At 50.8% G+C, this 71189-nt stretch overlaps 1 protein-coding gene across 1 annotated transcript; it reads right to left on the minus strand.

The window, feature by feature from the left end:
* Positions 1-4382: 4382 nt before the first annotated feature.
* DISP3 (dispatched RND transporter family member 3) lies at positions 4383-39752 on the minus strand. The gene is made up of 20 exons (XM_065936791.1): positions 38654-39752; positions 37514-37733; positions 25575-25711; positions 24244-24378; positions 23675-23835; positions 22379-22518; positions 21085-21233; positions 20688-20849; positions 19650-19811; positions 16965-17078; positions 15997-16133; positions 14638-14822; positions 12037-12167; positions 11787-11959; positions 10661-10787; positions 9793-9938; positions 7643-7802; positions 6931-7044; positions 6343-6509; positions 4383-5457 (listed from the first exon to the last, which is right to left on the minus strand). Exons 1-20 carry the CDS (start codon positions 39750-39752, stop codon positions 5095-5097), a joined length of 4182 nt encoding a protein of 1393 aa, XP_065792863.1. The 3' UTR covers positions 4383-5094.
* Between the last annotated feature and the right edge of the window lie 31437 nt (positions 39753-71189).

Here is a 71189-nt window from a genome sequence, read left to right on the forward strand (position 1 = left end):
CAGTTAATCATTGTTGAACAGACAACAGCTCCAATGCGCATCCCCCTGCTCATTGGATGTGAACAGTGAGGAGACAGGAGAGGCTCAGAGGAGGAGATGGCTACAGAGCGGGGGGCCTGGGGCAGATTGACTTAAGGAGACTCAAATCCGGCAGCACAGAAGTGGGAGGAGGCAGAGCCCCGGATGTCATGCTGTCCCCTCCCCACTTTCCAGGGGATTGAAACTGTGCAGTGATTTGCTCCAGGTCACCTAGGCTGGAGCCCAGACTCGAACGCTGGACTCTCAGTCTGGTGCTCTTTCCTCTCAGAGAAGCAAGCAGGTGGACGAACATGAAGGAGGGAGGACCCTGGCTGCCCAGCTGGCCTGGGGCTGGCTGCTTCTGCGAATCAAATCTGTTTGCAGGTGAGGCTGTGTTAGAGAGAGGGTGTGTACTCAGGAGCTGTTAGCCCTAGGCGAGAATTCCAGCTGTACAACTCACAAGCTGTGTGACCTCAGGCTAGTTACTTCATGTCTCTGGGGTTTTTTTTTTTTTTTTTCTACATAGGATCTTTGTTGCAGCATAGGGATTTTTTAGGGTTTCACAATTGGTGCTAGAGGTAAAGAACCCACCTCCCCGTGCAGGAGTTTGATCCCTGGGTTGGGAAAATCCCTAGAGGAGGGCATGGCGACCTGCTCCAGTATTCTTGCCTGGAGAATCCCATGGAGAGAAGAGCCTGGTGGGTTAGAGTCCATGGGGTTGCGAAGAGTCAGACGTGACTGAAGAAACAGCACATGCACACATGGGATCTTTAGTTGTGGCATGTGGGATATAGCTCTCTGGCCAGAGAGCGAGCCCAGGCCCCCTGCATTGGGAACACAGAGTCTTAGCCACTGGACCACCAGGAAAGTCCCTGGGGTTTGGTTCTTTTTTTGCAGTGAAATGGGACAAAGACATTCCCTTCTGAGGCATGCTGCAAGAACTCCCGGGTGAACGGATGGGGCCTGGGACATGGCCGGCGCTTTAAAGCACTGGCTCTCATTGATTTCCTGGCTTCCAAGGGAAGAAGAAAGAAGCAGGGGTTCAGGGAACCTTTGTAAGTGACAGGGGTCCCTCTCCATGGGCTCCCCTCAGGCCCTCTGCCCCTCCCCAGCCCGCTGAATGCCTGCACATCCTCGCAGATCCCAGACTAACTGCTGTGCCTGACCTAATGAAGGGCATCTCATTAGCGCTCAGCAAAAGCTCATTAAGACCGCGAGCTGTGCGTTAGTGGGTGAAGGAAGGTCAAGGTCCTTTTCACGGGGAGTTACTGCCTCTGGGACCCTGTGAAGCCAATATTTGCAAACAAGATGAAAGGGGAATTATTTGTAGCCAAGTAGGCAGCGAAGGGTGTGGCTAAGTTTCCCCGGAGCTCCCAAATAGTCACCAGCATCCTTCCCCTTGTGAGTTTCCCAGGTGACTGACTGTAAAGAATCTGCCTGCCAATGCAGGAGACACCGGTTTGATCCCTGGGTCCAGAAGATCCACTGGAGGAGGACATGGCAACCCACTCCAGTATTCTTGCCTGGAGAGTTTCATGGACAGAAGAGCCTGGCGGGCTACGGTAAGGGGTCGCAAAGAGTTGGACACGACTAAATGACTGAGCACATGTCCCTCCCCCAGGCTTGCTCCACCTCTGCCCCAAGAAGAGAGAGTACTGACCCAGAGCTGGACAGGGCAGTTGCCATGCTGGCTGAGGAACCAGGACATATGATGAGAAGATAAAGAATACCATCCACAGAGAGTGGACCCAGCAGGGAAGCAGAGACGGGCAGGGACCCAGGCAGCCTGGCCATGCACTGTCACTGCCTCCTCTGGGGCTCACAGTGCTCATCTGTAAAATGGGAACCCCACTCTCAGGAGCACTGTGAGGGTCATGAGAGAGTTGTATTGATGTAGAGGAGCCCTAGTCACCTGTTGGAGGGAGGTGACAGAGACATCAGGGCCTGGCCTCCTTCACCCTTGACCTGCCGGCCTGACATCCCCAGAGCACCCTGTGAAGATCAAGACCAAGGGGAAGGAAGAGAAGCTGTTTCTTAAAAGCAAGGAAATGGGCTGAGTGAGGGTTTCCTGACAAATGGGCTTGACCTGGACTGCATGCAAATGATATGCAAATGACCACACCTCCACACGTTAACACTAGATCAGGACAAGGACTTGGAGACGGCAGTCTTTTCTCTGAGCACCTTCTGGGACGTCTTGTCAACTTGCCAGCTCCCTCCCTGCCCCACCCCCTCCCACCTGGCCTTTTCCTATAAGTTTGCCTTTTCCTTCCTTCCTGTCATTGGAAGATGTCCAGCTCTGCAGTAGTGGCCTTCTGCCCTCTACCTCACCCCCACAAGTGCTGCTGGAGCCCCGGCTGACCTACCTGAATCCTTGACCAGCTCCTTCAGCCACAGTGCTCTCTGCCAGGCCTCTGATGGCTCAGGTTTCAGATAGGCTGATGGGGAAATTCTTAGGGGTGAAGTATTGTGCAAATTGAAGGGTTTCCATCCAGATTCTCTAAGAAGCAGCCACTTGATAAGTGTGCCCCTGTGCCATCATCATCCTTTGTTGCAATTCCCCGAGAGGCTGCACACCCTCAGGGATGAGCACACACTCTGGGGCAGGCTGTGTGTGTGCTACTCAGTCGTGTCCGACTCTGCGACCCCATGGACTGTAGCCCGCCAGGCTCCTCTGTCCATGGGATTCTCCAGGCAAGAATACTGGAGTGGGTAGCCCTTCCCTTCTCCAGGGGATCTTCCTGACCCAGGGATTGAACCTGGGCCTCCTGCATTGCAGGTGGATTCTTGACTGTCCGAACCACCAGGGACAGGCTGGTTCGGGTCAAACTCTGGCTCTACCATCAGCAGCTGCCTGACAAGGCAATCTCTCGAGCACTGGTTTCCCCATGCGTAAAATGGGTCCAAGCACCCACTTCCTAAGGTTAACAACTGAGCTGATGCATGTTGAGCCTTGTTATGAGTTGAATTGTGTTCCTCCCAAAAGATATGTTGAGGCTAACCCTGGTCCCCATGAATATGAGCTTGTTTTGTTTTTTAAATATTTTATTTATTTTGGCTGTGCCGTGTCTTAGTTGTGGCACATAGGATTTTCGATCTTGGATGCACCACGCAGGATCTTTAGTTGCGGCATGTGAACTCCTTAGTTGCACCATGTGGGGTCTAGTTCCAAGACCAGGGATTGAACCCCTGCCTTGGGAGTGCAGAGTCTTAGCCACTGGACCACCAGAGAAGTCCCAAATGTGAGCTTATTTGGAAATAGGATCTTTGCAGGTGATCAAATTAAGATGAGGTCATTAGGATCTGATACAACTGATGTTTTTATAAGAGGCAACGTGACCACAGAGAGAAGACAGGCAAGTGAAGATGGAGAGAGACTGGAGTGATGCCTCTACAAACCAATGAATGCCAAGGATGATCAGCCACCAGCAGAAAGAAGCCGGGAGAGGGGGATGGAGCAGAGTCTCCCTCAACCGCCAGAACAACCCTCTCTGCCTACACCTTCCATCCGATTTCCAGCCTCCAGAACCGCAAGAAAATAAATCCCTGTCTTTATAAGCCAGGCAGTCTGAAGCACTTTGTTACTAAGACAGACTCCAAGAAGAGCAACTGGCATGGTAAGAACTATGTGTCAGCTTATACCATTTACCCGGTGTTTGGTGTCTGTCTTCACCATGGAGCATGGGAACCAAGACCTGATGCTCCCTCAGCAAATACTGAGCCTCTGCTGGGTGCCAGGCACGCACCAGGTGGTGACAGGATGTTGAGGTCTATCCTGCATGCCCAGCCTCCCTGTTAATATTTACAGATGACCAGGCGAGCTCACCTGGGGACCATCCACCCACCCTAAGGGGTCAGTCCCAGCTCAGTCTGTGTCCAGCTCCCTAATGCCCTGGGCCAATGTCTGTCTCAAGGAAGAAGGTCACAGCATGATACTGGTAACATTGAAGGAGCTAATGTGTCCTGGTGGGGAGCCGAATGGGCCCCACTCCTGTGGTGCCCCCCAAGACTTCCCTAGCCTGACTCTGGGTTCCCAGAGTACTCTGTGACCCTGTTCCCCAGAAGGTCCTGCCCCTTCCACTCCACCTCCATCTCCTTCCAGGCCCAGCGCCTGCCTCGAGCCAGGCACCCAATGGCGCCCTGTGAACACTTAGTTATCTCAATTTGAAGAATACAATGGAGCCAGCAATGCTTAAAATGCTCGTGTTAATGGCGGTGGTCTGCAGTTTCATTTCACTTTAATAAGAACCATCTGCTGTGAGCAGGCAGCAGGCATGGCCAGCTCCCCGTCCCAGGGGCTGCCCCCTCCCCTAAATTCCACCCACAGAGTCAGGTGGGGGAGGTGGGGGGCTCAGATCTGTGAGGAAGGCTGTGCTGGGGCCCCATGGCTTTCCAGAGAGCAGATCCCCTTGAGTCTGGGGCTGGGGATAGGACATGCAGTAACCCAGGCTGGTCCTTCCGTCCTCCCAGGCCAGGACCTAACCTAAAGGCCTAGGGAGGGCCACAGGACCACCCAGCACTGGCCGCTGTAAAACTGATGGGGAGGGAGGGGGCAGGGGGTGCGAGGCCCTGCCCTTGAACCCTCTGTGCTCTTCTTGAAGAGTCCCCAAGGGAGGCCACTCTGGCTGTGCCACTGACCCTGCTACAGGTCAGTTACTTTGCCTTCTGATGCCTTGGTTTTCACATCCATAGAATGGGGGCCCTGTAACAACCACACCAGAAAGTTCTGTGAGCACTGAGGCAGTGTGGAAATTCTGCAGAGGGAAGCCCCCTGCAAAAATCACCTGACCCCTTAACCAGGTTAAGGAGAGCTGGTCTCTTCCCCTAATGGGGGAGATGCAGGGCAGCCACCAGTGTCCAGCAGTGGGGAGCGGCAGCCAGCTTCACCACCCAGCAGGGGCTGGCACTGCGATGAAGGCAGTGTGGGTCACACAGGTGGGTGACGTCTGGCCCAGGCCTGGGAACATAAGAAGTTGCAGCCGAGCTGCGAACAAAGTGCCTCTGGGCGCAGAGAACAAGCATCTTGTCCCCCGCCCACTGGACCAAAGGTGTGCAAGTCCAGATGTAGTGCCAGGGCTATAGGGAGGTCCCGTTGGGCAGAGGGATCTTATAGCCGCTCCGGAGGAGCAGAAGGCAGGCGCCCAGCCCCAGGGCCCCCGCCAGGAGCACAGCGCCCAGGGCTTTGAGGAAGGAAGTCCTGGTCCGCGTGAAGGAGCCGGGCGCCATGATGGCGAGCAGGGCTGTGCTGACCGTGAGCGTGTAGAGGATGGAGACGCCTGTGTTGAGGGCGACGATCTTGCCGAACTTGGCAAACGGGGCGATGATGCAGAAGAAGAGGGGCACCGTGGCGATGACCGTGGTGAGGGCGCTGGAGACGATGGCCACGCCGACATGCCGCACCGCCTCCAGCGTCCGCCACTGGCGCTGCGAGTGGGCGTCCTGGGCATAAGTGAGAGAACGCTAGGGCCCTGGAAGGGATCGCTCCCTGCCTGGGGCTTGGGATGGGTTGGGCCCTGAGGAAACACGCACATGCTGTCCAAGGCCAGCCTTGACCCTGCAGGGTTCTGATTCCACCTTTAATAAATGTGTGTGTGTGTGTGGGGGGGGGGGGTAATAACAGCACCTGCTCCGCCGGCTCTGCGGGGACATAAAACCCGCTCCCCTGCAGCAGTGCCCAGCACAGGGCACACAGCGGGGGCAGGTTAAACATCGCTATGACAACCAGAACACTGATGATCTGCACAGTGGGTCCTCGAACCTGGGAGCCCTGATTGGAACTGATTCCTTCTTTTGACCTAGAGCAGCTAAATGTATAGCCGATTTAATTTATGTATTTATGAATTTTTCACATCAAAACAATGCCAAACTGGGGAAAACCAAAATCTTTGAGACCTGGAGCTGGTTTTGGCACTGAGTACGTGGGTATGTCTTCCCTAAGCCACAAGGTCCAGCGAGGGCGGGGTGGCTTCAGGGTCACAACTAGAAGGGCTCAGACCTGCTTCCTGGGCTTGAGAATGAGACTGGGAATCAGGGACCCGAGAAGCAGGAAGGGCCCTTGGACAGCGGCTGGTCTAACCCCTCATGCTCACTTAGGGAGACAGAGCTGGGGGGTGGACCCATCCACCGCCCAGTCATGCTGGGTGCAGCTGCCTGAGAACTCGAGTCCCCTGGTGTGGAGGACGGCCCTGGAAACGGAGGCTCCTGCAGCACATCCTGCTTGGGAATCGGACACCATGGTGTCCAGCTACCCTTGGGGGCCTTCATCAGTGGCACTGGGGAGGGAGAAGATCCCTTGGGGACGGGTGGGGCAGGTGGGGGGCTCACCTCAGCCTGGTGGGGGGGCAGATTCTCTCCAGCCAGCAGGTAGCCCTCAACCAGGTGGACGCAGTAATCCACGGAGGAGCCGACGAGGATGGACAGGGAGATGGCCTCCACGGCGCCCATCTCCCAGCCGCTCCAGTACATGATGGTCACCACGAGGCACACGATGCCTGCAGGGGGCGGGGAGGTAGCTTGGACCTGGCCCCACCCATACAGTCCTGGAAGAGGGCTGGGCAAATTCAGAGGGTCTCTGGGGAAGGCAATGAAGTCTACGGTAGATCCCCCAGCTCAGGTGACAGGCGAGATGAGGAGGGACAGGGCCAGAGAGGGCTGAGGGGGCCTGAAAGAGGTGACAGAGGGGGCAGCAACATGTCCCTGGGCTGAGACCTGCCAGCTGGTGCCAGCTGGTGCCACCTGGCCCCTCTTGGGTGCACAGCCCTACGAACAACTATCACAGAGGCTCTTCTTGCCTGCGGTGGGGTTTGTGTGTGTGTCAGGAAACCTTCACTGAAGAGATGAGAGTTAAGGGTGGAGAGAAACTTGAGACTGCCAGTGAGACCCCTGCCCACTCCTGGCCCCCGGCCCACTTACCCAAGATGCTAAGGAGCACGGGCAGCAGGAGTAGCACGTGGGTGGTGAACACAGCCACAGCAGCCACGCAGATGAGCAGGGACAGGGCCAGGCCGTACAGGGCGCTCTGCACCCCTGCAAGGGAGAAGCGAGGGCCCTCAGCTGGGCTGCGCCCACAACGGGGCACACACAGCCCCCTCACCCTCGTGGTTCAGAGGTATGGGGGTCACGAAGATCGGCACTGCCACAGCCAGCTGTGCACTCTGGTGGCTTTCAGCCACATGCCCTCTCTGAATCTCCATTTCTTCATTTGTAAAAGGCGATAATGACAGTACCTACTCTCTGGGCCTCATTTGGAGTTTAAAGAGATAACACGGGCCAGGCCTCAGCCAGGGCTTGGCATCGAGAAGGGCTCCTAATGACAGATGGCTGCTTACAGCAGTCACTGGTAATGGTAATGACTGCTGGCTGTGATGGCCATTACCATCATTACCATTTCTTTTTAAGCAGGCAAACTCGGATCAGAGGATGTGGCCCCCCAAGCAGGAGGGGACCCAAACTCTGGTCTCCAATCAGTGTTGGTGGCCCCTGTGTCATTCCAGTTCTTCCAGGGCTCTTGGCCAGAATTGAGAAGACAAGCATGGCTCAGACAGGCCAGGCCGTAGCCTCCCTGGTCCGCGTCACCTGCCACCGCCCGTTGTGCTGGGACCCTGCGGGAGGGGCTGCTGCTTGCCTATGATCTCCATGAAGATCTGCTTCCAGTGCTCGCAGGTCTGGAAGCCATGGTGCAGGGCCGAGCCCTCGGGGAGCATCTTCAGCTGCTGCTGCAGGAAGTTTTCCCAGCGGAGGTAGTCCGAGTAGGTCTGGAAGGAGGACTTGCCCTTGTACGTGGTCTGCGGGGACACGAGCCAGTGAGACGGGTGCATGGCTGAAGCCTGTTACGCTGCCCTGGCGATGGTCAGTCAGCTCTATAACAGCTGCAGCTGGTCCCTGGACACTTGCAAACGGAATGTGCTGCATGGGGGGGGTGAAGGGTGAGCCCATCCGAGGCCACCTCCCACCAGCCTTTGGGTGCACATGACTCACAGCAGTGGCAGCAGGTCCCAAAGCAACCCAAGTCCCTGCCCCTTTCCAACAGGACCATTTCCAACTCCCAGAGCCCCCGGCTCTGAGTCCCACCCTCGGCCCATGCTGTTTCCTCTGCCCGCACAGCTGGCTTCTGCCCCTCCTTCAAGAAGGGTTCCGTCTCTTCCAGGAAGCCTTCCTTGATGCCCCAAGACAGACATCCTCTGGGTTCTTTAGGCCCTTGGTGCTTTCCCATCATTGTTCTCATCACTGTCACCCTCTCCTGGTTGGACTGTGAGTCTGGGAGGGCAGGTGGACTGTCTGGTTCACAGGGCCCAGCTCTGGAACTTTCATGTATGTTACTTCATTGATCCAATTCTGCCCTCCCTGAGCACAAACCAGTTCACAGTGAGTCTGTGTGCACGTGTGTGTCTGAGTGCTGGTCGGGTGGGAAGTGATGTCCTGTCACACGGAGGGACCTGAGCAGGGATTCTTCAATCTGTCTGCAGCTTCAGCCTTAAAAAGGAAGGAAATCTGGACACAGGCTACAGCACAGATGAACCTGAAGAGTATTATGCTAAGTGGAATGAACCAATCACAAAAGCCAGTGCTGTGTGAGGGATGAGCATGGTCAAATCCATGGGGACAGAAGCAGAGTGGTGGCTGGAGGGGGCCCCTGGGGAGTCCACATTTATCAGGAACAGTTTCACTTCTTCAAGATGAAAGATTTTAGAGATGGACGTTGGTGACATTTGCATCATTGTGAATGTGCTTAATATTACTGAACTATACACTTAGAAATGGTTAAGAGGGCCAATTTTATGATGTGTATTATACTGCAATTTAAAAAAAGCTACTTGGGGCTTTGAGTGCCTCTGCATTAGCCTGGGGCCCCGTGAAGGCTTGGAGGGGGTCTGGGTCTTCCTCCCTGTGGCTGGCGGCGAGGCTGTAGATGCACTGAGGGGAACAGGTGGTGGGACAGAAAGCAGGGCAGGGGCCAGAGAACAAAAATTGCTGGCTTGTCACCTTGTCATATTCTTCTCGTTCCCTGATGCCTTCCCGTCTGTGATAGACCCTAGTTTCCTGATGACTGCCAGCAGGTGGGCAGGGAACTGAAACCTTAACCTTTAGAGGAGCTGGAGGCTGGAGGGGACGAGTGTCCCGTTCAAGGACGCAGAGCACAGCAAGATCGGAGCCAGGGTGGGCCTCTGGGCTCAGCACGAGGCAAGACTCATAGAGTGCCAGGTGCCAGGGCCAGGCCTGTGATGCCCAGGTCTGGATGTGCATCTGTGTGTGCATAGGTGGGTATACACGGGTGTGTGTATACGGGTGTGTGTATGTGGGTACTTCCTTGGCAGAGCCCAGGGAGCGTCAGGGGTGAGAGAGAGGAAGCAGTGGGGTGTGGGGATGGCTGGTCCCCTGGCTTCATCTCTCCTGGGCGGGCCCAGCACAGGGGCTCTGTGGCCCAGAACCTGGCCCGTCCCAGTGGCAGAGGGGAGCATCTTGGACTGTCACGTGCCCCCAAGGGACAATGTGAACCCTGAGCCACTGGAGAAGAAGGAAGGTGAGAGCTGCCTGGCATTGTGTGTGGCAGAAAGGCCCAGTCTGGTGGTCAGATGGCCTGGTTTTGCATTTGATGCTGGCACTCATGAATCCTGTGACATTGGGCAAGCAATTGCATCCCTGTCAGCCTCAGTCTCCCCTCTGAGGAGCACCCCTCTGCTCTGCTCTGGGACGGGGGCTGGAGATCAGTGGTGACACTGAACTCTGGCAGGCTGGCACACTGCCCCATGTCCGGTTGGTCCGCCCAGGGCTCACCGACTCGAAGGCCATGGAGATCCACTGCACGCGGCCATCTTTGACACCCACGGCCCCATGTGACAGCTGCCCTGGGAGCAGGTGGGGTTCGGGCAGCCCCTTGCACTCGGGGTGCAGCATGTGCAGGAAGGAGGAGATGCTGTAGCCTGCGGGGAGAGTGGAGAGGGGGTTGGGGTGGGGACCCAGGATAGGAGCACCTCTTCCCCCCATCCCACCCACCCATGTGTACCCACCCATCTGAGTGTGTACACACCAGGGGCACATGCTTTCTCCCCAACCTCCTAGTTTAAAAAATGTCTGAAACTACTAGCAATGTCACTGGGAAACCTACAATACCCGCTTGCCATTGGGGCAGAAATTGACATCCTGTGCCTTTTCAGAACCCACCTGCCAGTGCAGGAGACGTAGGAAACGAGGGTTCAATCCCTGGGTCGGGAAGATCCCTTGGAGGGGGAAAATGGCAACCACCCCAGTATTCTTGCCTGGGAAATCCCATGGACAGAAGAGTCTGGTGGGCTACAGTCCACGGGTTGCAAACAGTCAGACACGACTGAAGTGACTTAGCATGCAGCACATGCATGCCTTTTCAGGAAGAACCCTAGTCTGACCCAGGTTGCTACTGAGGGGTTGGCCCCAGACCTCACCCCCAATTTTGGGAAAGCTCCTCCCACAGGTGTGCCCTGCACACCGCACACCTCCCCCGGCCTGTGGACTCTGTGCCAGTTCATCCTCAGGCATGAGCCTGCTCTCATCTGGAAGGTTCGCATAGCTCCCACCCCTGCATGGACACACACCAACACAGACGAGAGTCCGCAGACACCCCCACACCTGTCCTGGGGGCTGTCCCCACCTTGGACTTCACACCCACCTGAGGGCAGGCACTGGGCCCCGCCCGGCTTCACCAACTCTGAGTTCCCCGCTATGGCCTTGCAGAGGCGACACAGGTGCCCGATTTCTTTGAAGAGGTCAAAGCTGTTGTCATAGACGACGCTGCCCTTTCCCAAGGAGACACAAGCCAGTGTAGCTGCTCAGTGAGTCAGGGACTCAGTCCTGCCCCACCCCAGGGAGGAGCCTCCGGCAGCTCCTGCGAACATCCTGGTCAGCGCTCAAACCCTCTGCCTGGTTGTCCATGGTCCTGCCTAGCCCGCTCTGCCCCACTCCCAGCAGCACCTCTGCTCCCATCACTGCCCACCCCCACGGACCCCCTCAGTCTCCCTTCCTTGATTTTACTCACAGCATGCTCACCTGGGCCCCTTGCTTTCCCCTCTCCCTCCGCATAGCCGAGTCCCACCTGCCCATCATCACCTGCTTCCTCTCTTCCCCACCTCCCCATCCCTCCTCTGAACACCTGCAGACTCATGGTCCAGACTGGATACAACTCCTCTGACTCCACCTGGCTCTTGAATTACTTTGTGTCTGAAGCCCTGCATACCCGGCTGGGCTGACCTCCCGAGGCAAGGGTTACGACCAACGAGACCTACACCCACAGTCCTTTCCACCGCGTCTCAGCCCCCATCATGTGCCAGGCACAGACTGAGTCACACCTCTCTCTGTCAGATCCTTTCTCCTCCAGCACCCAAGAGCCCAGCGCCAGCACAAACATGTACAAAGAGGGAGACCACCCCAGGCGAGGGCACCCTGGCTGAGGCACACAAGGGCTATGGGCATAGGGTGGGGGAGGTGCCCCCTGCAGAAGGACAGGGAGGGTTTACACACCTATTTCCCTCACCTCCTTTCCACCCCTACTGATGCAGGGTGGCTGGCTAGATCCCACAGTACCCAGATTCCTGGGTGATTCTAAAAGCTTGACCCTGCTCCATCCTTAAGAGAAATGATGCCCCAGGGGCCCAGGGAGGTCCTGTCTGGGCTGGGTGAGTGGTCAAGGAGCTAAGGGTGGAGGTGGGGAGCTGGGCTGATGGTCCCTGCACTGGTAGTTGTTCGTAAGCCTGCTATGGTAGGGCCCTTTGGCATCTGTCCAATGTGGGCGCACGTACCGGGTCTCCAATGACGTGGTTGTCCACCTGCCGTGTGCGGTTGATGCCAACGATGCCAAAGACCACGAAGACCATGGCCCCTGTGTCCACCAGCGGCCGCACTGCTGGCTTCCCACAGCCCGTGTTTATGCAGGGGTTGAAGCCGAAGGTGGCGGAGAGGTGGGCCTTGGGTGCTGCAGAGGGAGGCATAGCTGTACAGGAAGGCCAGGTCCAGCCTCCCAAGGCCCCACGGCAGCCTCCCTGCACGTACCTTTCTCGCTGGGCACATAAAAGAAGCCTTTGGTTGGCCCATCGGGGCTGGAGCTGAGCAAGCAGCCAGGAGGTGCCACGCACACACGCCCATGGAAAGGGGGCTTGTGGGACTGGGCAAAATACAGCTTCCTGTGGAGGCAAAGGAGGCCGGGACTGAGGCCAGGAAGGCCAAGAGGGGCTGCGGAGGAGAGGCAAAGGCGTGCAGAGGCTGGAAGACCAACCCAGGGATCCAACCAGCATCTCTGATGTCTCCTGCATTGGCAGGCAGGTTCTTTACCACTAACGCCACCTGGGAAGCCCTCCAGGGGAGCAAGAATTCAGAAGGACCTCAGGGCCAGCCTTGGGGTCATTGCTTAGAAGCCCCCAGCCCCACATTAAACTGAACAGTTACAGAGCCTCAAGATTCTATTTGAAGAAAGGATTCCACATTCAGCTTATTTACCACTGGACTTAATTTAGCTTTGGATTCCCTGGTGGCTCAGTGGTAAACAATCTGCATGTAATGCAGGAGACCCAGGTTTGATCCCTGGGTTGGAAAGATCCCCTAGAGAAGGGAATGGCAACCCTCTTCAGTATTCTTGTCTGGAGAATTCCATGGACAGGGGAGCCTGGCTGGCTACAGTCCATGGGGTCACAAAAAGTCAGACACGACTGAGCAACTAACATACTTTCTTGATGTAGTTCCAGGTGCTTTCTAGAATGTTCTAACTTCATCCAGGCAGCATGACCCCAGTGGCTATTGTGTATCTGCAGAGGGAGCCTAACCCTAGAGGGCAGGCAGAAGGACCCCCCACTTCCCGAGCCAGGTGGGCCAAGCTGGAACGGCTCAGTGAGCCCATCTTGTTTACCTCCCAGCCCCAAGCTGAGTCCAGCCTCATGTGGGTGCTCACTGCCCCAAGGCCAGGGCCTGCCAAACAGACCATGGTCCCTGATGTCAGCAGCGCAGGCCCTGCACTGCCGTTATCTGGATTGCGACGGCAGCGGGTTCTTCCTTTCCGAGCACGTATTGTAATTTGTAATGACATTGCGCTTGACTTGCTAGCTGCTGTCTCCTGCTAGTCAGCCCGAGGGCAGGAGTCACATCTATCTTGTTTACCATCCCCAGCACTAGCCACATGCCGGCCCACTGTCAGTGCTTAAGGTTTATTAAATGAATGAATGGATGAGGGAGAGTAAGGTCCTCAGCTAACACAGCCTCAATGGTCAGAACGTGGGAGAGGAACCTGGGAAAAGATGCCCCCAGCTGGCTTGGAGACCCCCAAGGCACAGCACACAGTTGCTCATAAGTATTTGGGGGCACTGACTTCATGCCAGCTGCTAGGCAGGGCATGTGTATATAGCAGATAAGGACAATAAACACAGGCTCTCTCCTGTCACCTTCCAGTCTTAGGGAGCATTAGTCGCTCAGTTGTGTCTGACTTTTTGCGACCCCATGGACTAGAGCCCGCGAGGCTCCTCTGTTCATGGGATTCTCCAGGCAAGAATACTGGAGTGGGTTGCTTGCCCTCCTCCAGGAGATCTTCCAAACCCAGGAATCAAACCCGGGTCTCCTGCATTGCAGGCAGATTCTTCAGGGAGGGAGAACACTAAATAAATAACTTCTGAATTAACTGTATGCACTGAGAGTGTGGATAGAGCCTTGGAGAGGCAGGCAGAGTGTACTCATTCTTTCCTTCACTCATTTACCCACCAAGTGTTTCCTGAGCACCCCTGGACCAGGTGAGGGGATACGGCAGGAGGTCTACATTCTCTTGAGCAAACACAGGTAATGAACTAGCTGTCAGTATGATTCCAGGTGGCGATGGGAACCAGAAAGAGAGCAGCTGGGTGATGTGTGGGGACAGATGTGTTGCTATTTCAACTGGGGGAGGACGGTCTGATCAGAGACAGCCTTGGGTGGGGAGTATCTGGATAGGGACCTAAATCTTGAGAAGGAGTCAATCACAGACTTCCCTCATGGTCCTGTGGTTAAGACTCTGCCTTCCACTGCAGGGGACGTTGGTTTGATCCCTGGTCAGGGAACTAAGATCTCGCATGCCATGTGGTGCGGCCAGGAAAAAAAAAGTCCATTTCTGGAGGAGCTGGGGAAGAGCACCATAGGTCCAGGGAACAGCAAATGCAGGAGCTCTGAGCTGGGAACTGCCTGGTGTGCCAAGGGACAGACAGACAGCATCTCTCACAGAGCCATTCAGAGGATAAGGGGCAGATGGGGGAAAGAACTGCGGGCCTGGCATCTTAGTGTTCCCCCACCTCCAGCCCTGGGGGGGAAGACTGTATAAGCACACGTGTGGAAATAGGCAGGGGTTTCTTTTTTAAAAAAAAGATTTTTTTAAAAATGTGGACCACTTTTTAAAGTCTTTATTGACTTTGTTACAATATTGCTTTTGTTTTAGGTTTTGGTTTTATGCCCCTGAGGCATGTGGGACTGTAGCTTCACCGACCAGGGGTCAAACTTGCACTCTCTGCACTGGAAGGCGAAGTCTTAAACACCAGAGCACCAGGGAAGAGCCTGGACAGGGGTTGCTTCAAGGGGCCTGCTGACATCTCTGGTGGGAGGGGCAAACGAGTGGGAACCGGCTCGTCTGCAAGGCTCCGTTACCGGGTGTGCTGCTGCTCCTGGGCGGCCACGTAGAAGCTGAAGTCAAGCTTCCAGCCCCGCTTGGTGTCGCAGGCCAAGGTCGTCACCATCCACTTGCGGGAGGGGCTCGCCGCCTGGAGCAGCCCTACTGTAGACATACAAGCGGTCAGCTTCTTGGTGAAGTTACCAAAAGGCGCTCTATACACCTAAGCAGTGGATTGACAGAGACAAGACAGGTGACTCCGGGAGGCTGCCTCTGCCTGGGCCGGGCCTCAGGCTGGGTCCCCTCCCGCCTAGGAGAGCTCCCCGCCCCCCGCCCCTGTTCCAGCCCCCAGAGTCAGGGGAAGAGCTCTGGGCAGAGCCCAGGAGGCCTGGGTTCGAGTTTAAAGGTGGGGCAAACCCTTCCCTCTCTCTCTCTCTGAGCCTTGGTCCTTCCTTCACCTGAGGATTTACTCCAAGCGAGCCCTGAGCTGGGCTATGAGAATGAGACTGAACCAGATGGGCTTGGTCCCTGCCCTCCTAGAGCTGCCAGTGACGATGGCTTCAGATTCTTTTAAGGGCTTTGACTTAAATATTAGGATGATAAAACCCAGAGGAATGGGGCAGTGGAAGAGGAGGGTGAAGAGGACATGGCCCAAGAAGGAGGTGACATTATGCTGAGAAACCTGAATGGGGAGCCAGGCGTGCTTTAAGCTGAAAGGCAGGCTCTCCAGGCAGTGGGAATGACCTTGTAAAGGTTAGTGTAAAGGTCAGAGCCAGGGAAACACCTCACACACTCTGTCTTTCAAATGGACATACAAACCCTGATCAGATGAGCTGACATGAGTTGACATGGGTACTGTCACTCTGGAGGTGTAACATGTTAAAGAAACACCAGTGATGTTTGAGAGGAAAAAATCAGAGGCCTGGGTTGGCCCTGGGAGACCCTTTACTGGGGGTGTTAGAACAGAGGCTGAAAACAACAATCTAACTCATGGCTCCCGTTTATTGAGTGCTTACTACATTCCAGGTGTCACAGAACTCACAGGCCTTGCCTCAAGTACCTCCAGCAAGCCTGAGTGGTACCTTTCATACCCCCATTACCCAGATGAGGAAACTGAGGCTCAGAGAGATGAAGTAATCTTCCCAAAGACACACAGGTTATAAATGGCACAGCCAGAACTCGAGCCCAGGCCTGGCTGACTCAGCGGCCCTGCTTTCACCACTCTGCAGGTTCCTGCCACGGGCCAGGCTGATGGCAGGAGAGGGTCCTCATTTGCCTGGAGCGGGTGCATCCTCGCAGACCCTGCCCCGACCACCACGTGGCCACTGCCCACCAACGCAGCAGGGAGGGCCCCTTCCCTGGTCGTGGCAGCTCACTTCATGAGAGCCCAGGCTCACCTGGAAGGAGGGCACCTCCCCGTCCCCAAGGGACACGGTCTGCCAAGGGGCAGGCAGGCTGGCGTTGAGGGAGAACCTGTAGACGGTCGGGTAGCCTCTGTTCTTCACCTTGGAGATGTACACGGTGCCTGGGGAGTCTAGGGACAAACGAGGGGTGGAGGAGGGGGGACGATCACCTCGGCTGGCATCCCCTGACCTTGCAGCAGCCCAGCCTCTGCTCTGCTGACCGAGGAACTGAGCCTCATCTCAGGCTGGTCTCCAAGTGTTGGCTCTGTTCCTATAGAGTGGACCGAGCCCACAGCAGTGGTGGGGGGAGCAGGTGGTGGTGGTGGATACTGGGATGGACGGTGGCATAGATGGAGGGGAGTGGTGGTGGACACTGAATGGGGAGGTGGCAGGGGTGGAGGAAGTGACAGTGCGGGTGGAAGCCATGGTAGAGATGTGCCAGTATGGACTAGGGAAGTGGCAGTGATGCCAATGGTGGGAGCACAGTGTGAAAGGTGGGGCCACATTGGTGATGATGATGGTGGGCACAGAGGAGGTGATGATGGTCGTGGGGTGACAAGGACATACAGAACTGCCCCAAGCCAGGAGTAATTCCCACATGTATCCCAGCATCCTCCCTCTGACGGGGACCCCAGAAGCAATAAGTGATAAGCTAGGCTCCAGTGTTTAGGAGGCCCCCTCCCCCAAATCAGGATGGATCTGGCACACGAGGCGGGTTCTTGGGACAGCACAGGCCAGACTGGGGTGTGGCAGGAGGGGATCGCCTGGTTCTGGCTGAGGAGAGCTGGTGGGACGCCGGGCGAGGGCCTCAAGTTCACTCCCCCACCCCCACCCCACCCAACCCTGTTGTTCTTGAAGGAGAATCAAAGAAGGGGTTTTATCTGCTCTCCCTGCAAGACCCCCACACCCTTTACCAGGACATCCCAACACCCCCACCCAGCCGGTCCACTTTCCCCACTGACCCTGAAGGGTGGCCTCAGGCCGGCTGGCCCAGGACACCCCGGAACCCCGCTTCTTCTTCTCCAGGGACGTCCGGATGTTGTTCTGCAGGCTGTGCGGCTTCTCCTGGAACAGACCTACCACCCGCGTTGTGTCAGGGACAGGAGGGCCTCCCCGGCTGGGTTTGGCCAAGGTTGGGACAGTGACAATCCCAGGGACATGGGCCCTGGAGCCCTCAGAAAAGGGGGTGGTGTCAGGGTGTCTGAGGAAAGAGTTTTTTCTAAAACAAACAAGGGGGGAACTGAAAAAATGCCAAATGCATAAGAATCTTAAGGCAAAAGAAAGGTACCCGCCAGCCTTACCTAGAGAAAGATACTCAGAAGCTTTCCCTACTCACCCTCACCTTGCCTCACGTCCCCCCTCTGTCAAATGGGATGACACCCCCAAGGGTTACCTCCAGAGGGTGGCTGAGGGACCAAAGGGGACGCTGCATCTCATGGGCTTAGCAACATGTCTGGCTCATACTGAATGCTCCATAAATAGGAATAATTAGAAACAGCAGAGATGAGGGGAGACTGTCTGTTTTGCCCCAAGCATTGTAGATGAATTTTTTGTTGGTTTTATTTTTTTAATGAGTTACATTTTACACCTTCAAAAATGCAATCCTCGCAGTAATTCTAGGAGGTGGTTATTATTAACCCCATTTGACAGAGAAGCAAGCAGAGGTTCGAGGAGGTTACATGACCTTTAGGGGAAGTGAGAGGCGGAGCCCAGCAGGACAGGTCCTGTCTCCCTACAGCCGAGGTTTTTTTTGCTACAATATGAAGGGCCTCTTTAAGAGGCAGCTCAGAGGCTGAGACATACACGGGGCCATGGGCTGGACTCTGGCTGGGGTCTTGGCCCTTCTCCAGATGTTTCCAGGAACTTTGGGATCATCGCAGAGTCTGTCCATCTATGAAATGGGAGCAGATGTGGCTTTTTGCCTCCAGGTCCCAAGGGATGGCAGGAGGCCTTGCAGGGGCAGTGAGAATGGAATGGAATTCAATGCCTGGCAGGCGGGAGTGAAGGAGGGGACGGGGCCAGGTCGCCGCCAATTCAAGAGGGGATCCTCAGGCACCTCCCTGAGCCTCCGTCGATTATCATGCATTCGGCTCATGCTATCACCAAGGGGAAGGCCAGGTTAATCTGAACACCGCCCTAATTACATGAAGGCAATTACAGCAGTCAGCGGGTCTTCCCCTAGGAGCTTGGAGCGCTCACCCAAGCGTCTTCTCATTTGGTTTCTAACTACCCGGCAAAGCGGTATGACCTTGGGTTGACTTCCCCCGCCCCACCCTGGACCTCATCAGACTAACTCTAAGACAAGCAGACATCTTTATCTCACCTCTTTGCTCATCCCCGGCACATGTTCCATCACCAAGTCCTGTGGATGTCACCTCCTAAAAACCTCTTGACTTCACTGCCACCGTCAACCATGCTGGCCCCAGCCCCAACAATCTTTTGTAGAGATGACTATACAGCCTTCCACCTGGACTCCCAGCCATGCTCCACACAGCCCTCTAACCACACAGCACCTGGCCCCTCTGCATAAAGCCCTCCACTAACTTCCAGTGACAATGACAATGTAATCCAGACTCTGCACTGTAGCCCACCGGGCCCATGTGGCTAGCTTTGGCTCATGCAACTACCTCCCTCAAACCTGGTCCTAGTCTCTCCCACCTCTGGTGCTCTCCTCTGCCTAGACCACTTCCCTCCTGTCCCCTCCCAGCCAGGCTAAGTCCTTCCCATTCCACGAGTCTTGGCTTAGATGGTACCTCCTCCAGGAAGATCTCTATGACGCTGAGCTCCCCAGGCACCCTGCTTTTCGTCCACCACAGCTCAGATCTACTATTACATGGCCTCTGCAGCAGTGGAGTGAATTCCTGAGCTTGGGAAGCCTGTCCCGCTCACTGTAGACTCCCCAGCACCAGCACAGCTGGCACCCAGGAAGTATTCATTTAATGAAATGTGGAAACAGAGACTCAGAGACTCCCTGGTGGATCAGATGATAAAGAATCTGCCTAGAGTGTGGGAGTCTTGGGTTTGATCCCTGAGCTGGGAAGATCCCCTGGAGAAGGGAATGGCTACCCACTCCAGTATTCTTGCCTGAAGAATCCCATGGACGGAGAAGACTGGTGGGGCTACAGTCCATGGGGTTGCAAAGAGTCGGGCATGACTGAGTGACTAACACTTTTTAGAGGTGGAGTTGATTTCCTAAGCTCACATGGTAATGGGTGAAAGGTCGGGTATGTTGAGGCATGCCCCGGGAAAAGTGCCGCAGACAAGTTCTGGAGGCTGGCTAAACTTCCGGGGACCGACCCCCCCCCCCGCAGCCTGGTCCCATCAGGAGCCGACACAGAGCCCGTGGACACCCACTGCTGCTGTAGCCCGCGCTTTCTTCCTTATACAGAAAGACCTGGCCTGGACGCCGGCCTGGGCTATAAAAACCTCTCCCCACCTCTCCTTCCTCGCAGACTCCCTTTGTCTCCTCGCTCACCCGCCCCTCCCCGGGAGTTCTGCCCGAGAGCGCCCGCCCAATAAAGGCCTTTTATCACCGGTCCTTAGAGGTGGCTCTTTCTTCCCGCGGCGTTTTCTAACAATGGGGAGCCTGGCATCTCTAGTCTTTGGGATCTGGACTCCAAAGGGGACACCCCGGCAGGAAACCTCACCTGAACAGGTGATGCAGGAGATGCCCTCGGCGCTCAGGTTATACTTGAGGTCCAGCAGCACCTGGATGTTGGTATCGGGCCGGAAGAGCAGCGGGGCCCGGCTAGCGGGGCGGAGCCGGCTGGCAAACACCAGGGACAGGACGAGGATGGAGACGAAGAGTCCTGGGAGGAAAGGACACTGCGCTAGGCAGGGCTGGGGCCCAGGGCGGGGAGACACATGCACAGCCAGGGCCTCCAGAGCCCCGGGAAAGAGCTGCTCCCACTATGGAGAGGCGGAGGGCAGGTATCCCAAGGGAGTGGGCAGAGACCCAGCACACCAGCCTGTGGGTGAGGCTGCTGGGGATCACTCCCTTGAAGGTAGGGGCCGGTTGTCATGCATGTCACCAGGGGTCGGACTCCAAGTTCCAGCTCACATTCCTGGACAAGAAGCAGTCATCATCTTAGAGCTCTGAACAGTCTATAAAGAGCTGGCACATCCACTTGGTCTTACACAGACCTAAATCCTTACAATGATAATAATAATAGCACTTAACTTTCATTGAGCACTACTGCATGCCTCGCACTGGGCTAAATCCTTTATATATACTGTGGTTTCCTTATAACAGCCTTACTAGAGAGTGTTCTTCTCCTCAGTCATAAGATAGGAAACTGAGGCACAGACTAACTGCCCCAGTCCTGGTGACACCGCCAGAACGTGGCAGAGTCAGGCTCCCAATTAGCCAAACTGGTCTAATGCCAGAGCCCAAGCACTGGGCACTCTGCTCTGCTGTCTAGCATGATGACCAGGATGTGGGAGGTGCTCAATAAGCAACAGCTATCATGAGACCGGCTTTATTTTCTGCAGGTAGTGGGTGAGGCTCCCAGAGAGTGAGTGACCTGAGCCCAGGTCTCTGAACTCTAGCTCATCTGTGGGACAAGGGGAGGGCTCCCAAGACCTACATGTTCTTTGAGAAAACGGTGGGGGGGAGTCTGTTCTCCACATCTCAGGCGCTGGGAGACACTGCGAGAGGGGGGAAGGAGAGTGGAGAGCCCACTTACCCACTATCACCCAGCGGCTCTTGACGGCCGACCACAGGACCCAGTGGTGCAGCAGCTCCTGCAGCTGGGCAATGAGCTGCCCCCGGCTGCTCCCGCTGGGGGCCGGCTGCAGGCCCTCGGGGGGCACAGACACCAGGGACACGTCTCCCAGCTCCAGCGTCACTGCCAGGGCAGAGCAGCGGCCTGTCAGAGGGCTGGCCCAGAGGGGGTCAGAGCCCCCCCGGTCCACACCCCCTCCAGGGAAGCTCAGATGCTTCACGGGGATCCTCCCAGGTGTCTCATCCCGCCCCCACCTCAGGACCAGCTGGTCCTCACACCAGCTCGCCAAGGTCCTTCCCCTGGCAGAGGCGGCGCCTGGGTCCCCCAGCTTCAGCGGCAGGCCCGCACCCCCTCTCACCTGGCTCCTCCTCCACACTCAGCAGGGGGATGTCATCGTCCAGGTAGGGCATGGGGCCTTGTGCGGGCCCACCCCCAGCCCGCTCGGGAGCCGTGAACACATCCCCAGGGAAGTGTGGGGAACTCCTGCGGCCGCACTTCTGGTTGCAGCTGCGGAGAGAGTGGGGGAAGGGTGAGTCCTGGGAATCCAGGCTATATGTGAACCAGGCATCACACTGCTGCTGACAACCCACAGGACACGCCTCACAGGCTTCCAGGAGCCTGTGTCTGAATTCACCAGTGTCATCTCCTCCACGGCCCTTGGGTACCACAGTTCCTCTGGGGAGACAAATGGTGACAGTAGCCATCACTAGGGACAGCAGATGATGGCACGCAGCTGGCCAAGCATCGAGGTGACCAGAGCAGGGGGATCACACCAGTGCTGTCGAGTGCCCAGGGCCCTGAGACTAGGGGGATGGGGAACCGGGGCTGGGCTGAGTGTGCAGCTGAGGCCTCAGCTGGAGGGAATGTGGAGTCCTTCCTAGGCCTTAATCTGAGTTCCCTCCTGGCCTTTCATCTCCTTCCTGCCCCTCGTCTCACCCTGGTCAAGTGGACACTGTCATGGACCCCTGACAGTCCTGCATTTGCATGCCCTGCACCAAGGCCAGACCCTCTATCATTCCCTAGTACTCCCAACCCAGACAGCCACTCAGGCCGGATTCCATTTAACCACTGTGCCCCCTGCCCTGACCCTGCTGACTTGGCCTACAAGACTCTAAGCCTTCAGCTGCAGCAGCTCTGGACTGATCCAATCAACTTCGCACCTGGCTCATTGGGTCTAAATACTGTTCCTCTTTCAAGATGAGGACCCAGAGGACATCTAACGTGGTGGCTAAGAGTATAGGATCCAGAGTCAGATTCAGTTCAGTTCAGTTCAGTCTAAATCTCGGCTCTGCTGCCTATTAAATGGGTGACTTTGAGAAAACTGCCCAGCCTCTCCAAGCCTTTGCCTCCCTGTCTGTAAAATGGGCAAAATAAGAGGACCCAGCTCGTAGGGTCCCTGGGGATGGCAGTAAGATCTGTACAAAAGCACTCTGCCCACTTCCTGGTACACAGTAGGTGATCAAATGTAACTATGAGACAAGAGTGCACAGAAGTGCCCAGCAGAGGATGGGGCATACAGAAGGTGCCCAGTAGTGAATCACGAGGCTTTTGGGAGAGAGGATGGTGTGCTGAATGGCCCCCCAAGGGCCTGTTATGGCTATTCCATGAGAGCAGGACACAGCCCCTGTGCCTCCCTCACCCGCCCGGCTTACCTGGTCTGGCAGGCACTCTCCAGCGGTGCCATGTAAAGGCTCCAGATGCCCAGGGCCGCAGGCATGGTGAAGAGCACTGCCAGCCAGCAGCAGGACACGATCAGAGACATGAACAGGCCGAAGTCATGGACAGCTGGGATCTGGCGATGGAAAGGTGGGGGCGATGGGAGGGGATCAGGCCTGGAGTCCAAGGAGCCCAGGGACTCTGCAGCACTGGGCCCTGACCACCCCCAGACTGAGGCAGGATGCGGAGGCCGAGGCTGCTGGAATGAAGGCACTGGCCTAGGAGGATGTCAGAGGAAGAGTCCAGCCTCTGGTCGACACTGCAGCTCTCTGCCCGGAACAGGGCCCGGCACAGAGCAAGCTTTCTGTAACTCATTACAGGAAGGACAGAGGAAGACACACACTGTCAGGGCAGGGCCCATGTTAGCAGAGGGGACGGGAGAGAAAGCTGCCACAGGGTGAGCCCCAGGAATGTCAGGGGCACCTGAGCAGGGTGTGGCAGTCAGAAGGAAGCTGCAGCCAACAAGCAGACAGGCCTTCCTTCACTGTCTGTGGAACACTTTCACAAGCATCTCATTCCAGTCTCTGATGATCCACACGTGAGGAGAATGAGGTTCACAGAAGTAAAACAAGCTGCCTAAGATCACACAGTCAGAAAATTGCAGAGGAGGGAGGGGAACCCAGCTCAGCTTGTTTTCTGGGCATGGTTCTCTAGTAAAGTCTGGAGAATCCCAGAGCATCTAGTGGTTTCTAGACAGGATCCTCAACCCAGGTCATAAGACCTCTCAGACTCAGGCAGGTTCACTGCCTTTCAGGCTCTGTTGGCACCCAGGACCTGGCCTAGGATCTTTCTCCTGAGCCCAGCTCAGACAGGAAGGAGTGTGGGGCCAGTGAGAGGAAAGTGCATGTGAGGGATAACAATGCAGTGTGCAGCTGGTGGGTGGAGAGGGCGCTGGACTGGGGTCAGGAGTCATGGGCAGGCTTACCATGTATCAGCTGGGGGACCTTTGGAAACAACTGCTAAATGCCCTTCAGGGCCGGGGGTGGCTTATCAGTAATAAGCATCAATAAGAAACACAATTTGTAGTACTAGAATCCTCCCATTTGTTAAGTTCTGGTGATGGTGATTAGTAACAAAAATGGACTCTAGGGACGTGGCAAGTACCTTGAGGCGGAGGCTGCGTGGCCCCAAGAGAAGGGGTGGGTGGGAAGAGCGGAGACCAGGGTCCAGGTATGCATGGGCAGGGGCGGGGGGCAGGGGACGCCAGGCCAGGTTGGAGGGCCGGCTCCCACCTGGGAGAAGATGTTAGCCGCATAGGCGGCGGCTGTGGTCAGCGAGGTGAAGAAGGTGGCCTTGCCCGCTGTCTGGATGGTGTGGATCATCCGCAGTTGAGGGTCTTCCAGGTGGGTGGCCTGGCGGTAGGTGTTGATGAACACAAAGACGTCATCCACGCCTATAGGAGGGGGCCAGGCCAGCTGGGTTACTCTGCTGTCTCCAGGTCAGATCCAACCTCGGCCATGAACCCAAGCCCCACCCTCATGTTGCATGGCCCCCTCCCTCACCAGAACTAGACCCCTTCCTCCAAATCTTCACCACCCCTCACCTTTCCCATCATGCTTAACCTTCATCCAGCATATCCACCCACTCCTTCCACCTCTGGGGGGTTCCACCCAGCATATGCCAAGAATCACTCAGCACTCACACTCTACCCACCCTCCACCCCAAGTCCAAGGCTCTGAGGTTGGAGAGAGGACTTTTTAGAGCCCCCATGGGAGCCAGACTTTTGCATCCTATAAAAGGCCCTTTGGGGGTCAAATTCCCAAGTGGGAGGCCCATATCCATGGCAACAGAATCAACTCACCGATGCCCACTATCACAAAGGCAGCCACCCCATTGAGGATGCCCAGGTACTGGATACCGAAGACCACATGATACAAGAAGAGTGCCACCAGGCAACTGAGGCCGATGCTGGCGATCCCGAAGAAGGACAGGAACACTGCGCAGGGCAAGCGGTGGGGGATGGAGCGGGGGACCCAACAGAACACAGCCTTTCAGCGTGTTCTGAAAGGCACCTTCACCACCCCATCAGAGCCCAGTATAGTTCTCCATGCCCAGAGAAGGTGCCGGGCAGGAGGCCTGAGTAGCAGATGAACCCTTGTTGCCTAAGTCAGGTTGTTCACGGGCCCTCATCTTTTCAGAGCTTACTTCACATGCTAGTAGGGAATTATTATATTTCTAACATCTATCACCCCAATAAATTAGAGGTTCCACGGAGGGAGGAAGTACATCTGTGATGTTCACTACTAGAACACTGGCACCTGAGAGCATCTGGCACATAGTTGGTGCCCGGTTAATATTTGTTATGTGGATGATTGAATGTCTTTTCCATTTTTGAAGGTATGACCAATCTCTCATTCACTTAGCCAATGAAGAGTAACTCCTATATATGCAGAAAGAAGCAGCTAGGGTGCATGGGGAGGGGGCGGTGGAAAAGTGAACTGGGAGTCAAATGGCAGCTCACCTGAGACTTTAAAACAGGCTAAGGATGGGACTTCCCTGGTAGTGGTCCAGCACTTGGGAAGCTGCCTTCCAGTGCAGGGGACACAGGTTTGATCCCTGGTTGGGGAACTAAGATCCCACATGCCACAGGGCAACTAAGTCGGTGCGTGTTAACGACTGAGCCCATGCGCTCTGGAGCTCATGCACCATCAACTAGAGAGCCCTTTGTACAACTATAGAGAAGCCCGTGAGCTGCAGCAAACAATTTATACTGCAACAAAAGATCCCGCACGACACAATGAGGATCCCACGGTTCACAACTAAGACCTGTTACAGCCAAATAAATAAATACTAAATAATAACAATAAACAGGCTAAGGAATAATCCATAAAGTGTCCAATACTGCAGACTCCACAGAACTTATCAACAAGAAAAAGACCGTCAAAGAAAAGTTCAACTGTAGGAGGTGCTGGGGGAGTGGGCCCTGGGACATGGCCCAGTCTGCCTCTGCACCTCAGTCTCCCTGCCCAGGGTTAGAAGGTGACGTCTGAGCAGCTGTCCCACCGTCAGCTCTGATACAGTGGATTCAAGCCCATTTCTGGCATTCCTGAGCAGGAAGGTTTTGTCCAGAGAGAAGCACTCTGGGAGCAACGAAGGGGCTGGCTCCACGTGGGGCCGCTGGAGAAACTGTACCTGAGCAGGAGGTGAGAACGTAGACGAGGGCTGCGATGCAGCTGCTGCTGATGAAGGCCAGGAGCATGTCGTTGTTGAAGGTTCTGCGAACCTCATAATCAAAGAGGTCTGTGCCCCCATACAGGACCTGGACTTTGCTGGGGAGGCAGGACACAGAGGGAGGAAAGACAGAGTGGATCAGAGACGGAGGAGGACCACGAACCATACACCTCCTCAGTGGCTCTTTACCTTGGTTGTACATTATGATCACCTGGGGGCTTTCAAGAATCCTGATGTCCAGGTCATACTCTAGACAAGTGAAACTAGCATGTCTCGGGTGGGACTGAATTATCAGTGAGGTTGAGATTGCTGCTCCACATAGACAATAGTCAATTATAGCTGAATTCTATGTCATTCTCAATTATCCTCAATTCTCTATTGTTCACAGCAAAATTCTAAATTCAAATAAGCTTCCAGATACTCAGTCTTACAGTGCTATTCAGTGTCCATTTAACAAAAGCTATTAGAAAAATTTAACCAAGTTGGTGAAGTTGATTTTTAAAATACCAAGATGGGTGAGATCTGTTCCTGGTCAAGATGGAGTAGCAAGATGAAATCTACATTTCCTCTCCTGTGAAACTAACAATAAAAGAGAGAGAGAGAGAGAGAGAGAGAGAGAGAAAATACATGAAAAAAGATTCTGGACCTGACAACAAAGAATGGTGATCTCTAAGAGATGAGAAATAATATGGACTTTATGATCACTCTGACTTACTGGCTTGAGAAAGTTTCCAGGCTTTGGTACATCCTAATATATGGTGCAATGGAAAAGAGCCTGCCTGCCAATGCAGGAGACACAAGAGACACAGGTTCAATCACTGAGTCAGGAAGATTCCCTGGAGTACAAAATGGCAACCCACTCCAGTATTCTCTTGCCTGGAAAATTCCATGGACAGAGAAGCCTGGCTGGCTACAGCCCATGGGGTCACAAAGAGACACAAATGAGTGAATGAGCAAGCAATATATGGGTTAACAGACATCTTAAAAGAGCATGAAAGTTTTCCAAACTTGATGAAAATGATAAACCCCTTGATTCAAAAAGCTTGAGCAGCAGACCCCATGCACAAAAAATCGTAAATAAAACAACAATGCACATCATAATCAAATTGCTCAAAATAAGTGACCAAGATAAAATCTTAAAGCAGACTGAGGAAAAAAGATGCATTATGCACAGAGGAAGGAAAGTAAGAATGACAGGAAATTTCCCTTCAGAAACAATGCAAGTGAGAAGACAACGGGGCAAGACTCTTCACCAATGGAGGAAAAAAGTCAACCCAGAATTCTAGAATTTGAAATGTATATTTCAAAAACAAAGGTAAAATAAAGATTTTTTTTTCAGTATACAAAACCGGAAAGAATTCATCTTCAGTACACCTTCACTACAAGAGATGTTAAAGGAAATCCTTCAGGGAGAAGGCAAATTATTACAAACAGAAATACACATCTACACAAAGGAGTAAAAAGGACTAGAGATGGTAACAACATGAATAAGTGTATAAAAATTTCTCATGACATAAATTTTTTAAAATGATGGCTGACCATTTAAACAGAAATAATAGTAATGTAGTGTGGGGTTTATAACATATATGAAAATAAAATATATGACAACAATAGTATAAAGGTCAGGAGGAAGGAAATGGTGGTATGCTATTCATATATAGTACACACCACACCTGAAGTGGTTTAACATCATTTGAAGGTACACTGATAACTTAAGGATGAACCCTGAAGCAACCACTGAATTAAATATTTATAGCTAAAAAAACCAAAGGAAATAAAATGGAATAATAAAAAATTCTCAGTCCAAAAGAAGGCAGAAGAGAAGAAAAAGGAACTAAGAATATATGGGGCAAAGAGAATAAAATAAAACTGTCTTCAGTCTAACCATGTTAACAATGTACTAACTGTAAAAGGTCTCAGTTCAGTTCAGTCCCTCAGTCACGTCCGACTCTTTGTGACTCCATGGACTGCAGTACGCCTGGCTTCCCTGTCCATCAGTAACTCCCAGAGCTTACTCGAACTCATGTCCATAGGGTTGGTGATGCCATCCAACCATCTCATCCTCTGTCGTCGCCTTCTCCTCCTGCCTTCAATCTTTCCCAGCATCAGGGTCTTTTCCAATGAGTCGGTTCTTCCCATCAGGTGGCCAAAGTATTGGAGTTTCAGCTTCAGCATCAGTCCTTCCAATGAATATTCAGAACTGATTTCCTTTAGGGTGGACTGGTTAGATCTCCTCGCAGTCCAAGGGACTCTCAAGAGTCTTATCTAACACCACAGTTCAAAAGCATCAATTCTTTGGGGCTAAGCTTTCTTCATAGACCAACTCTCACATCCATACATGACCACTGAAAAAGCAATTTTCTTGAAGAAACCTCTAGTCTTTCCCATTCTATTATTTTCCTCTATTTCTTTGCATTGATCACTGAGGAAGGCTTTCTTATCTCTCCTTGCTATTCTTTGGAACTCTGCATTCAAATGGGTATATCTTTCCTTTTCTCCTTTGCCTTTAGCTTCTCTTCTTTTCTCAGCTATTTGTAAGGCCTCCTCAGACAACCATTTGGCCTTTATGCATTTCTTTTTCTTGGGGATGGTCTTAATCACTGCCTCTTGTAAAAGGTCTAAATATCCCAAATAAAAGGCAGAGGCAGTCAGATTAGATTAAAAAATCAAGATCCAGCTGTCTACAAGAAACTCATGTTCAATGTTGACACAAATAGGTTAAAAATAAAAGTACAGAAAAAGGCACCATGCTTACATGGATCAAAAGAAACCCGGAGTGGTTACATTAATAATAAATGAAATAAATTTCAGGGCAAAGAATATTACTAGAAATAAAGAAAGCCATTTAAAAATTATAAAGGGCTCAGTTTGTTAAAAGAATGCAACAATACTAATTGCTTTGGACCTAATAACAGAGCTTTAAAATACATGAAGCAAAAACTGACAGAAATGAAAAAAGAAATAGACAAACCTGCAATTATAGTTGGCCATTTCAAAACTCCTTTCTCAATAACTGCTAGAACAATTAGACAGAAGATCAGTATGGATATAGAAGACCTGAACAACACAATCAACCAATCTGACTTAATCGACATTTATAGAACACTCCACCCAACAACAGCAGAAAACATTTAAGTGCACAGGGAACATTCATCAGGACAAACCACACTCTAGACCATAAAATAAGACTCAGAAAATTTAGAATAACTTAAGTCATAAAAAGTATGTTCTATGACCACAATGGAATTAAATTAAAAATTAGTGACAAAACACTACCTGGGAAATTCCTAAACATCTGGAGACTAACAAACTTAAATAATATTAGGATCAAAGAAGAGATCAGAAGGGAAAATTGAGAGTATTTCGAATTGAGTGAAAATAAAAGCACAAGTCAAAATGTGTGAGATGTGCTAAAATGATGCTTAAGGGAATTTTATAGCAATAAACACCTGTATTAGAAAAGAATACAGTTTTCAAATCAATGACTTCAGCTTCTGCTGCAAGAAAGCAAAACAAGAGAAAATTACACATAATGTAAGTGGAAGAAGGGAAATAATGTAGATCAGAGTATAAGTATATAAACAAACAAATAGACAATAAATATCAAAGAAACCAAAATCTAGCTCTTTGAGAGGACCAATAAGATTGATAAATTTCTAGTCAGACTGATCATGAAAAAAGGAGATAAGACACACATGAAGGAGGTGATACCACTACAGTTTAAGTAAGTATTCAAAGATAATAAGGGAATATTTATTATGAATTACCTTGCACCAACAAATTTTTACCATTTAAATGAAGTGGACAAATTTCATGAAATATACTACCAAAGCTTGTGTAAGAATATAGAAATAACTTTAATAGCCTTACAAAAGTGTTAGTTGCTCAGTGGTGTCTGACTCTTTGCAACTCCACAGATTATAGCCTGCCAGGCCCCTCTGTCCATGGAATTCTCCAGGCAAGAATATTGGAGTGGGTAGCCATTCCCTTCTCCAGGGGATTTTCCTGACCCCAGGATCAAATCCAGGTCTCCCACATTATGGGCAGATTCTTTACCATCTGAGCCACTAGGGAAGCTCTATACATATATTTAAAAATTGAATTTGTAGGGACTTCCCTAGCAATCCAGTGGTTAAGACTCTTTACTTTCATTGCAGGGGGCACAGGTTTGATCCCTGATTGGGAAATAATACCCTGCATGCTACATGGCATGGCCCGAAACATTTTTAGTTAAAACCTTCCCCTAAAGAAAACTCCAGATTCAGACAGTTTCACTGATAAATTATACCATACATTTAAGGAAGAGTAATACCATTTCCATACAAACCTTCCAGAAAACTGAAGACATATTTCCCACCTCATTCTGGAAGACATTTTGATATCAAAATCAAACAAAGATACTACAAGAAAACTACAGCCCAGTATCCATCATTAACATGACAATAAATAAAGAATACAAATAGAATCTAACACTATATAAAAAGGATAATCCCAGGGGGAATCTGCCCAAGAATGCAAGGATGGTTTAAACTTTAAAACTCAATTAATATAATTCATCATATTAAACTAAAAATGAAAAATATATGTTCTCTCTCTAGATGCAGAAAAATATTTGGGAAAAATCCAATATTCATTACTGATTAAAAAAAAACTTATCAGCAAATTAGGAATAGAAGGGAACTTCCTTAATTTGATAAGAGACATTTACAAATGCACCTACAGACTTCAGTCAGGGATAATGAAAGGTTGTCCATTCTCATCACTTTCATTCAACATTGTATTGGAGGTTCTAGCCAGTGCATTCAGGCAAGAGAAAGAAGTAAAAGAAGGAAAGGAAGTAAAGGAAAGGAAGAAGTAAAACTGTCTTTATTAGCAAAAGACATGATTGATTATGTAGAAAATTAAATGAAATCTATGAAGAAATTTCTAGAACTTATAAGGGAGCTTATCAAGGCTGCAGGACCCAAAGTCAATTATATTTCTACATGTTGAGTTGGCCAAAACATTCATTTGGGATTTCCATGGTATTGTTGTTGTTCAGTCACAAAGTCTTGTTTGACTCTTTGTGAACCCATGGACTGCAGCACGCCAGGCTTCCCTGTCCTTCACTATCTCCCAGAGTTTATTCAAATTTATGTCCACTGAGTTGGTGATGCTATCTAACCATCTCATCCTCTGCCACCCTCTTCTCTTCCTGCCCTTAATCCTTCCAATATCAGGGTCTTTTCCAATGAGTCGGTTCTTCGCATCAGGTGGCCAAAATATTGGAGCTTCAGTTTCAGCATCAGTTCTTCCAATGAATATACAGCATTGATTTTTTTTTTTTTTGATTTATTGATTTGATCTCCTTGCAGCCCAAGGGACTCTCAAGAGTCTTCTCTAGCATCACAATTCAAAAGCATCAGTTCTTTAGCACTCAACTTTCTTTATGGTCCAACTCTTATATCCAAACATGGTATGGAAAAACCCCAAAGAACTTTTTGGTCAACCCAATAGAAGTAACTAACAACTGGTATACTTTCAACTAACAAGGAAATTTTTAAAAATGTCATTTACAATAGAATAAGAATGTAAAATAGGGACAAATCTGACAAAAGATATCAGATTCACCAGGTTAATTTGATCATGAGACTCAATACTGTTAAGATGTCATTTCTCCTCAAATTGATCCAAGTATTTGACATAAACATAATCAGGATCCCAGTGGACTTTTATTTAGGGAAATGGATAAGCTGCTTCTAAAATTCATAGGAAGGGAATTCCCTGGAAGTCCAGTGATTAGTTTTCTGTACTTCCGTTGCAGGGGGCACAGGTTCCAACCTGGTCAGGGAGCTAAGCTCCTGCATGCATGGCCAAAAAAAAAAAAAAAGAAAATGAACCAACCATTAAAAAACAATAAATAAATAACATAAAATAAAATTCATAGGGAAATGTAAAGGCCCCAGAATAACTAATATAACTTTGAAAAAGAACAAAAAGTTGGAAGACCAACATTTGGACAAGACATGGCATAAAGTTACCATAATCAAGACAGTGTAATACCAATGTGTAAATAAAATTTAAAAAATCGGTTGAAGGAACAGAACAGAGTCCAGAAACAGACCCACATATATATGGACAAAAGACTTTTGTCCAAGATTCTAAGTCAATTCAGTGAAGAAGGAATGATATTTTAAACAAATGATGCTGGAACAACTGGATATCCATATAAAATAATAAATATCAGCACCCTATGCTACATATAAAGTATATGCAGTATATGTCTTACAACATATACAAAGATGAACTAAAAATGGAATATCACAGAACTAAATGTAAAGTCAGTATTAAAATAGTCAAAAAATCTAAACAGTTCACCAACAAAGACAAATGGATGTCAAATAAGCATGTGAACATCACTAGGAAGTACAGAAATCCAAGTTAAAATCACAGTGAGATATCACTACACAGAATGGCTAATTTAGACTTTTTAAACTGACCATGGACTTCCCTGGTGGCTCAGATGGTAAAGAAAATGCCTGTGGTGCAGGAGACCCAGGTTCAATCCCTGGGTCAGGAAGAACCCCTGGAGAGGAGTCAGGTGGGCTATGGTCCATGGGATCGCAAAGAGTTGGACAGGACTGAGTGACTAACACTTTCACTTTCAAACTGACCATACCAAGTGTTACAGAGTTTGTGGAGGAACTGGAATTCTTATATACTGGGTGAGAATGTAAAATGGTACAATCAATTTGGAAAACAATTTGACAGTTTCTTAAAAAGTTAAACTCACATGGGAACTTCCCTGGAAGTTCAGTGGTTAAGACTTTGCCCTCCAGTGCAGGGGGTGTAGGTTCAAGTCCTGGTGGGGGAGCTCAAATCTCACAGAGCTTGCGGCCAAAAAACCAAAGCATAAAATGGAAGGAGTATTGTAACAAATTCAATAAAGATTTTAAACAAATGATCCACATTAAAAAAAAATCTTAAAAAAATACATTCATGATTTTTTTTAAAAAGTTAAACATACACCTATCATATGACCTAGTCATACCACTCCCAGATATTTATCTGAGACAAATGAAGGCATTTGTTCACACAAAGGCTTTGTAACATCTCTATCTACAATAGCCAAACCTGGAAATAACTCAAATATCCATAAACAAGTGAGTGGATGAACAAAAATTGGCATCGCCACACAATGATACTACTCAGCACTTAAAAAGAATAAACTGTCAATACATGCAACAACATGGATACAATTCAAAACAATTAGGCTGAGTGAATGAGATCAGTCAAAACTGTGCATTCTATATGATGCCATATATACAAAATTAGAAAATGAAAACCAATATATAGTGATAGAAAAGAGATAGTGGTCCTGGGGTGAAATGGGAAGGAAGGTGAGGCAGGATGGAGTGACTGTCAAAGGAACATGAGTAAACTTCTGAGGGTGATGGATCCATTCATTAACTTGATCATGATAAAGGTTTCATAGTGTATACATCGGTCAAAACTAATCAAATTGTAAATGTTAAATATATGCACCTAGTGTATATCAACTCAAAGCTGTTTTAAAAAATCAAACAGGACATTTACAAAAAATGTAGAAGAGATCTTTGAATTGACTACTTTTTAAAATTAAATTCAACAAAGGGTTAATTGAGCTTTCCTTAGAATAGAAAACTGAAAGTTTGGTCAATTGTTCATTCATTCATTCATTTGTATAGCATTTATAGAACACCTTCTAGGTTCTGGGTCCTATTTTAGTTTCCAGTTATAGAAAGACATAGGCCCAAATGTCTACTCTTGAGTAGAAAGGAATAGCTCAAGCAAGACCAATATTCCTGCTTAGAACTACTAAGAAATCAAATAAAATTGAGAAATCATCTATTTGATGACATTAGAGATTTCCTGAAGCAATGAAACTAGAGAGCTGAGACTCCAGAAAGGGAAGAACCTACAAAAGATAAGCTTCCCTTCCACGCTTTGTTTACCCTGGAGGTATCTGCTGATTCTGAACACAGGCAGGAGGCTGAAAATTTAGGCATGGAGTCAGAAAAACTAGCAGAGCTGTGGGTAGAGACTTGCAGACCAGCAAAGCATAAAACCAGTTTCTTTGGCAGCACTTCTGCCAAATACTGGGGCAGTCTGGAGTTTGAGGCTACAAACTTAAGCAGAAAGCCTCAGAAAAACCAGAGGAGAGATATTTTTAGCTCTTTCAAGAGACAAAGCTTAGGGTTTGGAACATGTCAGGGGAAACAGGCTCTGCAGAATACATAAGGTTCTCAGTTGAAAATCCTAGAGAACCAAGGGCAAACTAGAGGTATGCTGCGACTTTTCAGGATTACAAACCAGCCTCAACTCTGTGTAACTGCTGTTTGTTTACGGTGATCAGCCACAACTCCACCTGTCTAGTGGAGGAAAAGAAAAACTTTCTCTGGAAGAAATAACATCAAAAAAAAAAAAAAAAAAAAAGAAATAACATCATCTGGACCTCTATGTTTTTACAGATAATATTCAATACTCAGTAAAAATTACCAGGCATACCACAGGCAGGACCACATGACCAAAAACCAAGTGAAAGAACAGACCACAGGGAAAAAACCAAAAGACATCCACAATAACCTAAGCTGGTAAAGAATTCGCCTGCAATGTGGGAGACCTGGGTTCAATCCCTGGGTTGGGAAGATCTCCTGGAGAAGGGAATACTCCAGTATTCTGGCCTGAAGAATTCCATGGACTGTATGGTCCATGGGGTTGCAGAGTTGGACATGACTGAGCTACTTTTACTTTCATCCATAATAACATAACTTAATATGCTTAAGAACACAGAGGAGAATATGAACCAAATAAATTAAATGGTGAGAAATTTCACCAAGGATTTAGATCTACAATAAAGAATTATTGGAAGTCCTCAACAGAAAAACATTAACCTTGAAATCTCAAGAGACATTAAACATCAAATTAGATACAACGGAAGACAGGATCAGTGAATTGGAATATCTAAACCAAAACATGTAAAGCAAAGAAAAACCTGGCAAAGAGGACTGAGAACACATGGGACTCATATAAGATAAGCTATAGGAATGTATTGTACAGCATGGGGAATATAGCCAATATTTTGCAATAACTGTACATGGAGTATAACTTTTAAAATTATATTAAAAATTTTAAATTAAATTTTTTAAATGAAGAAAGTAGCATGCTGATTACCCAGACTCTTCAGCTTATCTTTCCAGCTCCCACCTTTTATCATCATATTCATAAATCAAAGAAAACACATGAGACTTTGAAAATATCTAACATTTGTGTAGTTAGAATTCTTAAAAGAGATAGGACAGAGAATGGGGTAGAAGCAGTATTTGAAGTCATAATAGCTCAGCAATTTCTAAAAGTGATGAGTTATAAACCAGCAGATTCAAGGTCTGTGCACCTCAAGCAGAACAAATACAAAGAAAACCATATCAAAATACAATAGTAAGATTGTTGAAACCAAAAACAAAGAGAAATCTGAAAAGCAGCCAGGGGAAAAAAAAGACAATTGTTCAAAGGGGCAACAAAAAGATTTACAGCTGACTTTCCCCCCAAAATGATGAAAGTCAAAACACAATGGACTGATATCTTTTAAAGTATTAAAAAAAAAACCAACACTGCAAATTCTATACCAGAAGAAATATATTTCAAAAATGAAAGTAAAATAAAGATGCCTTCTAGACAAACAGAGAATTTATCACTAGCAAACCTACACTAAAAAAAAAAATACTAAAGAGAATTCTTCAGATACAAGAAAAATGATCCCAGAGGGAAACATGAAATTGTAGAAAGTAATGAAGAGCAACAGAAAACATAAATATGTGAGTAAATATGGATTCTGACTGAGTAAAATAAAAATCTAATGTCTTATGAGGTTTAAAATGTACATAGAATTAAAATGCATGTAACAATAGGGCAAAAGACTGAAGGGACATAAATGCAATGAATGAGTTCTAAGATTCTGGTATTATCAGGGAAGCAGTAAAAGTGATAATTTGTAGTATTCTTTGTAATAAGTCAAGATGTAGGTTGTCAATTCTCAGGTAACAAATAATAGACTGATTTAAAAAAAAAGATTTTATTGATCTAAAAGAAGGCATTAATGTCAAGACTACAGAGGCCCTGGTTATCACCATTCCCATGAAGCTCTAGGGGGATGGTAAGGGGAAGAGAATTGTTTTTTTTTTAACCCAGGACAGAGGTTTTGTCTCAGCAGCTGAATGTACTAAGCAGAAGTTAACTGTTGGTATCTAAAATCTTGAAGCTCCTTCTACAGCCAGCCCTTCCCAGATTCCCAACCCAGCCAAGGACCTTTCCTTTTCCCTTAGATACTCTAAGGTATCTCCAGCCAGCCAGCCACCCATTCATTCCTCAGACAAAGAGGAATTGTGCTAGGGGCTACGCGTACATAAAGGAAACAAGAGCAATCCCAGTCCTCAACAAACTCACACTCTACTGAGAAATAATTAAACCAGAACTTTTTCAGACTTATATATCCAAATAAGTCACCTGCAAACTCTAGAGGTCTGGGAAAAGCCTTGATATTCTATATTTTTAACAAGTCTCCAGATGATGTTTATGCTGATTCGAGCTGCATTTTGAATTACAAGGAATTAAAAAAGTAAAACACAGAGTGACAAGCACTATGATGACACTGAGGCTCAGAAAGGTGAAATAACTCACTGAAACTTCCACAATTAGGTGGAGTAACTGGGATCTGACCCCAGATATATCTTACTACAGAGCCTGTGTTTACTCTTTCCTGCCTTCTTATGGAGAAGCAAAGGTCTATGGAAATGGGTAGGGTGATAATTTAATGCAATCTCAAATAAATAATAGCCAGGTTAGATCTTAGTAGATGAACAGGGGTTTGCCTGGCAATGAAGCACAGCTGCAAGAAGACTCAGCACAGCAACTGCTGTAAAAACACACAGTGCTAAGGCACTGCATTAGAAACCCTAGATTTTAATCCCATTCCACCACTTATGAGCCTCAAAATTTTCAACAGCTTACTTAATTGTACTGTGCCTCAGTTTCCTCAACTGTAGGATGGAGAAAATCATAACAGCTCCTCCCTCATCAGGATGGTGTAAGAATTAAGTTAGATGGTGTGTATAAATGGCTTAGGATAGTATGTGGCACAGGGCAAGCACAATAAATGTCAGCTTTGATTATTACAGTAGCTGTTCAATAAAGGAACGAGGGTATTTCAGACAGAATGATCCCTCCTGTGCCAGGGGTTGACTTGTCGGGGCAAGAGACTGAAAGGCACTGGAGTTATTGCCCTGCAGGACTGACAGATGAACTATCAAAGGTTTTTACCTGGTGGGGAGGGGCCCAGTTGTTTTTCAGACACACATCCCAAGGACTAGAGGACAATCACAGCACCTACTGCCCAAAAGCTCTGTCACATCTCTTAGCTCATCTCCTTCTAATGACCGCAGAAGGGTAGCAGGACTCATCATTCCCATTTTAGCAGTAACAGAGGCCCAGAGAAGTGAAGTGACTTGCCCACTATCTCCCTGGATAGTAAAGGCAGACAGGAACTCCTTACTCCCTGGTTAATACTCTTTCCAGAAAGCCTTCTAGCACCATTGCAGGAGAAAATCAATACCCAAGACCTCCAGGGCAGAAGTTCTCCAAAGCTGTCATGTTCACTAACCATTAGCACTGACCAGGAAAAGCATCCTTTCATCTGTCAGAGTGATGATGAGGCTGTATCTGGCTTTGGCTCTGATTTGAAAAGAAAGACTTCCAGGGAAAAGGTTGCAGAAGGGGTCTGGGATGTATGAGAAAGAACCACCTGGAAACCAATTCCCTACCTTAATACAGCCCTTTCCTGGTACAAATAAGGACAGGCACACATCAGATGCAGCTGGACTGCCTACCTAGTGGACTGCTTGGCCAGCATGGCCACATAGGTGACCACAAAGCTCTGAAACTTAGCCCGCTGCTCCTCCCAGCGATCGTCCACCGAGTAGTAGTTGGGCAGGGGTGCTCCAAAGAGGATCTCGCTGCGTAGGAGGGAGCTCTTGAGGTTTTCTGCGGAGAGGCCCTCGTCCACATACCAGTAGAACTCTGGGTGAGTCATGGCCAGCTCTAGGGAGCCTGCAGGGGCAGGGGTCGAGAGGTCCAAGGAGCTCAGTAAGTCAGCTCCCACAAACCTTCCATCAAGGTCATCCTGCCCTCCTCAACATCTCACCCCCTTTTTAAGGAAATGGAAAACTGTTCCAGCTTGGGCTGCCTCCAACTGTCTCTAACAGGACAGCGGGATGGTTTAGAGAAATCACTGCTGCCCCACAAGAGCAGCCCCCCAGATCTGCTCAGGTGGCTCCCACTAAGTTTACACCTTCATTTCGGCTTCAACTTCACCGAATACCAAGGCTCAGTCTCTGTAGTCCTGTAACTCCTTCCCATCCCAGGCCCACCTTCATCTGCTTAGAACCCTGCCATGCCCACCTTAAAAGACATACCGAAGCCCGGCCCCCACAGCCAGCCTCTGTCCCCTCCCCATTCTTTCTCAAGTCCCACCCCTAATGTACCTCAAACTAATCCACCTTGATCTTCCTGCAACCTCAGCCTCTCTCCAAATATCCAGTTCTCTGGAACCACATGACCAAAGTCATGCCCAAGCCCCAGCCCAAGCTTTATCTAACTCTGGGCACAGCGTAACTCCCAATCTCCATCTATCTAGGTATGCACCTTCTTCCTCGCCTCCCTCAGATCCCATCTCACATCCAACCCTGTCCCTGCCCTTCTTCAATAAATGGCCTGCAGGCCTGCCCAACACTCAGCTTCGACCCGACTCCACTTCACAGACAATTCCAACTCCATCCTCTTACCAACCTGCAGAGTACTGCAGAGTCACGCCTTCCTTTAACCTCTAAGCCCCGCCCCATCTCATTAACCATGCCCCTTCACCTCAAGCCTCACCTATCCTCAGTCTCCACCCCTTACAAGCCCCGCTTCCAGGGTCCTTCAGACCAGGTCCCTACAGGCCCCACCCCAGCACACCTAGGGCTGCTCACCCCGGATGTCGGCCAGGTCCTGGCCCATGCCATCATAGTAAATCTTGCCACCCCTCTCCGTGGGGAAGAAGTAGGTCATGAGCGAGCTGGGCGGGGAGCAGTAGGAGTAGGAGCCGAGCGGCAGGTCCTTGAGCACTTCATGGGGCTTCCAGCAGAACTCCCGGAAGCCCGGGTGGTCCATGATCTTGCGCTCAATCTCGTGGATTGTGACCAGCCTCTCACTCGTGAAAATGTTGCGCTCGGCGTCGCCACGTGCCAGGAAGATGAGCTCGATGCGCCAGTGCGCATGCGTCTGGGTGTTGGCGCTCACATAGGAGCGTGAGTAGTCCCAGCGCGAGGCGCCGCGGCGGGCACGGCTCTGATTGGCCGTGGCTGCTGTGGGGGGCGGGGCACTGGGTGGGCGCCGCCCACTCTTGTCTGGCCCAGGGTTTATCGGTGCTTCACTCTGGTTGGCTGCTGGCCTCTCCAGGGGTGGAGCCTCTCGCCGGAGACGCCCGCTTCGATTGGCTGTTGGCTTCTGGGCGGTGGCGGTGTCCCACAAGAAGCCATTCTGCGTGGCTACTGCGACCACCGGGTGTGGGGCTCGGGCAGCTGGCCGCGAGCGGTTTCCTAGATGTAGTTGCTGCAACTGCTCTGTGATGAGGCGCTGAAGTGTCTCAGAAGTGAAGTCAGCCAGGTCACGCCGGTTGCGCCCCCAGGACCCAAACTGGGATTTGAGCGCCAGCGCGAGGGCGTCAAAACGCTGGGAGGCCTCATGGTTGCGGATCTCAAAGGCATTGTAGGAGATGTCGATGTCCAGTGGCGGGTAGTAGAGGAACATGAAGGCTGACAAGGCCATGGGGATGCTGCAGCCCAGAAAGAGCACCAGCCCTGCACAGCATGGATTGGTGAAGGCCCAGCCCAGGGTACTCCAGAAGCCCGAGGCTGGGGGCCGGGACGGCAAGGTCCAGCGCCGCCAGCAACACTGCCTCCCTGCCCCAGCGTGGGGCCCCGGCTTCTTCTGGCCCCTCCTAAAGGCCTCACCCATTGTTTCCTCCTCCTCTTCCTGTTCCTCCTCTAGCCACACATCTTGCAGCAAGGGATCATCCTCTGAGTCCATAGCCTACAGGAGAGGGAGAGGGTGAGCAGGCTACAGAGAAGGAGAGGATGGTGCTCCCAGAGCTGCAGTCGCCCACCCCGAATGTTAACCTTGCCCACTCATAACCAAGACAGATACCACAATGGAATCGCATCAAACAGGCACTTAACTGCACTTAACTGAATTCAACCACATGTGTACAAAACAAAAAGAAAAAATCCTATTATTTGCCCATCACAGCTCCCAACTAGATCAGGGCTTTCAAGGCCACTGAAAAAGGAGAATCAGGGCCCAGTTGCAAACAGAAGAGATGTTCCTCCACAAGGAAGGGGTATTCAAGGGGAATTTTGTTTATGCATGATTTCCCCATTTTTGCTGCATTCTCTGATTTTAGAACTCAAAGTCAATGTGAGGTGTGAATTTGTCACAATCACTTTTATTTAATGAGCAACTATGAAGTCGTTCAAAAGTATCAGGGTAGAAGGGAAAGAACACGCTATCTGGAATTGGACCCTTGTTTGGGTCCTAGTAGTATGAACACTGGCAAGGCAGTGAACCTCAGAATCTTTGTCTATTAAGCACAGGTGGCCGTTTCCCACATGATTCCTCTAGGGAGGAAGCACCCTGCTGTCTGTGTGGTATATTTGTTATTATATATCACATGAATACATTTCTTTGCTCCTCTCTGGGGACTGTAATGTGTTCAGCCATTGCCACGTGGCTCTGACAGCGCTAGATGCCTGTCATAGTCCTCAAGAACTCTCAATAGCTTCCCACCCCCTCTTTGGGATGCTGCAGCTGCAGCCACTGTTTGTCCGGCTCAGACCACTTAATATGCAGCTCCAGGGACGTCAAAACTTTGGGCACAGACAGGGGCCGGGCATCTGTCTCCCCAAGATGTGGGCACAAGCAGCAGGAGGGCCTGGCAGGAGAGGGCAGTCTGAGGACTCCAGCAGGGTGGCCCAAAGGCAGGAGGCCCCCCGTGTCCCCCAGCATGGCCTGCCCCTTGTTCTGCCTGCCCTCTGTTTGGACGGAAAGAGACTCATTATCTAGTTAGACGCCAGGCAGTGAGAGGAGGAAGCTAATTATGCCAGCGTTGGCTAATTAATGCTGCTTTTCCTATTAACATTCTCTAGAATGCTCCATTTCAATTAGATGGTCTGTCCGGGAAGAGAACAGGCTGCCATCATCCCAAAGAAAGTGAAGAAGAGAGGGCGAGGGGAAGGAGAGAAACAGAGAGAGAAAGACAGACAGGACATGGGAGAGATGAGAGACAGAGAAAAATGAAAACAGGAGACAGGAGAGTGGAGTTAGGGGGCAGGGGTTGGAGATAGATGCAAAGAGGGAAATAAGAGGAAAACAGAAGAATGAGGGAGAGGATAAGAGGAAAACAGAAGAATGAGGGAGAGGGTGCCAAGTGTGGATAAGAGAGGAAGACTTGAAAGGGAGAGAGACTGGAAGGGGCAGGAACTGCTCCAGAAATATGCGAGATTCCTACGGATGCAATAATTTAACTTCTCATTTCTGATGTTCTAAAGCTAGCCTCCTGAGGGGATGCTACCTGCTCTGAGGCTCAATTTGCATCAGCAGAAACTTGTGGGCGTAAACCAGAGGCAGCTCAGGCTCACCCCATCTCCAAAGGGCAAACCCAAATCTGCACGTGGAGGTGGGGGTTGTGTGTGGGAGCCTCCCCTTCACCCCTAACTGCTGAAGGAGGAAGTTGATGGCAGTACAGGGGAGAGGGACAGGGGATGCTTGCATTTTTTCTGGGGACTAAATCCATCCACTGGCCCCCAGCCCCTTACCCAGGGTACAGTTTTCAATGTGTTGGCATGTGAATGGGTCTAAGACCAGGATTCTGGGTCTTGTCAGCACTCCCTGAATGATCCTGCTAGCCCATTGTTACTTCACCAGGAATGCTACTTTCTGCTCCAGAAGTCCAAGTTTAAAACATCTTTCAAGACCTTGCTCAAGTGTCACCTCTGCCAAGACTTCCCAGATCTGAACACTAGTCACCCCCACCCCTTCCGAGATATGTGTCCAAGCTTCTCGCCACACTTCTGGGATAAAAATTTACTCGAGGACAGGGAGGGAGAGGCACTGTAGCAGTGGTAAAGGCCATGATTTGGGAGGCAGACAGACTTGGATGCAAATCCCAGCTGTATGACTTAGGCAAGCAGTATAATATTTCTGAACTTCAGTTTTTCCATCTGCAAGACAAGGCTAACAGTGCTCACCACGGAGGTTCCTTGATGATATAAACAGCAGGCTGACCACAGTGCCTAGGAGGTATAAGTGCTTGAGAAATGATAGCCACTGTTCTTTTACACTCTGCTTCCTCACAAAAGGTTGTGAGCTCCTAAAACATCTGTGTGACCCATCGTATTTGCCAAAGATGGCCACAACAAATGTCTCCCATCTCACACGTTCTCATGATGTGACTGTAAGACTTCTCCCACCAAGCAGTTATGTCTTCATTCCTTCCCTTGAATCTAGATGCTCTGTGACTTCTGAGGCTAGGTTAAAAATGGAGATGCAGCTTCCACCTGACTTTCTTGGGACATTCATCCTTGGAACCCAGCCACCATGTTGTAAGGAAGCCCAAACTAGCCCATGTAGAGACTACACTTAGGAGCTCCTGCTGACAACTTAGTTGACAGCCATCATCAGCCACCAGATATGTCTTTAGTGTCTTCTGAAAATGTCTTCAGTGATTCTGGGCCCCTAGTAATACCAAGTAATACCCAACCTTCTAGTTGTCCCAGTTGAGACTCGGGAACTGTGGAGTTGAGCTAAGCCACCCTCTCCTGTGCTCTATTCTGGCCCACAGAATCCATGAACATAGTATATCAGCTGCCATACATCACTAGGTTTTGGGTTAGCTCTTTCATAGCAATAGTAAGTGAACAATTGCAATAGAACTCTGTCCCACATGAGTTTGTGTCCTGCAGTCTGCGCTTGCTAGATTTAAGTGATCAGAAAATTGAACACAGCCATTTGGTCTCCCAGTGAGAGCCCCACAGCCCAGTGGACATAAATTCCAAGGGAGCAGGGACTTGACTGTCATGTTCCCTGCTGGGTTTCCATGGTCTAAAATACTCCTGCCTGGGGGCTGGGGTGTGTGTCAGTAGTTAGCAGGTTATTTGTTAAATGAAAGAAGGAAAGTGAATCTCAGAAGCAGCAGACGCATCTGGGTTAGATATTAGGTAGAAATTCCCCCAGACTCTCCTTGGACAGAGGACAGTCAGATACCAAACAATATAAACATAGTGCAGAAAGTGTGACTTCTTCTGTTTCAGGTGCGAAGGATCTTGGAGAGGATGAGACAGATGAGCAGGAAGTAGACCTGATGGTTTCTTTCACTGTCACTCCCCTTCCCCCATCCACCGCCATGCCCTCCTTCTCAGCCTACTCCTGAAAAGAAAATCTGCCATGTGGGATACCACACATGGCTCCAGACCCAGCTCAGCCTCCAACTTTCCTTGTGACCCTGGGCATGTCCCGGCCCCCTCTTGGTGCCCTGTCTCCCCCATCTGGGAGATGGGAAATATTGTCTCCCCCATCTGGCAGTGGAATGGTAAAAGCCCAGGTCCCTCCAGCTGTGACATCCCCAGACTCTCTGAGCAGCCCTAGTCTGAAGGCCAAGGGGGGATGGGTACAATCTGAGAGTCTCCACCAACCCAGTTAGCAGCTAGGGTGTGACACTAATGCCTCAGCTGGCAATCCTGTTCTCAGCACCCGCTCCCAGGATGGGCAACAAATCACAAATTTGTTTTCCTTTTTCAAATGATGGGAATTGATTAGCTTAGTGAAGAGCTCCAGCTGCTCCGTGGAAAGGAGATAAGGATGACTTCTTTGATATTTGTCACTGGCTCAGACAAAGAGCCCGAAATCGGACTATGATCACCGGGGACTGTGACCCTGCCTGTCTGATATCCCATTAGGGTGTTCCTGCTCAGTGACCTGGGTGTGTGCTTTCTCCCTGCCTCTCCATCTGTCTCTGTCACACACACACACACACACACGCACATGCACACAAACACACACACTCAGAGATAGTCAGAATTAAACTCTGGGACTCCTGGGATCTCATGAACCAAGGTGGACACACATCCATAGAACATGGTCTCCCTCCTCTTGGGAAGGGCAAATGAGACAGCCACCTAAAGGGAAATGGCAGACACTGGGGAGCCTTAGAGACAAAGAACCTGGTCCAGTTTCAGGGGCCAAGCCTGAGGCAAGCCAAGGTCACATTTGCAGCCTAATCCCAATTTTAAAACAGGAAAAAAAAAAAAAAATATATATATATATATATATATGCATTTTTAAAAACCCATTAATAGTGATTATCTCTGACTAGGAGGATTATGGGTGATTTTTATTTTCTTCTTTATACTTGTCTCTTTCCAATATTTCTACAATGATCAGGTACAGCCTGCCTTTTAGAATTATAAAAAAACGTTATTTAAAAAACATGTTTAAAATAGAACATGTGTATATGTGTGTAGAAGGGATTTTGCTAACAGCCTTCAACTCTTTGAGGAGTTACTATAATAGGCATGGGAGGAGGTGGGGCTCTGTCCTCCAAGAAGAGAAACAAGGAGCGTTGCAGCAAGAGAGACCCTGGGTAGAAAGCAGAAGGACCTAGGGAGAGCAGGAGGTGGTAAATGCCCAGCGAGTTAGTCACTGTGGAGTCTTCTCTTCCCCTGAGATGGACAGGGGGTGGGTCTTTAAAATGACCAGGAAGGAGATCCTGGTTTATCAGACCCAGAAAGGTTCAGAGCACTGGTCCAACTCCTTCATTTCACAACTTAGAAATGAAGCCCAGCAAACAGTCTTATCCAAGGTTGTATTTCTTTTTCTTTTAAGATTTTCTTGGTGTGGACCATTTTAAAAGTCATTACTGAACTTGTTACAATATTGGTTCCGTTTTATGTTATGGATTTTTTTGGCCATGAGGCATGTAGGATCTTAGCTCCCCAACCAGAGATTGAGCCCGCACCCCCTGCATTGGCAGGTGAAGTCTGAACCACTGGATTGCCAGGGAAGTCCCCTCAAGTTCATGTTACAGTGGCCAAGTCAGGGCCCTTGGCTCAAAGGAGTGCTCTATCTGCCCCATCACCAAATTCAGGGGTGGGGTGGGGGGAGTTTTGGGCAGTCCAAGAGAACAACTAGGCCTGGGGAAGATGACATGAGGACCCAGAGCCAATACAGGGAAGCTGTTTTTAAGGCCTAGAAAAGAGGCCTTTGTCAAGTCACAAAGCAGATGGACTTCCCCATCCAGACAGAATGGGACTTAGGGTGGGAAGCGGTATTGCCTCAAAGACATCCCCAGCCCCCTGCTGCACCCTGCTCTTCTCCAGAAAGGCTCCCAGGGCTGTGGACCCACCCCCGAGCCTGCCTGTATCCCTGTTTACAACTTCCCTCCTTATGGCGAAGGGTGACAGAACCCTTCCTTCTTCATTCCCCCATCCCAGCCAGACTATTAAAATGTAATCAAAAAATCACATTAGCCATGCAGATTCGGCTTAAAACACGTATATGTATATATAATTTAATGGCAATTAGGAGCTAATCAGCTTTTTCTTCTTGTCTCGGGGTGTTTTGCCTCCCTGGTCCTTGAAAACATCTTGGGGTTTTTGATTCTCTTACTCTTGGGCTGAGAGATTCGGGCAGAAATTCAAAATGAGATATTTTGAGTTGAACAGCTCCATTTTCTCCGGATGTGCTGAAGGGGGGACATTGTACCCTTCTCCACTCCCTGGTTATGGATCTCTCCTTTGCCGAATTCAGCTCATTTGAGGTGGGAAAAAGATGAAAGGAAAGAGGAGGGACTTGGTCCCTCCTTGGTGCCACTATCCTAAATCCTAATACCCCATCTTCTGAGAGTCTGCCACCCTCTATGTGCCCCAGCTATGTGCCTGCCATCCAGAATTCCAGATTGTTCTCAGAGACCTGGATACTCCATCTCAGGCAGGGAGGCTGCAGATAGACTGCAGACATGGTGGCAGAACTGGGTCAGAATCACACAGATAGCACGAAGCTGAAAGTCCAACTAGCTCAATACAGAAACTGACACCCAGGAAGAGAATCGTAACATAATCAGCTGTGCATCTACTAAGTGCAAACACCCTCTCTCATATATCAGCCCCGCAGGGGAGGCTTTACAAGTTCCCCATTTTACAGAGTAATAAACAATCATAGAGGTTAAGTGACTCTCTTGTGGTCACACAGCTTAATAAGGGGTGGAACTAGCATTCGAACCTCAGGTCTACCAATCCCAAAGCCTGTGTTCTGTTTACCATTCCAAGCAGCCTTGGAGTTCCTTGAGAACTGAGGTGTCAGTTCTCACTGAAGAAACCCATTGCCTTTTAGTAAGACTGCAACATCCCCATAAGACCTGGAATCACACAGGCCTCAGCAATTCACCCTTTGGGTAGGTTTCAGGCAGCTCAGGGCATGATGCAAAGGAAGGCTCCACCAGTCTTGGAAGCCTGGCCTTCCCTTCAAGGAAAGCATGAGTGTGACAGTTAATTTTGCATGTCACCCTGACTGGGCCATGGGATGTCAGTGAGTCCGTGCTAAGTCACTTCTGCCATGTCGCTTCAAATCCTTTGCAACCCCATGGACTATAGCCCGCCAGGCTCCTCTGTCCATGGGATTCTCCAGGCATGAATACTGGAGTGTGTTGCTATGGCCTCCTCCAGGGGATCTTCCCAACCTAGGGATCAAACGCATGTCTCTTATGTCTCCTGCATTGACAGGCAGGTTCTTTACACTAGCACCACCTGGAAAGCCCCATGGGATGCATGCATCTGACCAAACATGATTCTGGATGTACAGACTGTGTAAAGCAGATGATCCTCCCTAAAGCAGTGGGCCACATCCAATCAGTTGAAGACATGAATGGAACAAAAGGGCTGAGTGAAAGGGAATGCTCCCTGCTGACTGCCTGAGCTGGGACATTGGTCTTTTCCAGCCTTCAAACTCAGACTGAAACACTGGCTCCTCCTGGGTCTCGAGTCTGCTGGCTTTCAGATGGGAGGTTACATCACCTGCTCTCCTAGATCTCAGACCTTTGAAAACAGACTGTAACTACAGCATCAGCTCTCCTGGGTCCCAGTTTCCCAACTGCAGATCTTGATGTCTCAACTTCTCTATCCCTCTATCTACCTACCCACCTACCGGGGCTTTCCTGATGGCTCAGATGTTAAAGAATCTGCCTGCAATGCAGGAGACCCAGGTTCAATCCCTGCGTAGAGAAGATTCCCTGGAGAAGGGAATAGCAACCCACGCCAGTATTCTTGCCTGGAAAATTCCATGGACAGAGGAGTCTGGCAGGCTGTAGTCCATGGGGTCGCAAAGAGTTGGACACAACTAAGCAACTAATACTACCTACCTACCTAATTACTTAACCTACATCCTATTGGTTCTGCTTCTCTGGAGAACACTCACTAATATAATTTCCCTAGAGGGAAAGTGTGAGTGAAGCAGGGAGCCCCACTGTAGCAGCTGGATCCTACGACCCTCCTAGAAATTTCTCTCAAGCCCCAAGTCCTACCCAGAACCTTAGACAAAAATGGGAACAGAGCTAGCAAAGGTCCTCCAAATCCACAGAAGAAAGAGTGTGGCTGGGTGACTTTCTGAGCCCCTCCCCCAAGAAGACCCTAAATCTACTACCCCCATCCTCCCTGCCCCAGCCCTGAAGAAGTCTGGCTTTGCGGCTGCAGCTGAAGCAAACACCTGCACCTACTTACTCCCCATCAGACCACCTGCCCCCCAAGAAACACCATCCTCATTGGCTAAATGTGCCAGCAGAGGGCAGGAAACTCAGAGCAACTGCTTCTTCCCCAAAGAAAATCTGGGCTTATTTATTGTGAGCCCAGGTGGGGGTAGGAGAGGGGAGAGGGTTGGGAGGGGGGCTCTACGGGGGAGCCTGTCCAGACCCCTCATTTCTCAGAGAAGACCAGGCTGCAAAGATGGAGCACATGAAGGACGGCTGGGCTCCCCAGGCTGACAGCTGGTGAGGAAACTGCGGGTACTGACTCGTAAGCCCAACAGCTCAATATATATCAGGCAAACAAGCTTTGATCACATCAATATATCACCCGGGGAAACATACCAGCACCAGAGAAACCAACATTAATTGTCACAACAGCCTAGGTTTCCCCCATTCCACGTGTTCTCTCTCTGGTGGGCTCAGTGGAACAGAACAGGTCCCCCAACAGAAGGAGGGATATCTGGAACTAAGCACCAGGGCCTGGTTTTTTGGGGAAAGGGCAGCAACAGTCCTGAGTTCAGACTTTGGCTCTGCTACTAGCTGGGTGCCTTGGGCAAGCCTCAGTTTCTTCATCTGTAAAATGGGGTGGTAACACCCTGCTTGCTGAGTCACCGTCATGATGAGAAGTCACTTCTCAAAGATGAGAAGTGCCCCAAACCTGGCCCATGTGCATGGGCAGGTTGGCAAGTCAGCTGGAACTGACTCATTCTTTGCTACATCAGCCCTCCTTCCCAGGTGGTGCTAGTGGGTAAGAACCTGCCTGCCTATGCAGGAGGGTTCAATCCCTACCTGGATTATGAAGATCCCCTGGAGGAGGAAATGGAAACCCACTCTAGTATTCTTGCCTGGAGAATCCCATGGACAGAGGAGCCTGACAGGCTATAGTCCATAGGGTCACAAAGAGTTGGACATGACTAGAAGTGTCTTGGGACTTCCCTGGTGGCTCAGAGGTTAAAGCATCTGCCTGCAATGCGGGAGACTTGGGTTCAATCCCTGGGTTGGGAAGATCCTCTGGAGAAGGAAATAGCAACCCACTCCAGTATTCTTGCCTGAAGAATCCCATGGATGGAGGAGCCTGGTGGGCTACAGTCCATGGGGTCGCAAAGAGTCAGACACGACTGAGTGATTTCACTTCACTTCAGAAGTGTCTTAACATGCACACACACACACACATCAGCCTCAGGCTTTAATATGGATCAGAAGCCGGGCAGGCTTGTTAAAGTGCAAACTCCTGGGCCAGGCACTAGATCCCATCAATCAGATGCTCAGGGGGTGGTACCTGGGAACCTGCATTTACACCACCTCCCACATGATTCTTTTGTAGGTGGTTCAGGACTATTCTGTGCAATACCCTGCTGCCTTGGCCACCCTCCCAGTTTCCAGTGGCTTCCTCCATCAGATGACTTTGCCTTTGGCCTTCCCCCTTCTGGGGCTCACACTAGCCTCTCCTCAGGCTTGTCCTGCCCGCCCCCAGCTCTGGGGATGGACTCAGGTTCCTGGATCTCTGGCCAGGACTCAGTCCTCCAACCAAATGCCCCTTCCTCTGGCCATGGGAGGGAAGAAATGATGGCATTCAGGTCTGCCATCCAGCTCTTCCTGATGGGTCCAGGCAGCAAAAGAAAATAGAAGACCCTGTGCAAGGGGCTGGCACAGCACCAAGCGCTGCTGTGTGCTGGCACTGGTGCTTTGCTTGTGGACTCCTCATCTGACCCAGCCCCAGTTCTGTAAGGCAGTTTTCAGGAGCGGGGCTGAGATCTGAGCCTCTGCAGGCCCAAGTCAGAGCCCGTCCTTTTAGCCACTGAACTCCACTGTTTAGAGTATCTCACCCACTGACCCACTCTTGTCCCTCCCACCCCACTCTGTTCCGCCTGCACAGCTCAGGCCTCAAGGCCCAGACCTACCAGGCCTGCCCACCAAGCAGTCTTGCATCTCTGAGAAAAAGGCAATAAAAGCTTAATAAAACCAGCAATACTTACAGAACCTGTGAAATACAGCCAGGCCCCCAGACACCCCTCACCTGAAGGATCAGAAGGTTCCTGAAAACCCCCACTGCATGCCTGGACCCAACTGTTCAGGTTGCTGTTTCCACCACCTCTCCCCCTGGCTGCTTGCTGCCTGGAACTCCAAGAGATCAGGAGGGCCCATGGGGCCCAGCAACCAGTCAGCTCCCCAGCCCCCAGACTGCTGGATTAATAAAAAATAAAAAGATCCCCACAAAATACAACTAATAACCATGGCCATAAAAGCCAAATTGGATTCCTTCCTGGCTGATGAGCTCAGAGCCCTTCTCTCTCTCTGAGACCCGATTAACAAATATGTAAAACAATTCCCCTTGTGTCTCCTCTCCAGCTCCAGCCAGCGCTTCCTGTGAGCTGAAGCTGGGGACAAGGGAGAAGGTGTCAGCGGGGGATGGGTCCTGGGGCGGGAGCAGTGGGACCTGCCCTGCCACCAGCCTGCTGCGTTACCTAGAACAAGTCACTGAACATCTCTGGATGGGTGGTCCCCCGTCTGTCAGATGGTGGGCAGGGAGAAATGCTCTCTAAACCCTCTGATTCTTAGCTGTTGCCCAAGACGGGGAGGCAGAGAGAGGAGAGGGGGGCCCCCTTCATCCCTATTCAGACACTGTGGGGTCCTGATAAAACATCAAGCCAAGAAGCAGGAAAGGCCAAATAACTAGTGCTGGCTGGATGCCGTCAGCTTTGCTGGGACATAGTAGGTGGTAACCTGCCAGTTCCTAGCTCTGGGGAAAGCTCCAGAGATCACTACCCCGTCCTCCCCCGACCATACACACCCAAATCTCATCTGTGGGTCTGGGGACACTGCAAAGACTCTTCTTGGCCCCATACCATGAAAGAGAAGCTTAAGGGTAAATTGAAAGCTGAAAGAAAGCAGACACTGCAAAGTACTCAAACCCATGGCAGGGAATGGGGGACACTACATCTAGTTAGGGATGGAGTTCTAGGAAGGGGCTCTACCCCCAGCCTCATGGCTCAGAAAGAAAGTGAGGAACCTTAGGAGGAACCTCCCCTTCTGAGCACTGGGGGCACCCCTAGCCCCTGCTGCCAGGGTTTGGGGAAAGCCCAGGAGGCCAGCACCCGATGAAAGCGCACATCAAGGAGATGCTGGCGCTCACGTTCCCAGCCTTGATCCTGACCTTGATCCTCTCATCCTGAGGGACTGAACGATGCTGCATCTCTGCAGCAACTTACAGCTTGAGATGATTTTCACACAGGTTTTGTCGTCTCAGGAACTATTTCCAATTTGCAAACAAGGAAACTGAGGCTAAAAGAAGTAAAGGGAGTTATTTGAACCTGATTTCTGATAAGCTCAGTCCCAATCTCACTATATTAGGTTTTGAGTCTCACATGTTGGAAAACTCTCAAGAGTTCTAGAGTCAGCCTTCCCAATCTCCACTGGTACAGGGGCATATCCCCCCATCTTCCAGCCCAGTGTCTGTCCCCAGGAGTCATTCTGACCACAGGCACAACCCTGGCTCCAGGGAAGGGAGGAGAGAAAAAGCACCCCAGGTTGACACCCAACTTCACCATCTTGGGTGCATGTGCTGTCCCTTTAGTTGTGTCTGACCATTTGCAACCCGAGGCGCTGTAGCCCCAGGCTCCTCTGTCCATGTGTCCATCTTGGGTGTCCAGATGGAAACATACATTCCGTGCCTGTACAGGGGAAGGGCTTCCTGGCTACCCTGCTGATTGACAGTTCAGGTGCATATAGTGGGGAGGGAGGTACACTTGGTACCCTCCACACCTGGGACCAGCACAGAGGCCCTGGCAGCGTGGGAGGGGAGGGTCTGATGCTGGCCCTCAGCCCACCTGCCATGATGGTGCAGCTGCCTGTGGAGACAGGAATGGAGGGCTGGAGATGAGCTGCTGGAGCAGAGGGTCCAAGATGACAGCAGACCCCCAAGTAGCACCTCTCCCCAACTCTGCTGCCTCTCGCATGAAACATTTGGGAGACTCAAGGTCCCAGGAACTCAGAACTGCTGCTCCTAGCACCAGAGGCCAGGAAAAACCTGACAAAGCCACCCAAGCCTCAGAATCTCCAGCCCCTTCTGTCCCCCTCCAACCCCACTCAATGGTGCAGTGTTATCCCAGGTCTCACAGGAACCTTCCTCAAGTCCTCCCACAATAATAGGGCTCAGTCTCCTTTTCACTCGTGACCTGGGACTAGTCTTTATTCCTTCGTGAGCCTCAGTTTGCCCTTCTGTAAAATGGGAGGGCTGGACCAAATGAGATTTCAGTTATTTCCTAGTTCTCTCACTCTGGAGTCCTCAAAAAGCCAGGACCCAGAACTGTGATAACAGAGAAAATGGGCTGTCTCAGGGCTGGGGGAGCAGTTGGGAAGGTGAAGAGAGCTGCAGACTTTTGGGGGTGCTGGGGCTGCAGCCTCCATCAGCTTTGCGGTCTCCTGAGTTCCAGTCCTTGCCACAGCTGGGAACTAGAGGAGCCCAGGGGTCAGAGGGTCCTGCAGAACAGGGTGGGGGCGGGGCGTGTAGTGAGAGGGCAAGGTTCAAGGATTCAGACAGACTCCCTCTGCCTAATCCTGAGCTGAAGGGTCTTCCTGTGGACAAGAACAGTATTCTTTGCCTTGTCAGTACTTGGGGTCAGATCCTGCCAAATCCAAGCCAAGGTCAAAGTCCATCAGCCCCACTTATCATGAACACATTTACATATTCATTCACTCATTCATTCATTCATCATCCTCATTTGCTCACTCATTGGTGCTTGCTATAAGGACTTTCTGTTAAACCATCATTATCTTCACTCTGGGACGTCTTGAACTCCTTTCCTCCCCAAGGCTCCAGGAACTTTCCCACCACAGATTTATTTTCACACTCATTAATGCCCAAGAGTGCCCTCGGCTGACACATCCCTGTTTATCACAAATTCCTAACTCCGTTACTCTGAGATCACCCACTCAAAGCCTCTGGAAGAGCAGGTCACCAAGTCAGGAACCCTTGCAGGGAACATGCAGCAGCTACTAACCTGTAATGCCCTTCTGTAGCCAGTCTCTTCCCAGCTTCTCCAGTTGGAGAAGGAAAGGGTTTTTTTCCCCCTCTGGCTGCTGAGAAATCAAAGCCTGACTTCTCTCTAGCTTAGCTGAATGTCTCTCAGGCTCGGATTGCAGAGAAGAACCAAAACCAACATCCTGCCTTTGTGAAGTCACAAGATGATGTTTTAAAAACCAGCAAACAATACTTCAAACAGAAAGTTCGCACATATGATTATGTCCAGAGGGATGCAAGTCCCAGCTGTATCGACATGGGATGAAAAGGGGAAACTTCTGGATGAAAGCCAGAATAACCCTGCCAGTCTGCCAGATGTTGCCTGCATCTGGATCTCTGAAAAGTGATCCATTCAGTGAGTTGGCCGTCAAGGAGCAAATGGTCAATTCATGTCACCCTGTGAACCAGGACTCAGTCCAAGTCCACAGGTACAAACTACCCAGATTAGTGAAGGATCCAAAAGGTAGTTTGATTTCAGTCCTACCCATCTGCAAGGACCCAAAGCAAGGCCAAAGTGTGAGCCTCAGTCATTTTATGGTGGTCATGATCGTGGTACTGAGTCCAGCTTGCCTCGGTTTGAGTCCTGTCTCTGAGGCTTACTGGCAATCTCTTTAGTCTCTGTTCTTCACAGTTCTCATCCTTAAAATAGAATAATAATGGTAGCTATCTCATAGAGCAGGGCTTCCCAGGTGACACTAGTGGTAAGGTACCCGCCTGCCAATGCAGGAGACCGGAGAGACTTGGGTTTGATCTCTTGGTTGGGAAGGTCCCCTAGGAGGAGGGCACAGCAACCCTCTCCAGTATTCCTGCCTGGAGAATCCCATGGACAAGGGAGCCTGGCAGGTTACAGTCCATAGGGCAGCAAAGAGTAGGACACAATTGAAGAGACCTAGCCCTGCATCTCCAGAGAAGGCAGCGTCACCCCACTCCAGTACTCTTGCCTGGAAAGTCCCATAGATGGAGGAGCCTGGTAGGCTGTAGTCCATGGGGTCGCTAAGAGTCAGACACGACTGAGCGACTTCACTTTCACTTTCATGCAGTGGAGAAGGAAATGACAACCCATTCCAGTGTTCTTGCCTGGAGAATCCCAGGGACGGGGGAGTCTGGTGGGCTGTCATCTATGGGATCACACAGAGTTAGACACGACTGAAGTGACTTAGTAGCAGCAGCAGCAGCCCTGCATCTCATAGAGCAGGTGTGAGGATGCACTAAGGTAATACCTACAAAGCCCTAGGCCTGGCAGGCAGTAAACAGTCAAAATATGTTGGCCATTATTATAATTGTCATTATCACCAGGTGATCACCCTGCAGAACTCTCCCAACTAAGAACAGGAGAAATCCTCCAGGACAGTGCAAAGACCGATACCATGGGGAGAAGGGGGTGAAACACTCCTCCCCCAAACATCCTAGGAACACCAGTCTGCTACAACCGTTCCAAACTCTGAGCCCCATTTAAGCTGCCTTCCCCTGAGACAACAGATCACCACATTCTCCTTCATGATAGGAGTGGCTTCCAGCTGGCAGTCATGTCTCCTCTATTAACAAGGTTTGGCAAAGGACGCATCATCCAGGTGCCAGTATGTGTACTGGATGCCTCGAGCAGATGGCTGGGTGGGAATGAGCTTTCACTACCACACCCCCTCTCCCACCAAGACATCAAGCTGGGGAGGGTACCCAGATGCCACTCTCAGGAAATTTCCTTCTCACTGTGAAGCGACCACTTGCCTGGATCATGTTCTCTGAGTCCCAAAGGATGCTTGGGTCCCTCTTCCACTTCTGCTGAGGGACCTGGGTGAGCTCTCACCTACCCATCACCTCTGGTCGCGGCAGGGGATGTTGGGGCAGGCCTGGGAGACTGCGGTGGACTCTGCAAGGACAGAGACTGAAGTTGTTCCAATTCTGCATGCCTGGCACACAGTGGGGTGCTCAGGTAGACACTTGTGGGATGGGGGATTACGGAGAAGGCTTTTTCTGGTAGAGGAGATTTAAGCCTCTGGATACTGTCTCCCAGGTCATCATTTCCTAATTCCAAGGAATGCTTCCTATAAGAGACTTGAATGGCACCTGCTGGCATCTAAATTTAAGCCAGTCCTTCCCATTGTCCCCACCACCTCCTCATTCCCAATGGTCAAGTTCACTGATACAGCAAGACCCTAATCTCCACCCAATGGCCCTTTCCAAATTCCCCAGGTTCTCAGTCTACTTCCCTCAGAGGGAGGAGCAAGGAGAGAAAGCAGAATGTCAGAACTAAGGGTGTCTACAGGGGTCCCACATGCTTAGCAGGCTCCTTCCCTTGAGTTCAAGGAGAAACATACCCAGACCTTCCGCTTCACTAATATCCCAGGAACTGGTCCCAGGACTCTCTGCTGGGCTTCTTCCTTCCAGGTTTTGGAAGAGGCTCAGCTTCTGCCAGCACTAATGCCAGCAAGCATGACAAGGCCTGGAGGTATAACATAAATAGCCTGCTGCTGCCCATCAGCTCCTCCTTCCCCATGACTTTGATTTCAAACCTTCTCCCTCTCACCACCAGAATAAACCAGCTAGTGCGGCCTCTGCCGGGCTCCATCTGCCTCTTTCCTAGCTGTGTGGCTTTGGGCAAGTAAGTCAACCTCTCAAGCCTGGGTCCTTCAATTGAAAAGCAGAATAAGCATACCTACCTCCAGGGTTGTTGTGGGGATTACATCAATTAGCCCATGACAAGTTTCCCTGGTGGTTCAGAGGTAAAGAATCCGCCTGCCAATGCAGGAGCCTCAGGTTCAGTTCCTGGATTGGGAAGATGCCCTGGAGAAGGAAATGGCAACCCACTCCAGTATTTTTTCCTGGGAAATCCCATGAACAGAGGAGCCTGTAGGGCTACAGCCCATGGGGTTGCAAAAGAGTCAGACATGACTTAGTGACTAAACAACAACAAAGCTTTTAGCAGAGTGCCTGGCATGTGGCAAATATTCTGTACCTTCCGGTGCCATTGTTCACATGGATGAATGCAGGCACCTGGGCAGGTCAGCAGGGTTAGTCCTGATATCTGGGGGGATGTGGAGCAGAAGACTTGGCAGTGAAAACCAGCTACATCTCACCTCTGTGCTTGGAAGGGGAATGTTATGTTAACTGCCTGCACCTGTTCAACCCCCTTCACTGGATGCTTCCCGCACACTCAAGGAGTCTAGCCTGGCCACATGGCACACAAGCCTGGGATTCTGAGATTCAGGCTCTGCCAACACGCTTCGTGATGCTGGGCAATTCACTAACCCTCTCTGATGTAACTTCCCATCTACAGATACCTCTTGCAGCCCTAATCTCTTATGGAGTTAAATCGTTTTTCATAGTCTAGGCTTCACAGTGGGGCTCCTGTCTGAGCCCATCCCCCAGGCAGACAGGTCTGGGCTCTCATGGTTGGGGACAGAGTCCAAGATGTAAAGGTTAAGACCCAGTCCCAGCCCCAGTCCAGAAGCTCTGAGTACCGAGCCTAGGATGGCCAAGCTAAACTCCACCCTTACACCTGACCCAACCGGCAGAGGAATCTACATTCTTTTGAAAACCATCACATTCGTGGGTTTCTTGACAATATATATATGTTGAATGAATAGCAGAAACAATGCAGGAAGAAAGTGAAAGTTGCTCAGTCGTGTCCGACTCTTTATAACTCCATGGACTATACATGGCATTCTCCAGGCCAGAATACTGGAGTGGGTAGTCTTTCCCTTCTCCAGGGGACCTTCCCAACCCAGGGATCAAACCCAGGTCTCCTGCACTGCAGGCGGATTCTTTACCAGCTGAGCCACCAGGGAAGTCCAAGAATACTGGAGTGGGTAGCCTATCCCTTCTACAGTGGATCTTCTCAACCCAGGAATCAAACCGGGGTCTCCTGCACTGCAGGTGGATTCTTTACCAACTGAGTTACCAGGGAAGCCCTAAAACAATGCAGGGTACTGGACAAAGTAGGGGTTCTTGGTTCATGCAGATGAGAATCTGACCCCAAGTTGGCCCCTTCTAGCTGTGTGGCCTTAAGCAAACCTCTTCACTTCTCTGAACCTTGGTTTCCCCACATATTAAATGGGGATAACAATCCATATGCCATGAGATTGTTGTCAGGTTGAGACAGATTGAGTATAACACTTAGCATGTGGCACATAGTAGATACTCAACGAAAGGCAGTTATTATTATCGGGACGGCTATTACAAGTCTGCCGCACCCATTGTAAAGCAGAGGAAGCAAGGCCATCAGTCCTGTTTGGTGCTCATTTCCAAAGAGTCCTGACTACCACAGACACATCCATCACAGTCCTCCCACCCATCTACCTTCCAGCTGGTGCAGAGCGGGAGCAGCCGTCTGGTCTCCCCCATGGCCAGGCAGAGAGTTGAGCTCACTGCGGGAGGCTCTGCCACCTTTCCTGGACCAGTCCTGGCAGCATCCCTGCCTCTAGCCTTAGTCGAGCAGCTGGAGCGTGCATCTCACTGTCTTGCCTGTGAAATGCGACTTTTGGAAAACATGCGTATTTGTGAGTTGGTGCGTGTTTCTATTTTGGGCCAACACTGCCCTCTTTATTTATTTTCCCTGGGCTTTGCATTTGGAACCCAGCTCGGAAGGGTGTTTTGACAGACTCTGACACTGCTCCAGGCTTCTCTGGCAGGAGACACGCTCAGGTGGGGGGAGGGTGGGCAAGAGGAGGAAGATTTCAAATGATGAGCCCTCTGCCTTGGCTGAGAGTAACAGGCAATCAGATACCCCTGCCTCACCGTCCCAGCCCTCAGCTTCTCCATATGTGGGTGGCGGAAGAATGTAAGAGGTTTAGATGGGGAGAAAAGAGGGGAGAGGGGTAAAGGGGACCAAATAGTCAAATCAGAGTTTCTAATCATCATAAAGCTAACAACATTATCAATACCAATAACATCAGTATCAATGACTGCCGCCGCCACCACCATTTTGGGGTACCTATTTTTATGACTAAGAGTGGGCTTACTGATTGCCCTTAGGGAAACCACTTCATCTTTCAGCGTCTCGATTTGCTCGTCTGTAAAGGTGATTTTTGCAGTCCCCAGCTCATGGGGCTGTGAGAAGTGGTTGCTCAGCCAAATGGTAGAGATGACTGTCTTCCCTCCCGGCTGCAGATCCTGGCCAGCTGCCCATGGACAGCCTACTTGGTAGAGTCTTTGGGACTTGGAGCTGACAGCCAAGCCTCTACCCACCAGGCATAGGCTCTAAAGCTGCTCCCAGCTAGTCAGTCCCATCTCTGTGGTCATTTGCAACCAGTCTAGAGTCTGCCTTAAGGGAGGAAGGGTCTCAGACAATTCCATCTGCCTTTGAATGACCAGGCGAGTGTCAGTGGAAAAGAGGGGATGAGGGTTGTCATTTAGTCACTAAGTTGTATCCGATTCTTTTGTGACCCGAAGGACTGTAGCCCCACCAGGCTCCTCTGTCTATGTGATTTCTCGAGCAAGAATACTGGAGTGGGTTGCCATTTCCTTCTCCAAAACTATCAGGGAAAAGAGTTTAAACCAAAATTCCAAGATCCTGAGGGTCAGGAGATCCAGGTTTTAATCCTGACTTTTCTACTCATTCATTAATTCATTCATTCACTAATCTTCCACCAGCAGAACCAGGGGTTTATGCAGAGGATAAAGTGACAGTAGAAACAAAGCTTGGCACTTCAGTGTGTGACCTCATGAATGCTACTTGCCATCTCTGGTCCTACATCTGTTGCTCAGGGGACAGAATGCCTTCACTGGTGGTGGGTGCTCTGAGGAAGGGGGAAAGTACCATAAACTCTGGGGTTAGAATCATAACTTTCAGTCCCACCCATACTCAGGAGACTCAGAGAAACACCAGTGGCCCACATCATTAGGGCCAAACTGGGACGCTTGAAGGTCACCTCAACCAGCCCCGTCCTTGTACAGATGGGGAAGCCTGAGGCTCAGAGAAGGGCATTTGCGCAGGGACACAATGGGAGCCTGTGGCCAAGCTTAGTTTAGGACTGGCCCCCTACTTCTACTCCTTCCACCACTTCACTTGGACTCGTCCTCTCTCAGCTCAGTTTTTGGATTTTAAGGGACTTGCTGTGATTCCGCCGTCTATGGGGTCGCACAGAGTCGGACATGACTGAAGTGACTTAGCAGCAGCAGCAGCTGTGATTCCAGAATTGAAGAATCCTGGCCCCTTGGAGACTGAGAGGGATCTGGGGTGTCTGACCCTGGGGATTTCCTTGGGGAGGGAGCAGAACTCCCCATGGGGAGGGGGTCAGAGGTATGGGGCCATGGAGTCCACTTAGAGAATGGAGTCAGCTCCCCCTAAGGGCCAGCTGTTTCCGCATTGGAGCACAGACTGACTGGATCAGGCCCAGGTTGCAGGAAAGTTAAGGAGAGAGTGAAGGCAGCTGGGAAAGAGGAATTGGGAAAGACAAAGGGAGCGGTGGTGGGGGTGGGGGTGGATAAACACGGGGAAGGGGAACAGAACAGGAAACAAAGAGACAGAAAGTGCAAACAAAGAATGATGCAGGGAGACGGGGTGTGGACCTTGGTTGCAGGAGCTTTGTCTGGAGTAAGAAAGGGGAGCAGGCATGAAGGTGGTGAGCTGAGCAAAATGGACTCTGAGCCCAGTACCAAGACTCCGTAAGGCTGGGCTTCGTCTGCAGCTTGCACTGGGTCAGGTTACTCCCACCATTCAGCAGATGCCCTGGTTCCTGGTCTGCATTGGGGGAGGGGGGAGGGGAGAGCATGCTTTGTGACCTGCTGCTTTTCCCCAAAGGGTGTGTGTGCATTTGTGGGGTGGGGATGGGGGGCTGTGTCTGCAGGAGGGAGCCTGTGATCGCTGGGCATCGCTGTGAGTAGCCAGAGGTGAGATCTGGAGTCTGAGGCTTAGATGTCCGGAAACAGCAGGACCTGAGTGAAGACATTTCTCCGCTTGCTGGTGCTTGTGAGAAAATGTGTGTGTCCACGTGCTGGTGGATCTTCCCTGTGTGTGCGGACTGTGTGGAGTGTGGGTGGATGTACATTGCGGGAGTGGACTATGAATCTGTGCGTGGATTGTTTGCAGGTGTGTGGTTTGCGGGTAGGTCTGTGTGCATATGTGCATGGACTCTGCGTTGGTGTATGCCTGGGTCTGTGGGCGCACGAGGCGGGGCTGTGAGTCTCCAAGGCCGCCTCGAGGCGCTGTCCGCGGTACTGACCCCGGGCCTGTAAGGACGGGACCTGCGCCCAGGCTCAAGAGGAACGTGGGGTCAAACTGTGCAGCAGAAGAGCAGCTTCTAGGAGGCGCCTTCCTAGCCCAGCTGCGGGCCTCCCGGGGAGTTGGGAAAAGTTCTCCCACGGCGGGGTTGGCTCACAAGAGTGGGCGCCACTCGCGCCGAGAATCTCTCCCAGGCCCTCAGCTCCATCACCACGGCCCGGCTGCCTACCCCATCTCCACTCTCACTAGCGTTCTCGGCAGGGCCCGCAAACCCCCTCGCGCTCAGCTTCCAACGCCCGTCAGGTGTGCCCCAAAGCTCCCGCGCTCCGGGCTGGACCTATGGCCAGTTTAATTGGGCCCGAGGACTCCGGGAATGTCCCGCCGAGAGCATGAGTGCGCTCTGGCAGAAAGTGGATGGAGAGGAGATCATTAAACCTTTCCCAACCCCCTTCGTGAGCTCCAACTGGGGTGAGAGCCTGATCCAAGGCGGCTTCAGGCTGATGATTAACTTTTGAAATCAGTTGTACTCCCGCGGGGACTAGAGGTCGGAAGCCTCGCTGTTTGTGGACGTTAACCTGGCTGGTGCTCGGGTCCCGTGGGGAGTTGGTGCGGAGCTGGAGCTCGGCCGCGGGGGACGAGGGCTAGCTCTGGGCTCTGCCCCCCCACCAACCGGCTTTCCCGGAGGGTCCGAGGCCCTCCTCCCAGCCTGGCTGGACAGCGGGAGAACTTCACATACAGACCCGCGCAGGCCGGGGTGGGGGCAGCGCGGATTATACCGCCCCCGCTCCGAGCCATGTATTCCCCAGCTCCGAGACGGCTGGTGCCCAGCGGCCGTCGCACTCACCTCGGCTGGCCAAGCTGAGCTGGTTGAGCCGCGGGCGCGGGAGGGAGGCGCACCGGAGGGGCCCAGGGCTGCAGCCACCTTGCCGTGCGGACTTGTCCCGTCGCGGGAGTCGCAGAGAGAAGCTCTTAAGAGCTGCGAGAGGCCAGGGTTCACTGCTCCGCTCCGGAGCGCACAGACGGTGCACCGCCGAGTTTGCGTTTCGTTCCCCAGCGCGCAACCTGGAGCTCTGCTTGCTGCCGTCGCCTTTTATTCGCCGCCCGCCTTTGTTTGGGTCCGGGCTCCTACCACCGGGCGCGGGGGTGTGCAGGGCAGGCTCTGGTGCCGCACCGCCCCCAAGACCCTGGCGCCGCCGGCCTCCGCGCCGCCGGGCTTTGCTTCAGTACCCGACGAGGGCCTGCGCTCCGCCGCGCGCTGCTGTCTCCGAAGCCCGCCGCCAGGCGCCGCCGTGGCTGCTGCTCCCCCTGCGAGAGCCGCGCGGTGGTACAGCCGGGCTCCTAAAAACCGCTGGAGGGGGCTGCGAGAAGCGCAGCGACCCCTGTGGGTCAATCCTCGCCTCTGCAAAGGGCCCAGACCCGGCCCCCTGCCCGGCCGCTGCCCGCTTTCCTAGGTTCCTACCTCTCTGCCCACCTGCACTCTTCTCCCGGTTCACCCAGTCTTGGCAGGTCACCAGCCTCCTGGACATTCGAGGGCATCCCCAGGTCCTCTCCAGAGGGAACTGCCAAGCCCAGGCTCCTGGCACCGTCCCTTCCTCCCTCCTCCATTCACCTCTCTGGCACCAGAGCCCAGAGCCATGCCAGTTCCCGGACCGGGCTTCCCTCCAGCTTTAGTACACGATCTGCCTGTACCCCTCGTTCACCGGCCATAAGGAGAAGGGGCCAGGCTTATTGCCTGGCTCATTTCTCTGCATCAGTAGAGAAATACTCAGAGGACATTGGCATTGGGGCCACCCAGGGACAACCAAGGCAGGGGGATGCCTCTAAAGAGGACCGGCTGCCAGCCCCCAGCGGTGGGCTGGAGGTGTTTTACTTTTTGAAGCTCGAAAGAAGGGAGGCCATTGTTTCTGTTGTATGAGGGGTGAGCCAGGTGTTTATCATACATCCCCTGAGTGTGTGCTGAGAGCAAAACAGGAAATGCAGAGGTGGGAGAAATGCAACCCCTGCCTCTAGGAAGTGGTGGTGGTTTAGTCGCTAAATCGTGTTGGACTCTTGCAACCCCATGGACTGTAGCCTGCCAGGCTCCTCTGTCCATGGAATTCTCCAAGCAAGAATACTGGAGTGGGTTGCCATTTTCTTCTCCAGGGTATCTTCCCAACCCAGGCTGCCTCTAGGAAGTTCCTAGCTTATGGGGCAGATAGAAACAGGGTTGAATTCTAAAATGAAGCACCAGGGAGCCCATACCCACAGGTAGATGCTCAACCCATGTCCATTCCACAGCCCTTCTTTTTAAAAGAAGAAAACCAAATTGGTAGCATCTCTAATGCCACAGGGCTGAGTGGAGCTTCTGTTTGTTCCTCACCTGCCACCCCTGCTCTGTCCCTCTGGTGTGCAGCCTTCCAGCTGTACCCACTGGCTGACTGCCAAATGGATACACTGGTATTTATGATTCTGGATGCCCTGAGAGCTCATCTATGCAAAAGCAAATGGCCCGAGCCGGTGTCCCTACACCAGCACTCACTCCTTGTGTACTCAGGATCGTCGTGGGAGTCATTGCCAGGCTGGCCAAGGCTATCAGGGAACTCACAGTGGTCCTTGAAGACATTAGGGTTTAGGAAAGCTCTTGTTTTAAGGGTGCCACCCTGAGCTGTGAGCGGGGAGACAGGAGACCTCTCCCGAGAAGTGGAGAGTGTGTGTGTGTTACAGCCCCCAGTTCAGAGGCCAGATCTGACACATGCGCACAGAAGAACAGACTCAGCACAGCCGTGCAAATGTCTGGTCCCTCTAGCCACTTCCCAGAGGGGAGGCAGAGAACACGGTGCCATGGGAGAGGGTGGGAGGAAGGAGAACAAGTAAAAGATTTGTTTTTAAGGGAGCACTAGGGGAGACACAAAGTGTGTTCCCAAGCCCAGCTGAGAGCAAAGGGTTTTCTTTGCTGGGTGAATGGCTTACTCTTTTCCACTAGTTTGACAGCTGCTTCCAGGAACCTCCTCAAAGTTCTCCAAGCCTGTGGCACTGTTGTTCCTCCCAGTTGGACTAGTCCACAGGGAGTGACATTGATGCACCCCATGTTCCACCCTCAGCCCTTGCCTGGGGACACAGCCCTCACGTCCCTGGGAACTAATTTTAGCAGATTTGGGTCCTATCTTCATGCTGTCTAGCTGGGCACAGCCTTGGCCACCTCAGTCACACCTCCTCAGAGCCCTCCCTGGTCTTCTAGGACCTCCAGGTGATCTGCAGTGGGGGCTAGGTTTGCTGAGCCCTTGATGGGGGAATCCTCTGCAAACAGGAGGTACAGAGGCAGAGGCTCAGTGGAGTGGAGGAGGAGGTGGGGAGTGTGGTACCCAGGAACACTGGAAGGATGCAATTTTCTCAGGCCATCAGCGGGGTTTTAAAAATGCAAATGGAACCGGGGCTTTGAAATATGCCTGCCATAAAGTGGAACTGGTGGTGGCAGCGGGAGCTGGCGCTGGTGTGGAAAGTCATGAGAATCCCCTCCTGGAGCCTCATCCTCAGACGCCCTTCCCTCTATTCCAGGAGAGGATGCTTCTTTACAGGAGCCTGGGAATGCTGAACCCAAAGATCCCTGCCCAGCGTCAGGGCAACTCCCTGAAGCCTTCTTTCACTCCAGGTGTTACTTAAAGATGACTCCAGTAGTCAGATGACCCACCCAACCGCAAGGCTGCAGAGAATGAGGGTTGATGTTCCTCTGCCCGCACCCCCCCCCCCACTCTAGCCCTGGCTGTTGAAAGTTCTTCCAGGTCTGATTTAAATGCCTCTCAGTGCCAATAAGCTGCTTCCCCTATTCTCTGTCTTCACGACTAATTGAAAAGCCTTCTTTTGTAAGGAGACAGAGCCATAAAGGGCTGCTTTGTCCTTAGCTCTCATCTCTTTATTTCTATTTTCTCTCCAACCGTGTCTGAAGCAGGGCCTCTGAGCCCAGCCTCTGATACCACCATCCTCAGTAAAGCCATATTTCTGTTCCATCCCTTACCAGTTCTGTGACCTTGGGAAAGTCGCTTCACTTTGCTGAGCCTTAATCATCTCATCTATAAAATGAGGATGATAAAAGTACCTTATCTCACAGTAGTGGATAAAAAGTTTTACTAAATGAGATCATCTCAGTACAAAAATAGTACTTAGCACAGTGCATGGCACAAACTAAGCTCTAAATATTAGCTGCTTCTTCCTCCTCTCTCCCCCTCCATCTCGACCTCCTGCTGCTTCTTCTCCTTATTACCTGTTGGGCAAGAGTGACCCACAGGTGACCATAATACCTCTTCTTCATCCTGACCCTGATTGGGGGGGGAGGGATATGTACAGATTAATTCCTCCCACTAGATGGCTGAGCAGATAAGAAGAGTATATTCAGAGGGATGGGGATGTTTATTCTAAAATATGCGATAGATTAAAGCAGTTTCTCCTTTGTCCCCACATGAAGGAACAGAGTAACTACATTTGTACATGTTTCTCTCTTCAATCTGCTAACACATTGAGTTTGGCCCAAATCCAAAGAAATTAGAGATTTCCCTCTAATCTCACCTTCTTCAGGAAGCCACTGGGTAGAGGTAAGTGAACTGGGCTGTGCTGTAAAGAGTTCTAGATTTAGGAATCTGAGTTTGATTTTCCTATGTGTCTTTTATTAATTGTATGGCCTTTGACAGGTCATTTCACTTCTCTGAGACTCGTTTCCTCAACTGCAAAGTGGGAGTAATAATGAATTCTGCCTATAATATGCCTGCAGTTATCTTTTCAGCAGAGATGGAGCACAGATTTATAAGTAACAATTTGATAATTAGTCATATATATATAGTTATATATAGTTAGAGAGCCATATGCTAGATAGAATGATCAATCCCTGTTTCCATGACTTTCAAGGTTGATTGCACATCATGTGATGAAATGGATGCAAAAGAGCTCAGGAAACATGCCCAAGTTCATAGTGAATGAATTTCTGACTCAAGGTCACGTAGCCAGCTAGTGGAAGAGCTTGGGTTGGACCCAGGCCTCCAGGTTTCAGTCTAGAACTTCTTCCAAGACACCCTTTCCACTCACCAGTCCCCTTCTCTCTGAAGTTCTATTCAATAGGTGAGTGTGAGTTTATGGGAGAAGAGGGTATAGGGGCAAATAGTTCAAGAGGCAAAAAAGGGGTCTGGAGAAGGGTGATAGGGCCAGACTGGGGTGGGGGTGCTGCAGACAGGGCCTGGGGACACTAGACAGATGGCAGCCCTTCCCTCCTGCCTCCTCCAGAATCCTGCAAGCAGCAGGCTTAGCACTCCTTTCCCAGCCTTGCCTGCCTCCTCCAAGGAGGAGCCTGTGCCAGAGTGAATACAATCCAAGTTATTAATTGCCTGCAACAATTAGTCCCAGCGCCTGGGCTTGCAGACACCCCAGCTCTGAAAGAAGGAACCAATTACAGCATCATCAGTATTCACGCTGCCACATAATCCTCTCCCAACACGACGGTCCCCTCATTCCCCATCCATGTTTCTAGGGGCCTTTGCTCTGACTTCAGCATCTGGAGAAGACCAAGTAGAGGACTTCAGAAGTGAAAGTCAGTGAGGGCTGAGATCTCAAGGGGCAGTGCACAAAGCAGGGCTGAAGCACTGGCAGGGCAGAGCACGACCCTGCCAGAGATATGTACAGTGTGGCATTAGCCAGAGACAGTCTCATTTTGTGGAAGGAAAAAGTATAACCTCCACGTTGATGGTTTTAAGTAGATTCCCTGCAGGTTTTTTGTTAGAACTGGCTTGAAAGAGAGAGGTCAGAAATGCCCCCAAAAGTTCTGGTTTTAATCCTGGCTCAGTTGCACACTAGCACTGTGGCTTTGGGAAAATCCTTTCATGTCTCTGAGCTCATTTCTTTACCTGTAAACTGGCAACAGCAGCCACACCTCCCCAAGGAGGGAGTTGCTACACAGAAGCGCACATTAGCCCAGCTAGTGGCACAGAGTGAGCTGGAAATTCATGGTTGCTATTGTGTTCTGTATGGAAAGAGCCCTAGAAAGAGGTTCCATGCTTTTGTGGGTCCTCTTTCCCTTGCCAGTGGAGTGGAAGTGTGGGGAAACGGGGAAGGAGGTAGGTGACAGGTTAGGCGACCTGGAGGTTGACCCCAAATTCGCTATAATTTATACTGTAGTCTTGCTGCACTTTTCACTCTGGCCTCTTGTTCCAAGGGAGGGCATGAGCCTAGGTGAACTCTAGAGCCCCTCTAACTGTGATCCTCCAGGAGAGTTTGGGGGTGGAGGGAATGAGTGTAGAGTGGGTAGGAAATATAGAATCCCCAAGTTTTCAAGAGGGTGGATGGCAGCAATGGTAAAGGTAATAGAACTGCCAAAAGAACATGAAACCAGTTACATAGTCAAGCCTAGAGTCTGTTGGTTCTTGATCAGTAAAAGAAACCACAAACACAGAGGGAAAAGATCATCGCCTGAGTCAGAGCTCCTGGGAGAGGCTGAGTAGAAGTCCCCAAGTGCAGCCCTTTTCTTTGAGTGGTGTTTCAGGACCGTGGACAGTAGCTGGTGCCGTTCTTCCAAACACCTGAGCCACTGTTGAGGCAAGAGCCAAGCGATGAGAGACATTTTGGCCACTTGTAGGTGGTGTGATGCGCAATGTGAGCAATGCTGAGGCTCAAGAACAACTCAGTTACACGTGGGGAGGGTTTTTGAGTGTCCAGTGGGGCTGCCCAAGCTCCTGGTGCACCTCTTTGTGTGTGAGCTCTTGTATGACTCAGCATGCAGTGCCAACCCTGTCTTCCCACCCTTCCCGGCTCCTTTGTTTCCTCTGGTCTCAGCTTCCTGGCACAAGTTGGCCAGCAGCTCCCTCTCCCCCTGCCAGGCTGGCTGGCCCTCTGGCGCCAGGAGGCAGGCCAACTTTAATAACCCTGACCACCAGGTTCCATCTGAGCCTCTGCAGTGACAGCAAAAAAGAGCTTTTCTGGCATTTTCCCAGTCAGGAATCTGTGCAGCTCTGATGGGCTGCCCCAGTGCCAGCTCCTATTCTAGTGCTTCCAGTGTGGGCAAGGCGAGGAACAATCTGTACCAGAGAACTTGGTGGCCAGGGCCCTTGAGCTGGAAGGAAAGGCTAGTGGACAGATCTTTAGTGCCCACGCAGTTAAAATACCTTTTAGGCACCAAGGGATTCTGCTAACATCAGCATCAATAATAATGAATGGCTACCATTTATTGAGTGCCAGGCCTCGTACATGCATTACTCCATTTAAACTCACCCCGTGAAGTGAATTCTCATGGGATATGAATCCTCTTATCCTCATTTCCAGGTGAGGAAATTGAGGCTCAGAGAATAAGCTCCTTTAGATCACACAGCAGGTAAGTACTGAGGACTCAGCCCTAGGCAGTTAGATTCCATAGCCCAAGTTCTTTACCACATTTTTATTCTCATCTTTCATTGTTGTTTGGTCACTAAGTCATGTCCGACTCTTTGTGGCCCCATGAACTGTGGCACTCCAGGTTCCTCTGTTCTTCAATGTCTTCTGGAGTTTGCTCAAACTCATGTCCATTGAGCTGATGATGTCATCCAACCATCTCATCCTCTGTTGCCCCCTTCTCCTCCTGCCTTCAATCTTTCCCAGCATCAGGGTCTTTTCCAATGAGTTGGCTCTTCAAATCTGGTGGGCTGGGGAGGATAAAAGACTTGGTTAAGGTCACAGAAAGAGTCAGTGATGAAAAGGATTTGAATTAAGATTTGCCTGATGTCAAAGATACCACATTTATCTAGTTAATTGCTCCCTGGTGAACTTGGTCCCTGTCGAGTGCCCACTCTCAGAGCCCCCAACAGTAGCACTTAAATCTCATTCTAGGTCTAAAACAGCTACACTCATCCTCCTGTTCATCCTTAGGGAAGTCACTGCCTCTATCTCTGAGCCCAATCTACCCAAGGAGGGATCCTAAGACAGAGCTCGCATTCCAGTCTGAGAATTGCTTTGTCTGATGAGATTCACTCATGCCAACTAGAAGGGCCATCCCAAAAAATAGTGGGACAGGTCCCGGGACCCAGGAGGGCAGGGTCCTACCTGTTCCTTCCAGGACCAAATGTAGGGGCCAAGGCCTCTGGCTACAGACATATCATGGGGTTGGGATCCCCAGTACAAAATGCCATGTCATCTCCTAGCTTCTCATTTCCCATGGGGAGACTGAGGCCCACGCAGCGCAGGGATTACAGTGGTGTATTTGCCTCCTGACAGAACTGTCTTCTTGGCCACCCCTCCATGGCCTCTGTGTCCTTCATGACACCGCAGGGTCCTCATTTTGCAGCTGCACGTCTGGGGACAGCTGTTCTTGCTGGCATCCAGGGCCATGTGACAGATGTGGAGGAAGGATGCAAAAGGAATGTGTGAGTAGTCTTAACGGTCACATGGGAGTAGCTGGGGGCCAGACCAGCAGGGCTGGCTGTGCCTGGGGATGCAGGCTGATGGCATGTCCTTACCCTCCCCCCACTCCTCTCCTTGTTTCCTGTCCTATCTCTTCCCCAACATCCCCAAATCCCCCTCTTTCCCTCCATAATGGCCACAGTAAACATTGATTGAGCACTTACTGTGTGACAAGCCCATGCCAAGTGTTTTACATGCACCGTCTTCTTTAATCATCACAATAGCCCTTGGAGAGTAATCACCTCCCTTTTGAGGAAAACATGACTCAGAGATCAGAGTTTGTAAGGCCCAACTGACTTCTGAGCCCACACTCTCCTGTCCCTCCTCCCTGCTGGGGACAGTAGCACCTCACCACACGTAAGGCAAGAGGGCCAGGGGTGGTGTGGTCTGTTCTCTTTTGCCTTTGGCCTTGGGTGGATTGACTGGCAAATGCTTTTTCCTCTTTGTTTTTCCTGTAAAACTCGAAGCTGATTTTTATCTCCCTCCCTGAATTGTTACGTTCCCCATAACCTTCTCATCCTTCTAGTCCCTCTGTGTATATGCGCAGACCAGGGTCAGCCTACAAAAGCCCTGACTCTAAGCCTTGCACTCCTCTGGACCTGATTTGGGAGGCTGGAGGAAGCCAGAAGAGCTCTCAGGCTCGCAGGAAGCCCTGATGATGCTTAATATTACCTGAAAGAGAGTCTGCTGCTTCAATCTTTCCATGCCCCCACCCCACCTCATTGCCTGCAGGACACAGTCCTGACCCTGCATATGGCCCTCAAGGCCCTTCTTCTCAATGGCCTCTCCCCAACCCTGTCAAGCAGTAGCCCCCTTCCTCACCCCCAGCAGCCCTGAATCGATCCTAGTTGAAGAGTTAACCTGTCATCTCTCAAGCACATCAGGCTCCTTTGTGCCTCTCAGCCTTTACTCACAACCCTCCATCTGCCTGAAATCCCCTTTCTCTTCTTCTGCAGCAGCTGAAATATCTCTCATCCTCGATGCCCAACTCAGGCCTTCTATGATGGAGCCACCCCCAGCCCATCCCACCCTTTCCCCCAGAGAGTCTTCAACTCTCTCTCCTCTTTGCTCCTAGAATGATTTCACACATCTATTTCTGTATTTGTCACAGTCTGACTTGTTTTCTATAAAAAGTCTGTTGTGTGAGCGTGCATAGAGTGCGAGGTTATGTGAAGACTCTGCGAGGGGTGGGGGTGGGCGCTTCCCAGGCAGGGGCTGGGGGCAGGGAGGGGCAGATCATGAGCAGCTGTGGAGCCTGGAGTTCTAGGACCATCTCCTCCAGGACCTGGACGCTGAGCTCAGAAGTCAGAGGCAGACATTCTTCTCATTTTAGGGATGGGGCAATTGAGGCTCACGGACTCAATGGACATGAGTTTGAGCAAACTCCGGGAGACAGTGTAGGACAGGAAAACCTGGTATGCTGCAGTCCTTGGGGTTGCAGAGTTGGACATGACATAGCAACTGAACAACAACAAAGGCTCATTGAAGGCTGACTTTCCCATGATCATATGTCACTTTATAGAAAGACTGTAGATCTTGGGCTCCCGATTCCTAATCCTGGGGGCCCCCAAGGTCCCAGTTTAGGGCTGGGCTTTGCACACACACTCTCTCTGCACCCAGAGCTCTCTTGCCTGTCCTGCCTTGCCTTTCTGCCTTGCCTGTCCTCCTTGCCACCTTGATTAGTCAGCTATCGCCATAACACTGCATGACAAACCACTCCAAAATCTCAGTGGTGGACTGCCCTGGTGGTCCAGTGGTTAAAAAGGCACCTGCCAATGCAGGGGACACAGGTTCAATCCCTGGTCCAGAAAGATTCCACGTGGTGTAGGGCCACTAAATCCGTGCACCATGACTACTAGGCTTGAGCACCTAGATCCCATGTTCCGCAACAAGAGAAGCTGCCTTGATGAGAAGCCTGTGCACCACAACTAGAGAGTAGCCCCCTCTCACTGCAACTAGAGAAAGCCCACATGCACAGCAACGAAGACCCACCACAGCTGAAAAGAAATCTCAGTGGCATTTAACATTGACACTTACATGTTGTTCATGGGTCTAGACGCTGGCTGGAGAGCTCTGCTTCAGGTCGTGAGCCAGCTCACATCTCCATGTGTCATGTCGGAGGCCATGGGTACCCCAGTGAAGTTCCTTTTCCAGCAATTGCAGGAGTGCAAAGAGGACAAGCACAGCCACATAGACACACCCCAAGCCTCTTCTCTCATTGTATCTGCTACCATCCCATTGGCCAGAGCAAGTCACCCGGCCAAGCTCAGGGTCAGGTGGTAAGGAAGTAGACTCATGTAGCCCTGGCAAGGGTGTGAATATGAAATACTAATCCGGAGAGTGAGGAGTTGAGGCCAATCCTCAACGCTGACTGGGGATTGAGTTGATTCAATCCTCTATGCTATGCTTAAGAGTCTACCTTTCCTCTTACAGATTCAAACTGATAACTGACTGCCCCCCAAAGCTGCCGGACAGGCACCCCAGCTTCCTTCCCCACAGCCACTAATCACAGAGCCTTCAGCTCACTCCCCACCTTCCCCATAGGAAACATAGCCATGCTATTTTCAAAATAACAGTGGAGAAGAGATGTAAGAATGCTCAGGCTCCACTAATTGAATGTAAAGAAGAATAAAGGGACATGGAATTCATTTAACCTGGGAGAGTGAAGAGCCACCTTCACCCCCATCTCCCAGTTCCACCCGTTGTCCCAAATCTGAAAGGCGAGCTTTAGGGATCCCCAGAATCTTTGTGTCAAGTTCTCATAGGATCACTCATCTCTATAGCCTCAGAGTCTCAGTGTTGGAACACTTTTAATTTTTGCCTTCTTGCATCTTTTCACCATCCTTTTGCTAGCTGCTCACTGGTTTCCAACAGAGAACCTCCATTCCCCTTCAGGCCATGTGATTTGGGTGGGGGCAACATACATGTGACCCAGGCCTAAGCCAATCAGGCTATTCCATCATCCTCTTGGCTACAGGGATTTATTCAAGAATAGACTCATGGCAAATCCAGCCATGTAAGAATTCAGTCCTGGGCTTTTTGTCAAATTGCTGGGCCTGATATGAGAAGTTATAGGAAGCCCGAAAGAGACTGCTTTTCCTGCAGGACTTGGAA

The sequence above is a fragment of the Muntiacus reevesi genome, chromosome 5, assembly GCF_963930625.1.
Source record: "Muntiacus reevesi chromosome 5, mMunRee1.1, whole genome shotgun sequence".
NCBI classification, from domain to species: domain Eukaryota; kingdom Metazoa; phylum Chordata; class Mammalia; order Artiodactyla; family Cervidae; genus Muntiacus; species Muntiacus reevesi.

Excerpts from the sequence above, each read along its gene's own strand:
- DISP3 (XM_065936791.1), bottom strand. The coding sequence starts at position 39,752 with ATGGACTCAGAGGATGATCCCTTGCTGCAAGATGTGTGGCTAGAGGAG. Across the intron at positions 21,234-22,378 it reads GAGAGTGCCTGCCAGACCAG|CTGCAACCAGAAGTGCGGCC; the intron begins GTAAGCCGGGCG and ends CTCTCTCCGCAG. Across the intron at positions 16,134-16,964 it reads GCCTGAGGCCACCCTTCAGG|ACTCCCCAGGCACCGTGTAC; the intron begins GTCAGTGGGGAA and ends GTTTGTCCCTAG.